General features: G+C 38.1%; 18 protein-coding genes across 37 annotated transcripts in view; 9 read left to right on the plus strand and 9 right to left on the minus strand.

Annotated features, from left to right (window-relative positions):
• Nucleotides 1-556: 556 nt before the first annotated feature.
• Nucleotides 557-1,041, plus strand: LOC17876761 (cysteine proteinase inhibitor 5). Its single transcript, XM_006281233.2, has one exon. It carries the CDS (start codon nt 626-628, stop codon nt 974-976), a length of 351 nt encoding a protein of 116 aa, XP_006281295.2. The 5' UTR covers nt 557-625; the 3' UTR covers nt 977-1,041.
• Nucleotides 1,042-1,745: 704 nt separating this feature from the next.
• On the plus strand, nt 1,746-4,446 carry LOC17875505 (putative MO25-like protein At5g47540). The gene is made up of 11 exons (XM_006280687.2): nt 1,746-2,257; nt 2,471-2,632; nt 2,722-2,840; nt 2,957-3,031; nt 3,119-3,212; nt 3,303-3,362; nt 3,489-3,557; nt 3,637-3,735; nt 3,829-3,873; nt 3,950-4,052; nt 4,146-4,446. The coding sequence occupies exons 1-11, from the start codon at nt 2,129-2,131 to the stop codon at nt 4,220-4,222; spliced, it is 1,032 nt and encodes a 343-aa protein (XP_006280749.1). The 5' UTR covers nt 1,746-2,128; the 3' UTR covers nt 4,223-4,446.
• A 1,239-nt stretch (nt 4,447-5,685) lies between these two features.
• Nucleotides 5,686-8,103, plus strand: LOC17874942 (ras-related protein RABA5a). 4 transcript variants are annotated; one of them, XM_023779233.1, is made up of 5 exons: nt 5,686-5,957; nt 6,665-6,734; nt 6,797-6,886; nt 7,033-7,439; nt 7,535-8,103. In XM_023779233.1, exons 4-5 carry the CDS (start codon nt 7,100-7,102, stop codon nt 7,858-7,860), a joined length of 666 nt encoding a protein of 221 aa, XP_023635001.1. In that variant the 5' UTR covers nt 5,686-5,957; nt 6,665-6,734; nt 6,797-6,886; nt 7,033-7,099; the 3' UTR covers nt 7,861-8,103. The 4 variants fall into 4 exon arrangements, with proteins under 4 accessions (XP_023635001.1, XP_023635007.1, XP_023635010.1 ...); XM_023779239.1 differs by having other exon boundaries at nt 7,037-7,439; XM_023779242.1 differs by having other exon boundaries at nt 5,686-5,910.
• A 58-nt stretch (nt 8,104-8,161) lies between these two features.
• On the minus strand, nt 8,162-10,389 carry LOC17874829 (phosphatidylinositol/phosphatidylcholine transfer protein SFH11). Its single transcript, XM_006280558.2, has 11 exons — nt 10,287-10,389; nt 10,111-10,210; nt 9,749-10,015; nt 9,604-9,681; nt 9,422-9,523; nt 9,289-9,338; nt 9,079-9,187; nt 8,916-8,996; nt 8,761-8,835; nt 8,624-8,665; nt 8,162-8,531 (listed from the first exon to the last, which is right to left on the minus strand). Exons 1-11 carry the CDS (start codon nt 10,364-10,366, stop codon nt 8,475-8,477), a joined length of 1,041 nt encoding a protein of 346 aa, XP_006280620.2. The 5' UTR covers nt 10,367-10,389; the 3' UTR covers nt 8,162-8,474.
• A 2,968-nt stretch (nt 10,390-13,357) lies between these two features.
• Nucleotides 13,358-15,043, plus strand: LOC17875643 (probable pectinesterase 68). The gene is made up of 5 exons (XM_006280620.2): nt 13,358-13,703; nt 13,799-13,988; nt 14,111-14,317; nt 14,470-14,708; nt 14,813-15,043. Exons 1-5 carry the CDS (start codon nt 13,405-13,407, stop codon nt 14,967-14,969), a joined length of 1,092 nt encoding a protein of 363 aa, XP_006280682.1. The 5' UTR covers nt 13,358-13,404; the 3' UTR covers nt 14,970-15,043.
• An 84-nt stretch (nt 15,044-15,127) lies between these two features.
• On the minus strand, nt 15,128-22,229 carry LOC17875731 (protein transport protein SEC16B homolog). Of its 2 annotated transcripts, XM_023779210.1 has the most exons (14): nt 20,306-22,229; nt 19,920-20,224; nt 19,432-19,752; nt 19,218-19,343; nt 18,986-19,108; nt 18,731-18,901; nt 18,116-18,241; nt 17,905-18,039; nt 17,554-17,681; nt 17,355-17,463; nt 16,768-17,079; nt 16,538-16,690; nt 16,174-16,460; nt 15,128-15,872 (listed from the first exon to the last, which is right to left on the minus strand). In XM_023779210.1, the coding sequence occupies exons 1-14, from the start codon at nt 21,555-21,557 to the stop codon at nt 15,425-15,427; spliced, it is 3,996 nt and encodes a 1,331-aa protein (XP_023634978.1). In that variant the 5' UTR covers nt 21,558-22,229; the 3' UTR covers nt 15,128-15,424. The 2 variants fall into 2 exon arrangements, with proteins under 2 accessions (XP_023634978.1, XP_023634974.1); XM_023779206.1 differs by having other exon boundaries at nt 19,920-22,229.
• A 510-nt stretch (nt 22,230-22,739) lies between these two features.
• On the minus strand, nt 22,740-29,353 carry LOC17875013 (protein transport protein SEC16A homolog). 3 transcript variants are annotated; one of them, XM_023779539.1, is made up of 13 exons: nt 27,389-29,345; nt 26,890-27,210; nt 26,665-26,793; nt 26,459-26,581; nt 26,206-26,376; nt 25,865-25,999; nt 25,654-25,788; nt 25,352-25,479; nt 25,160-25,268; nt 24,558-24,878; nt 24,200-24,346; nt 23,822-24,120; nt 22,740-23,496 (listed from the first exon to the last, which is right to left on the minus strand). In XM_023779539.1, exons 1-13 carry the CDS (start codon nt 29,042-29,044, stop codon nt 23,007-23,009), a joined length of 4,164 nt encoding a protein of 1,387 aa, XP_023635307.1. In that variant the 5' UTR covers nt 29,045-29,345; the 3' UTR covers nt 22,740-23,006. The 3 variants fall into 3 exon arrangements, with proteins under 3 accessions (XP_023635307.1, XP_023635305.1, XP_023635312.1); XM_023779537.1 differs by having other exon boundaries at nt 24,200-24,352; nt 27,389-29,344; XM_023779544.1 differs by lacking the exons at nt 22,740-23,496; nt 23,822-24,120 and having other exon boundaries at nt 24,256-24,352; nt 24,575-24,878; nt 27,389-29,353.
• A 734-nt stretch (nt 29,354-30,087) lies between these two features.
• LOC17876850 (WAT1-related protein At5g47470) lies at nt 30,088-32,409 on the minus strand. Of its 2 annotated transcripts, XM_023777064.1 has the most exons (9): nt 32,329-32,409; nt 31,988-32,075; nt 31,648-31,886; nt 31,485-31,550; nt 31,264-31,380; nt 30,949-31,171; nt 30,713-30,877; nt 30,469-30,620; nt 30,088-30,390 (listed from the first exon to the last, which is right to left on the minus strand). In XM_023777064.1, exons 2-9 carry the CDS (start codon nt 31,991-31,993, stop codon nt 30,264-30,266), a joined length of 1,095 nt encoding a protein of 364 aa, XP_023632832.1. In that variant the 5' UTR covers nt 31,994-32,075; nt 32,329-32,409; the 3' UTR covers nt 30,088-30,263. The 2 variants fall into 2 exon arrangements, with proteins under 2 accessions (XP_023632832.1, XP_006282288.1); XM_006282226.2 differs by lacking the exons at nt 31,988-32,075; nt 32,329-32,409 and having other exon boundaries at nt 31,648-31,892.
• Nucleotides 32,176-34,155, plus strand: LOC17875091 (putative pentatricopeptide repeat-containing protein At5g47460). The gene has a single exon (XM_006282216.2). It carries the CDS (start codon nt 32,300-32,302, stop codon nt 34,037-34,039), a length of 1,740 nt encoding a protein of 579 aa, XP_006282278.1. The 5' UTR covers nt 32,176-32,299; the 3' UTR covers nt 34,040-34,155.
• On the minus strand, nt 34,133-35,975 carry LOC17874818. 11 transcript variants are annotated; one of them, XR_002832450.1, is made up of 5 exons: nt 35,710-35,975; nt 35,391-35,564; nt 34,771-34,817; nt 34,517-34,561; nt 34,287-34,299 (listed from the first exon to the last, which is right to left on the minus strand). XR_002832450.1 is itself a non-coding variant. In XM_023777080.1 (4 exons), the coding sequence occupies exons 1-3, from the start codon at nt 35,880-35,882 to the stop codon at nt 34,542-34,544; spliced, it is 312 nt and encodes a 103-aa protein (XP_023632848.1). In that variant the 5' UTR covers nt 35,883-35,974; the 3' UTR covers nt 34,133-34,299; nt 34,517-34,541. The 11 variants fall into 11 exon arrangements, 6 of the variants coding, with proteins under 6 accessions (XP_023632848.1, XP_023632852.1, XP_023632843.1 ...); XR_002832456.1 differs by having other exon boundaries at nt 35,446-35,564; nt 35,710-35,974; XR_002832449.1 differs by lacking the exon at nt 34,517-34,561 and having other exon boundaries at nt 34,133-34,299.
• A 1,314-nt stretch (nt 35,976-37,289) lies between these two features.
• On the plus strand, nt 37,290-38,464 carry LOC17875134 (aquaporin TIP2-3). The gene is made up of 2 exons (XM_006282020.2): nt 37,290-37,709; nt 37,921-38,464. The coding sequence occupies exons 1-2, from the start codon at nt 37,332-37,334 to the stop codon at nt 38,293-38,295; spliced, it is 753 nt and encodes a 250-aa protein (XP_006282082.1). The 5' UTR covers nt 37,290-37,331; the 3' UTR covers nt 38,296-38,464.
• Nucleotides 38,465-38,543: 79 nt separating this feature from the next.
• Nucleotides 38,544-40,830, plus strand: LOC17875792 (VAN3-binding protein). 2 transcript variants are annotated; one of them, XM_006282087.2, is made up of 6 exons: nt 38,544-39,427; nt 39,558-39,951; nt 40,040-40,216; nt 40,300-40,349; nt 40,438-40,495; nt 40,574-40,830. In XM_006282087.2, exons 1-6 carry the CDS (start codon nt 39,137-39,139, stop codon nt 40,813-40,815), a joined length of 1,212 nt encoding a protein of 403 aa, XP_006282149.1. In that variant the 5' UTR covers nt 38,544-39,136; the 3' UTR covers nt 40,816-40,830. The 2 variants fall into 2 exon arrangements, with proteins under 2 accessions (XP_006282149.1, XP_023637107.1); XM_023781339.1 differs by having other exon boundaries at nt 40,438-40,830.
• Nucleotides 40,831-40,864: 34 nt separating this feature from the next.
• Nucleotides 40,865-42,821, minus strand: LOC17877367 (formyltetrahydrofolate deformylase 1, mitochondrial). The gene is made up of 8 exons (XM_006282298.2): nt 42,567-42,821; nt 42,376-42,488; nt 42,064-42,214; nt 41,908-41,981; nt 41,637-41,796; nt 41,377-41,475; nt 41,206-41,292; nt 40,865-41,099 (listed from the first exon to the last, which is right to left on the minus strand). Exons 1-8 carry the CDS (start codon nt 42,807-42,809, stop codon nt 40,953-40,955), a joined length of 1,074 nt encoding a protein of 357 aa, XP_006282360.2. The 5' UTR covers nt 42,810-42,821; the 3' UTR covers nt 40,865-40,952.
• A 2,901-nt stretch (nt 42,822-45,722) lies between these two features.
• On the plus strand, nt 45,723-51,554 carry LOC17877024 (E3 ubiquitin ligase PQT3-like). Of its 2 annotated transcripts, none has more exons than XM_023781193.1 (16): nt 45,723-46,217; nt 46,428-46,610; nt 47,027-47,123; nt 47,322-47,403; nt 47,494-47,660; nt 47,749-47,825; nt 47,968-48,024; nt 48,121-48,277; nt 48,376-48,527; nt 48,634-48,798; nt 48,905-49,183; nt 49,373-49,411; nt 49,520-49,859; nt 49,948-50,067; nt 50,167-50,260; nt 50,708-51,554. In XM_023781193.1, exons 2-16 carry the CDS (start codon nt 46,445-46,447, stop codon nt 51,380-51,382), a joined length of 2,667 nt encoding a protein of 888 aa, XP_023636961.1. In that variant the 5' UTR covers nt 45,723-46,217; nt 46,428-46,444; the 3' UTR covers nt 51,383-51,554. The 2 variants fall into 2 exon arrangements, with proteins under 2 accessions (XP_023636961.1, XP_006279986.1); XM_006279924.2 differs by having other exon boundaries at nt 45,723-46,186.
• Nucleotides 51,555-51,705: 151 nt separating this feature from the next.
• LOC17876007 lies at nt 51,706-53,970 on the minus strand. The gene is made up of 10 exons (XM_006281483.2): nt 53,683-53,970; nt 53,439-53,498; nt 53,316-53,355; nt 53,059-53,237; nt 52,911-52,949; nt 52,719-52,808; nt 52,574-52,634; nt 52,359-52,483; nt 52,166-52,257; nt 51,706-52,093 (listed from the first exon to the last, which is right to left on the minus strand). Exons 1-10 carry the CDS (start codon nt 53,728-53,730, stop codon nt 51,979-51,981), a joined length of 849 nt encoding a protein of 282 aa, XP_006281545.1. The 5' UTR covers nt 53,731-53,970; the 3' UTR covers nt 51,706-51,978.
• Nucleotides 53,971-54,127: 157 nt separating this feature from the next.
• On the minus strand, nt 54,128-57,564 carry LOC17874851. Its single transcript, XM_006279973.2, has 4 exons — nt 55,776-57,564; nt 55,516-55,662; nt 55,216-55,332; nt 54,128-54,846 (listed from the first exon to the last, which is right to left on the minus strand). Exons 1-4 carry the CDS (start codon nt 57,270-57,272, stop codon nt 54,235-54,237), a joined length of 2,373 nt encoding a protein of 790 aa, XP_006280035.1. The 5' UTR covers nt 57,273-57,564; the 3' UTR covers nt 54,128-54,234.
• Nucleotides 57,565-57,818: 254 nt separating this feature from the next.
• Nucleotides 57,819-60,068, minus strand: LOC17876869 (transcription factor KUA1). Its single transcript, XM_006279431.2, has 3 exons — nt 59,552-60,068; nt 59,042-59,250; nt 57,819-58,742 (listed from the first exon to the last, which is right to left on the minus strand). Exons 1-3 carry the CDS (start codon nt 59,835-59,837, stop codon nt 58,137-58,139), a joined length of 1,101 nt encoding a protein of 366 aa, XP_006279493.1. The 5' UTR covers nt 59,838-60,068; the 3' UTR covers nt 57,819-58,136.
• A 2,365-nt stretch (nt 60,069-62,433) lies between these two features.
• Nucleotides 62,434-62,943, plus strand: part of LOC17875395 — a 5,666-nt gene continuing 5,156 nt past the window's right edge. Inside the window, exons 1-2 of the mRNA XM_006282349.2 lie at nt 62,434-62,688; nt 62,850-62,899. Of these exons, the coding sequence (XP_006282411.2) occupies nt 62,594-62,688; nt 62,850-62,899 (145 nt within the window). The 5' untranslated portion in view covers nt 62,434-62,593. The remainder of the gene's footprint in view (nt 62,689-62,849; nt 62,900-62,943) is intronic.

A 62,943-nucleotide genomic window follows, 5' to 3' on the forward strand; every position in this document is an offset into this window, starting at 1 on the left:
ATAAAAAACTATAAATAGTTAAAATCCTTTTGTGTATTTAGTTTTCGTAGGTAGATGTTGGCCAGTGCAAATTGCAAAATTCATAAATGAAATCCAATTCCTTATTAAGAGGATAGACCTCAATTAATTTGTCTATATTAGGCTTAAACTAAAATATATATATATATATGTTTTATACTATAATAGTACAGTTTCTTCAAAAAAAAATTAATGAGTTTTTGATTATTTTACCAATAAATTATAATATTTTAAGAGGATAGACCTCAATTAATTTGTCTATATTAGGCTTAAATTTAAAAAGAAAAAATATATATTTTATACTATAACAGTACAGTTTCTTCAAAAATAATAATGAGTTTTTGATTATTTTACCAATAAATCATAATATATTAAATACAAAAGTTTCATAAAATAATTTTGTTTGACTTCTTATATATAGCCATTTGTAATTAACATCATAAATAAACTATCTACCAAAAAAAGCTAGAAATCCAGGACACGTCATGGCACGTGGCGGACCTCTCAAGTATATATATTGAAGTGCCCTGCCAATACCATAGAATCAAGTTTAGAGGAAAACAAAATCAATAACAACGACACGGTTACAGAGCCCAAAGAAACAAAGATGATGAATAATAACTCTTCTAAGATCATCTTCCTTCTTCTCCTCTCTCTCGTCGTCGTCTACGCTTCTGCGGCAGCGCGTGTCGGTGGTTGGAGTCCCATCAGCGACGTCAAAGACCCCCACGTCGTAGAGATCGGCGAGTTCGCGGTCACAGAGTACGACAAACAGAGCAAGTCAGGGCTCAAGTTCGAGACGGTTGTTAGCGGCGAGAGTCAGGTGGTTTCTGGCACGAACTATCGCCTTATCGTTGCGGTTAATGAAGGTGGAGCGAGCAAGAACTACGAGGCCCTCGTTTGGGACAAGCCCTGGTTAAAATTCAGGATTCTCAATTCCTTCAAGCCTGCCAACTGAGTTTTCTTTTAAAACTTATGTAACCGCTCTCTCTTTCTTTCTATAAAACTTCAGAAAATGTGAAAGTTAAAAATAATCAAAAAAAAGGCAATGAAGTAATGTCATAATATTATTTTTAAATGTAATAATAAATAATCTTTTGGTGTGACATGTTGAGACAAAAATCTGAAGAATGGAACAAGTTTTGACAAATCCGCTAATCATGGCGGATAATATGGCTAACAGAGGAGATTATGGGATCAGTCACGAGACCGTTGAGAGATGTTTTGTATAATGCTAAATTACAAAGGGAAGGGGGAGGGGGGAACATGTGAAGGGAAGAGAAGTGAAGGTGTAAAGTGAACATGTCCTTTTGTCTTTTGGTCCAATCCATTACTACATAGCTCATTCATTTACATGTGACCCTTTTCTTTTGTTTATCCAACTACCCTTTTCCTTTTTTTGCTTCACAATTTTTTCATTCAAGGTGATTTCTTATGATATAATTGTACCAACTATCTCATTTACTAAAATATATATATTTTTTTCATTCATATTTGCTAACAAATTCCATTGGTAAATGAAATAATAAAAAATTATAAAAAAAACTAATCAAAAATCTATTTGTAATATTAGATATTGTATATATTACCAATAATTAGTCAAAGATTCGATTTGCTAATGACCGGTCTGAAGAACAGTTTGATTTAGCTTAAGAATTATTTATAATCAAAAAAAAAAATGACCCCAAAGAACAAAATATAAATTAGTTTTAAAATCCGAGGGAAGCAAGAGAGAGAGAGAGAGAGATTGGTGAAAATAGCTTAGCTTTCTCTCTCTCTGTTTCATGAGCTAAAAAAATGGTGAAAGGCGAGGAGATATAGGAGACAAATCCATATCCAGAGACAAGAAAAAGCTTCAATTTTTCGGAATAGTTCAGTTTTGTCTTTTTTTGTTTGTTTGTTTGTTTGAATTTGAGAAAAAAAAGGGAGAAGAAGAAGAAGAAGGAAAGGTGTAAGGATAGGGTCGTGCGTGTCAACGAGAGGTGCTGGACGTGAAGCCTCCTCCGCATCGGCGAGGAGGCTTCCGTCTCAGCACCACCTCAGCGGCAGCCTTAGCTCTTCTGGCTACGGCGGCGAACCGTCCGATCAGTCCGATATCGGCGGTGCTAAGATGAAAGGGCTTTTCAAGTCCAAGCCACGCACTCCGGCTGACCTTGTTCGACAAACTCGCGATCTCCTTCTCTACGCCGATCGATCTAACTCCTTGCCTGACCTCCGAGAATCCAAACGCGACGAAAAGGTTTCCTTTTTCATTTTTTTGGATATATTCTTTTCAAAAGTTTGATTCTTTCAATGTTAATTTTGTTGCATTTGTGCTCCAATTGATCTCAATCATCTGTCTTGGTTTTTGTGTCATTCATTTCAATAATGTCTCAATGGGGTGCGTTTGTGCTCCAATTTGACAATGAATTGTCTTGTTAAAGAGGTCTGGTTGATGTATGTATGGTTGCAGATGGCGGAATTAAGCCGGAATATCCGTGACATGAAATCGATTCTCTATGGAAACAGCGAAGCAGAGCCTGTTGCTGAAGCTTGTGCACAATTGACTCAAGAATTCTTTAAAGAGGATACTCTACGCCTCTTGATTACATGTCTCCCTAATCTCAACTTGGAGGTAACAATTCAGGCTCCCCAATCGGAGAGACTGCTTTTTTCGAGATATAGTTCGATGATTTGAATTGCGATCTTTTTTTCTCTTACCAGGCCAGGAAAGATGCTACACAAGTTGTTGCAAATCTACAGAGGCAACAAGTCAACTCACGGTTGATTGCATCTGATTATCTTGAAGCCAACATCGACCTCATGGATGTTCTCATTGAAGGGTGAGTGAGTGTTACTGTTAGTGGTCAATATCATATCATTTGAAGTAGTAATTAGTTGCTAGTTTTTCCAAATTAAGAGATTCCTTATTTTATTAGCTTCCCATGTTATATGTCAGCTTCGAGAACACAGACATGGCTTTACACTATGGTGCTATGTTTAGGGAATGCATCCGTCATCAGATTGTTGCCAAGTGAGCAGATCTTTCCTTTTACTTCAGTTAACAACCTGTCCTGTGAAGTAATTAGCGGTTCAGAGAATAACAATTTCCTTGATTCAGATATGTTTTGGAGTCTGACCATGTGAAGAAGTTCTTCGATTATATACAGCTTCCTAATTTCGACATTGCTGCGGATGCTGCTGCAACTTTTAAGGTTCCAAAACGCTGCAACAAACTTGCATCTTTTCCTGTCTAGAACTCTCAAAACGCAATGATAACTCCAACACTGTATTTGCTTTGACAGGAATTGCTGACAAGGCATAAATCTACTGTTGCCGAGTTTCTTACCAAGAATGAAGACTGGGTAAGTACTTTTAATAACATTACATACGGATTCATATATCTGTGCGTGAGGGAAGAACATTGTGATTTTACGCTCTCAAGATCCTATGCCAGACTCACATAATCTCAATTTGTTTTTGGTTTGCAGTTTTTCGCAGACTACAATTCAAAGCTTCTTGAATCAAGTAATTACATAACCAGACGGCAAGCCATTAAGGTAGGGTTACTACTTATACGAGATTCTTGAAAATGAAAATGATCAGTCTGATGTATTGTATTGTGTAAATGTTAAACAGTTATTGGGTGATATATTACTGGATCGATCAAATTCAGCTGTGATGACGAAATATGTTAGCTCAAGGGATAACTTGAGGATTCTCATGAATCTTCTGAGAGTATGATGCTTGAACACAAATACCCTCCTCGATATTTATTTTGTTGATCATACTATTATATGGGAAGTAAATTAAAATGTCTTTGGTTTACAGGAGTCAAGCAAGAGCATCCAAATAGAAGCATTCCATGTCTTTAAGGTATAGTTTTTTTTACTGATTGTCACTTGTCAGTCTCCAATGTGATTGTAATGAAAGCATCGTCACTTTTGTACAGCTGTTTGCGGCAAACCAAAACAAGCCTGCAGATATAGTCAACATTCTGGTGGCAAACAGGAGCAAGCTTCTGAGATTGTTGGCTGATTTGAAACCTGACAAAGGTTTGAAAGTCCTGTCAAGTGACGAGTTTGTATCTGTTCCTTCTCTTCCTTAACCTTAATAATGCTGCTTTGTTTGGTTCTTTTTGTTGGCAGAGGATGAGAGGTTTGAAGCAGATAAAAGTCAGGTTTTGAGAGAAATCGCAGCCCTTGAGCCGCAAGATCTTGCTTGAATCAACCAACGCAGATCATCACCTTCCTTCCCTTTAAAAACACTCGAAAAGACATTTTTGAAGCATCTTGTTGTTTTTGTTTATTAGGTAACCAATCTCTCTCTCTCTCACGCTCTCACACACACAAACACACACACACAGAGACAAAAAAGTTATTCGATTTATGTATGTACACTCCCTCACTGTTGATGAATAAAAGGCTTTGATTAACTCGGTTGAGTTCACATCGTGAATGTTGTAAAAAGGCACAACTGTCAAGACTTCAACAACTATTATACATCAAAATGTATTAATTTAATCTAGCCATACACTGGCACGTAGAAACCCAAAAGCAAACCAAATAAACAAGAATTTTTTTTTTCACTCGCTATTTCCTTTACACAAAAGCTACGATTATAGAGACCGACCATCGCTGTCTACTCGCTGACCCATTTTGGCAGATTCCTCTGTTTTTCCTCTCTTTATGACTAGATACCAAGTAAAAGCTTCCAGCACGGCCGCGGCTATGCCCAGTACTACAATTATAGCGGTGTAAGCGTTTCTCCACTGCTTCTCAGGGCTCAAGATGTCTAGTCCTTTGAAAACATTCACTACTACAAGTAAAATCACGGTATAGCCTATGGTGTGATGGTAAATGTTCCAGTAAACTCTGTACTTGTGCTCTGGTTTGGGTCTTACAAACATAGCAAACACCTAACGTGTGCCACAAAAAATAATGATTAAGAGATACAACAAGGTTACAACACTTAAAAAATAAATAGTTCAAAGATAGCTAAACACCTAACGAACCGCTCCAATAAATAACTTTAGAAATCCGGAGCGGGTCGCGTTACACAAAGACCCTTGAAAGAGCCTCAAAGATCTTCAATGAGAAAATATCAGTGGAGCCTGACAATAATCAAAGATAGATATTAAGGGAACTAGCCTCTGAGAGTAACGGGCAGAGGGAAGAGCCTTTGAGAGTCGCGAGGGAAGAGCGATGATATTAGGGAGCGAGCCTTTGGGAGTCGCGAGGGAATAGAGAAGTTTTGCGGATGTTATTGAGGGCACATAAGAGCATTACCACACGCTCCAGCCCCACTCCGAATCCACCGTACCTGTAAACATGCAGCCACTCGTCAACTCAACTCATAGTAGGAACCCAACTCGATTGATCAGTTTGTGGTTACCTGAATGCATCGATGTACGTGGATATTGTCTTGACATCAATGCCACATTCTCTTGCTCGCTTCTCCAAGAGTTCTGGATCATGGATACGTTGAGCTCCTGACATGATCTCCTCTCCTATAAGACATAAAGCTCAAAATAAAATATGGGCCGTGAATCCCACATCCAAGAGAGAAAGAAGTTGGGCCTAAAATAAAATAGGGAAAGGGGGTCCATAAGGGCCCAATATGAGCCCATTATTACCAATCCGAAACCAAAATGGAAATTTTCCGGTTCTCTTTCTTTCTTTCTCTCTTTCTCTCTGACTCTGTGCCAGAGGAGTTACTGCGTGTCTTTGATTTCCCAGAAGAAGCGTTGAATCTTTTTTTTCGTTTTTTCCGATTCCATTTTTGGGATCCTTTTTCGTCTTCTTCTCTTTTGGATCCATTCCTTCTCTCTACCCATTTTTTCTTTTACTCGTTGTTGTTCCTTCTTCAAGGTAACCTTTTTTTCTCAGCAAAATTCCCGAGAATAAAAACAAGGTTTTTTCCCCCTCATTTTCAACACCTTATGATTATCCCTGTAAAATGTGAGGTTTTTGCTCTATTTTTGCAATATGGGTCTGTGAGAATTGTGAATTTTGTTTTATCATCATCGTTTTGTGTTTGTGTTTGTGTTTTGTGTGTGATCTTACATTTGATGATGTGATCTCTCCATGTAACTTTGGAATTCTGTTTTTTTAGTTGGTTTCTATTACAATGCTCTGTTTGCTTTAAAGATATATCACAATCTCTCTTCTTTCTCTCTAGCGATATGGTGTGGGGGGGTTCTTCTTCACTTGGGTTTAGTTTTTGAGGTGAAATTTTGGTGTCTATGATTCTCTCTGTTACAAAGATGTTTAATTATCTCTTTAGAAAAATCCCTGTATGGCCTACCTTCATCTGAAAAGATTACATATTTCACGCAGATATTGTATTACCTGCAGAGGTCATTTACTCAATTCATCTTTTAATGTGAGCCCTAAGGACAAGACTGAGGATTTCTATCAGTGTTTTAAGTTTGCACTTTGTGTGATCAAAGTGATGAGTATTTTGTTGGTTGAATTGGGCCCGCCGCTTGTCTTTTCTGTCTCAATTCTGTTTCTCCTTATGATAAAACCACAATATTTCTCTGCTTTCTTATTGGAGGCTTTCCATGCCTTTGTGATTTCTCAATAGTTTGTATCTACCGACTTTAAAGTTAGATTCTCATGATGAGCTTGTATAAACTAAAGTCGCCTTTACTTGTTCTATATAGGCCTATGTGAGCTTGTGTAACCAGATTCTGTAGGAGGTGTCAAAAGGGCCAGATCCAGCTTTCACAAGAGGTAACTTGTCTTACTTTTGGATCCAGAATGCGTTTATGTGCTGATACCTTTGCTTGTGTTAGATTTTCTTACGGTGGTTGAGAGCTTAAAGTTTTGAAATTTAGTCAACTTTGCTGCACAGAACCTTCTAGGAAGCTACCTCAAGGACACAGGTGATCTTAAAGATTCTCTTATTTCACCTATTCTTAACTCTTAGATCTCAACCTTTCCTGTTTCTCAAGTGTCCTTTGCCAACTCTACTTATTCTTGTATTCCTTCTTCCTTGCTTTGACACTTTGTTTTGTTCTTAACCTTGTAGACAGGCTTACAAGCCAGTGGTAAAGACATGTTTCTGTAGAAGGGGTATTCTCGAGCATAAAAAGGAGATGGCTTTCTACTCTGAAGATGACAAGAGCGAAGACTACCTCTTTAAGATCGTTCTAATCGGTGATTCTGCAGTCGGGAAATCAAATTTGCTTGCCAGATTTGCGAGAGATGAGTTCTATCCCAATTCAAAGTCGACAATTGGAGTGGAGTTTCAGACACAGAAGATGGATATCAACGGAAAGGAGATCAAAGCACAGATATGGGACACAGCAGGTCAAGAACGTTTCAGAGCCGTCACTTCTGCATATTACCGAGGTGCAGTTGGAGCTCTTCTGGTCTACGACATCAGCAGACGGCAGACTTTCCACAGCATTGGTAGATGGCTCAACGAGCTACACAGTAAGAATCCACACCAAATAAAGCTCTTTCTTTCTTATCTCATGTCCTGCCAAACAATTCTCTCAATACGAAATGGTTATAATGAAATGTTTCAGCGCACTCTGATATGAACGTTGTGACGATCCTGGTGGGCAACAAGTCGGATCTGAAGGACTTGAGAGAGGTCTCCACAGCGGAAGGGAAGGCATTGGCTGAGGCACAAGGGCTTTTCTTCATGGAAACATCGGCTTTGGACTCATCAAACGTGGCAGCTGCATTTGAAACGGTTGTGAAGGAGATATACAACATACTGAGCAGGAAAGTGATGAGCTCACAGGAGCTAAACAAGCAAGATCCTGCTTCACTCAGCAATGGCAAGAAAGTTGTGATTCCGTCAGATGGGCAGGGGGAGTCCAAGAAAGGTGGATGCTGTTCTTCTTGATGGTAACTGAAAATGTAGAGAGCTTAAAAAGGAAGATTATTTATAATCTTGTTTGATTGTTTATTTTGTCCACGCTGCCATGAATGTTGAAATTTGAGATGGGCGGTGTCGTGGTTTGGTGTGGAAGTGTTTAGGTGTAGCAATCTGTAAATTTTCTATTGCAGAAGCTTTTATGAAACTCGCACACTACTTACTACTCTCTATAAAGTTTGCTCATGATAATGATGGTCAGTCTTCTGTTAACTTGTTATACATCACATCCAAATCTTGATACATACATAACACATCTTGCTATTAGAAATGATTTAATCTCTAAATAATAATGCTATTCCAGTGAAGCAATTGTCATCGGGAAGAGGATCAAATCTGTGGAATTAGATTTTAATAAAAGATAGAGAAATAAATGTGTGTGAGCAAATGAAGTTGAAGTGCAAAGATCCACACGTGCAGTGCAGTTGTTTGTGGAAGTAAAATTAGAGGGCATCCATGTGAGCAGATTGGCTCCACACATGATTGCATTTATCGCCGTAGTACGGATTCCACACACTCTCAAGCAGGACATTTTCTTAACTATTTTATTTTTGTCTTGTGCTCTAAACCAGTTTGTATTTTGGCTATAGGTTTGCTTCGGTTTCATCCGGTCTAATGATCTCGGCGAGTCCATTCAAGACCTGCAAATAGGAGAAAGGCCATTTTGACTCTTAAGCGTATATAAAACAAGTGATGTGTTGCCATTTAGCTTCTGTCGTTTGTCTCTCTTTACCTTTTTTGTCTTATTGAGGGATACCTCCAGCATTTCAATTTTCTGCAGGAACCAACCCACACAAATCAGACTACAGATACTTTTAGAGATTCTTGAAAGCAAATATTATAGTTCTTGTGAAATGCGCGCGATTTCACCTTCTGAGAATCCAGAATAGCGGTTATCAAGGCAGTATACTTCTCCATTGTCATCATGATCTTGCCTGAATTATCCTGCATTTCCATTTACATCTCAATTAGCTTCAAATATTAAATTCATAATATCGAGTTTCATTTACACAACTCTTTTGTACCATTTGAATAGCTGAAGCAGTTTCTGAGACGTTATCCATAGTTTGCCACTCTGAATCTGCATCTCCGGTTGTGGAAGGCTCCTACAGGTATAGAAGAAGTTATCCCAAGTTATACTGGAGAAAACTGTGTAATAGTACTTGATGGAAAGTTCTGGCACCAAACCTGGATCTTTTCTTTGATGTCTGGATCATTCCAAGGTCCTTCATCGCTAAAAAGACAGCCTCCATGATCTGAACAAGTGCAATTTCCTCCAAGAAATGTCGGCAAGTTGCTGTTTTGTTTTTGTCATCAGGCACAAACAATGCTGAGATTCCAAAGCAAACAAATACTTTTACCAGTTTACAGCAAATTGAATGTACAAAAGGTTTAGACCTTGGATCTATTGCTTCAAGTAGCTCTCCAAGGTAGTTAGGTCCTAGTACCTTAAAAACAAACATAAATCTTGTTAAAGAACTTGTGACTAAACCAAAAATAGAAAGAAAGCATTCAATTAGCATATTCTTACCTGAACTTTAGCCAATGTCCGAGCATCAAGAAAGGTCTTGAGTGCGAGCCACAACATCCGGAATCCGGAACTGGCATTGACAACAAACAGGCGATGCAAAGTCTAGAACCGAAACCAATCAGATTTGCAAGCATTGTTGATGAAGCTAGTAATGAATCTGGAAAAAAAAGAAATCCACCTACCTCAGGGTAGTAGTTGCTGTCTATCTTTTGAATTTCCATAAAGAGTGATCTCGCAGTTTTTGAGAAATTTGACATTCCCTTTATCAAAAACAATAGATTAGCCGACACAAACAATAAAAGTCATATAAAAAAGGCGACATCTTACCACTCCAGAGACATCCAAAATGGTAGTGGTAGACGAAACATGCTTCTCTGAAGCAATAGAACAAGCGGGATATCTCGAGGTCAGCGTTTTCTCTTGTTCTTGAATATGGTACTTAACATATCTCTCAAGTGTGGTTGCTTTAAGAAACGCATTAAGGTCAACCATACCGAGTCGCTCAATGTAGATTGGCCTACCACTTTTGTCTACCTTATGAAAGCCGTGAGGGTAATGTTTCTTCACTTCACTGTACTCCTCAAACTTAAACTTCTGTCCAACATTATTATAAGATATAAATCTAGTTAGTTAACAGACCGAACCAAAGAAAACCAAAAAAGAAGTGCTCTCCTTTTGTTGTTTTTTACCTTAGAGATCAAATCAACTTTAGAATCCACTCGCCACTTGATACAATTGAGAAACGCATCTTTGGATTTCTCCAGATCAAACTCCCTCATTTTCAGAAACCTGATTGATTGATGAAATAATATGAGCAAGATTTTGGGTTTTATAGGACGAAATGAAGAAATTTGAAAATAAAAACCTGAGAAGTGTGTAGTGATCTCCATGATTTGCAGGTAAGTGACCATGGAGGAGAAGCAAGTTACGAAACGCTTCAACCATATCGTCATTGGTTGGTAAGTGTTCATCTTTGTTCAAGGAATCGGATTGCATAGAGTCTTCAGAACCAACAGAGATGCGTATATCTCTGTAACCCTCCATCTCTGGTTCTTGCATCGTTCTTGGGGGGCTCTGTTTTCAAAAATTCAAAAGAAACTTATAAGGAAAGGAGAGAACTTTATGAATTGATGAAGTAATGAGCAAGTTAACAAGAAAAAAAGGAGAGAATCGAATAATTGATTTCTCTCCGCGCGGGAAAACCGAAAGAGAGAAGAATAACGGTATTTTTATCTCTTTGCCTTGTCTTTACGGCGTCGTTTCCGGAAACTAGGAAGGCCCACTAACAGATTTTGTAAGATTAAATGGGCCTACCGTAACTAACTTTATGATGATGCTTTTGGGGCGCATCTCTGAATTGCACAGGTTTGGTTTATACATTCTTCTATAAAGTCATTTAATTTTTTTTTCAAGTACAAAACATTTATGTATACATCTCCTTTATGAACGCCAGAATTTGTTGTTTTACTAAAGACAAAGAGGTCGATTGGTAACGACTGTTATTTGTGGCTGTAGAGACTTTAACTTTAAAATTTTGGCTACAGAGAATTTGGCTGTAGATGCTTTTGCTATAAAAACTTTTACTGTTAAAATCTAATTGGCAATGAACCGCTTTTAAAGTTATGTATGTTATTTTTATTATTATTATTTTATATTTCTAATAAATATACATTATATCGTAAATGAATTTATAAAATAAAAGTATTATTGAAATGGATCTTAAAAGAACAAGAAAAAAAAGAGAGTAATTAATTTATAAAAATAAAATATATAAAATATATTATAAACTTGTGAAAAGGTTTTAAATGTAATGGGGATATGAAAAATAAATCTTTTTAATTGATTAAATTTAAAGTCATGTTTTTGACGCTTTAAGAAAAATGAGAAAACAAAGAAGGAAAAAAAAAAGTGACTTTTAATGCTTTAAAAAAAAATAAAAGCAAAAAATGTTGATTGGCAAATTAATTACTGTTAAGGCTTTAAAACCATTTTAAAGCCTTAAAAGTCATCACCAATCGCCCTCAAAGTCATTGTTGTGATTTGTGAACATATAGGATAATGTGAAAACAAGGTTGGCTCCCCATGACCATGAGATGAGTGAGCCACCATCAAAAAGATTCCAAACCTTCCCTTTAGGCACTCAGGGTCAGGGGTAGTTTAGTTAGTAAGTGACATCCATTTCTTTTTTATTTATTCTTTTTGGTAATTTGGTTGTAATTTTTTTTCTTTCTAGATTAGTATTTTTGATTTTACATATTTTCAAAACACTTTTGATGAGTATCTGACTATATGTTACATGACAATTGGTATGTTTATCTTTTTGGGTTTAGTGATTGCATACAATAGTGAACACAAATAGTTTGTGATAAAAAAAGAAAAAAAATCTTACCAAAAAAGAAACAAACAAATTAAGAAAAAGCTCAACTCCTTGATGTAGTTTTTTTTTTTTTTTTTTTTTATAAACCCTATCGGCTGATCCGGTCAGCCCCGGTAGAAACGCAGTGAAGTGCTTCAGAGTGGACTTCTCCCCGAAGGGCCACCACACTGTCTATCCCGAGTTTGGAATGCTTTCCGACTAATGCCAGGGGGTAGTCAGGCCGCCTGCATTTCTGACTACCAGGTAAACCAACTGGGCCTTGGCCCAATTGACAGACTTCCCACACAACCATGATTTTTGTTTCCAGGGTGGATCGAACCTGGGTTAGTTCTTTCCAAGCTTTCCCCAATTCTCCCTTACCACTGGACCACGGCTGTGCGGGCTCCTTGATGTAGTTTTGCCAAATAGTTTTTTTCCCCATGTAAATATTCATCTTATTAGGAACTTTTAGTAGTATGTTTTTTTAGCATTTGAATTGCTTTGTGAAATGTAACGCAAGATCGGATATATCAAAAGAGTCTATATGGTTCCCCTTTGGATTTTACGTACAACAAAAAAAAGGTTACAACAATCTCTAACGTTCAAAATATAAATAGATAGGGTACTAGTAGTAGTAGTAGGATTGACGAATGATGAGTGAGTGAGTGAGTGAGTGCTACTTTTCAAAAGAGGAGGACGTAGGGACCAAACTGAGGTTCACGTGATGCTTATAAGCAGAAGAATTCGAAGCACTATCTCATAAATTACTTACCCACCTTTTGTGTTTCACCCATTTTGCTTTCTCTCTCGTTTCATTTTCGTTTTAATTTCCAATTCTCCTCAACACGACCGTTTTAACTGTCCACATTATAATCCCATTTAACTACATCTCCAAATTATATATATAATGTGTAATGCCAAGATATATAAAAATACGAACGAGACGCAGAGAAAGAGTGTGGGTTCCTCATGCTTGCTTAATTGAGCATGCTTCCAACAATCTTATCGTGATTATGGGCATCCCAATATACATTAATATTTTAGCTATATATATGTATAGACTACCAATAAAAAATAAATATAGATCAGTAGAATTATAAAATCATGGGCTCCTATTTATTATTAACATTAATGCTATATACTAATTTTGACACCAAATAAAAATAAAAATGCTATATTCTTATTGGCTCGAATCTGTAATAAAGACAAACCCTAATTTCAAGACCTGAAATAATTAATCCAAACACGTTACTCCAAACAGAAAAAAAATAACAGCGACCTAACACGATAATAGGCAGTGTGCTACTTTTCTATTAAAAATAAAATAAAAGCTAACTCATATGAAGAAAGTAAAAAACAATTAAGGACTCAATTTCTTGGTGTAAAACAGTAAAAGCTAAGACATATGAAGACAAAAAAACTTATATAGATTGTTGTTGTGTGCATGTGTCTTTGCCTTTTTGTTGCCTTCATCAAACTTCACCACAAAAATATGACCGTTACGACTGAAACGTACTACAAGCTTAATTAGGACCACTACAAGATAAACAAGTACACACATATATATAAAACCATCGATCTTCTCCTTATTTACAATTGCTCCGACCGTTTCCTTCCCCACTCTCCGATGGCGCAACTCACTAATAATTCCTTTAATTGTCTTTTTTCTATTTCTCTCAGCTTGTTATTGTTATTCCACTGCTTATGTTTTCGTTTTTCGTTGGTTGCAGCTTGTTCAAACTCCACCGAAGATCAGCAGATTCAACACCACCACCACCGGAAATGGGTTGGTCCTTCCGGTCACAAAGTCATCACCGTCTCCCTTAACGGCCACGCTCAGTTTCGCTCTGTCCAAGACGCCGTGGATTCCATTCCTAAGAACAATAACATGAGTATTGTTATCAAGATTGCTCCCGGACTGTACCGGTAATTAGTTAATTCTCTTTTTTTTTTTCCTCTCTAGCTAGTTTCATGCACACATGCAAATTAACTTAATACATTTTGTTTCATGTGGTGGTCAGAGAGAAAGTGGTGGTTCCAGCGACAAAACCGTACATAACGTTCAAAGGAGCCGGTCGGGACGTGACGGCTATAGAGTGGCACGACCGTGCGTCGGACCGTGGTCCTGATGGTCAACAGTTACGTACCTATCAAACTGCTTCAGTCACCGTCTACGCTAATTATTTCTCCGCTAGAAACATTAGCTTTACGGTACTCTATTTATTTCTAACGCGATTAATAGAAAAATTAACTTTCATTAAAAATGTGAGTCTTTTTTTATTGGTTGAAAATATCCGAGTCTTTAATTTTGTTTTTTTTTTTTAAATGTGAAGAATACTGCGCCGGCTCCATTGCCGGGGATGCAAGGGTGGCAAGCGGTAGCGTTTAGGATCTCCGGCGACAAAGCTTTCTTTTCCGGCTGTGGGTTTTACGGTGCACAAGACACTTTATGCGACGACGCTGGCCGTCATTATTTCAAGGAGTGTTACATTGAAGGCTCTATTGACTTTATCTTCGGTAACGGCCGCTCCATGTATAAAGTAAGGACTCCTAATAATTACCAAAAACAGACTAATCTTCTTGGGACTTGTAATATAAATATAATGCATGAATGAGAATGTCTTAAATAAAGCAACTAACTAACTAAGATGAGTACTATCAACTATGTCTAAATTAATCTTGTTGGTTGAAGGATTGTGAGTTGCATTCGATAGCGTCAAGATTCGGGTCGATAGCAGCGCACGGGAGGACATGCCCGGAGGAGAAGACGGGTTTTGCGTTCGTGGGTTGTCGGGTAACGGGTACGGGTCCGTTGTACGTGGGGCGTGCCATGGGACAATACTCACGTATCGTCTACGCATACACCTACTTCGATGCTCTCGTCGCTCATGGAGGCTGGGACGATTGGGACCACAAATCCAACAAAAGCAAGTACGTCATTATTATTATTATAGTCATACTCATTAAATAAATAAATGAGATATGATTTAGAGTTGTTAATCCGAAGAAATGAAATAAAAATGTTGGGAAATTAGGACGGCGTTTTTCGGAGTGTACAATTGCTACGGGCCAGGAGCAGCCGCGACGAGAGGCGTGTCGTGGGCGAGAGCGTTGGACTATGACTCCGCTCATCCGTTTATTGCTAAGAGCTTTGTTAATGGGAGACATTGGATCGCTCCTCGAGATGCCTAACCAAACACCAAAACTTCTTCAAAAGAAGTTGGTTTTCCTTCTTTAATTATTATTATTTATTTGATTGTTTTCTTCTTTTAGCGATTTGTTTATTCCTTGATATATATATATATATATATATAGTAGAATTGCATCTTCTTCAATAAATAAAAAAGCAATACGTGAAAAATTGGTCAAATTTCGACCTTATTATTATATATTGAGCAAAAAGTACAGTTTTGCAACGTAACTCTCCCGAAGACAACTTTTGGTTCCATTCTCAAAACCCAAATGAAGCAAAGAATCATCTATACAAACTACCATTATATATTGCCTCCCCCTGAAGAAGACGAAGGAGGCGTGAATTCCAAGCTCCATGTTTCCCTCGTGGCTTAGTTTCTGTGTGTGACAACTTTCCTACCTGTGACAGTAACCAAAAAATTTGGGAAATTTCCAGTTCCCCATGAGTCGGTGACTTAGAGTTCCACTTCCTGAAGCTCCTCTCCTAAGCTGCTGCTGCTACTGTTGAGTAGGATTGGCTTGAAGGTTGATGGACTAGTCGGAGGCGTAAACGAAGTGTTGAAGTTTCCACTCCATGAGGCTGTTCTTCTGGAAGCAGGAGCCGGATGATCCCCGTTGACACTTATTCCAAATCCATTTCTGTTGATGTTATCCATACTTGGATATCTCTGCATAATCATTGGTGGTGGAGCCCCTGAAGAGGCTACTACTTCATCTGCTGAGTTCTCCTCCTGTCTGGCGTCAGCAGCAGCTGCGTCCATTACCTGGTCGTTTGTACACGATGCAGGTGCTGGAACAAAGAATTTTGTTTTTGCTGGGATTGGTGGTTTTGCAGTTTGTAAGGAAGGTGACTGATACATGGTCTGAGAGTTTCCACGGCCTGGATTATAGGTGTCAACATATCTGCACAAAAAGAGAGTAAAGTGATTAGCTCTAAGCCTGCATGTTATCTTCTGTAAAACACTAACTAGACTGCAAACAATTATTCTCAAAACTTTACAACTCACAGCTATAAAACGGTAATCATGCTTATCTCATACTAAATGTTGTCATTTTTTATACCTTTCCTAGTAGTAAACCAAGTATGGCTTATATTTCCTCCTTAATGCAATTCTAATGTGACAGTACAGTTGCGTTCATGATTTAGAATCCAGGATAGTCTTCACAGATTATTATTCTATAGTGCCTCTAGTTATTTGTTTACCTTGATCGCACACCCGTACGCCCACGGGCTGAGAATTGATTCGAGCCGTGTGAGATTGGTGGGATTCCTGAAGAATTCTCTGACGGGGTTGGAGCGCCAGAACTCCAGTTCCCATTAGATGGATTCATGACAGATTTGTTTTCATAACCCAGTGAGTTGTTTTGGAATGTGCCTATTGTTGGAGGAGGAGGTAGTGCAGCTTCCTCAGCTGGGGGTTCAACACCCCTTTCCACCCATCTCTTTAGTTTATCGTCATAGTAGAATTGATTTTCTGCGCCCAATTTTGCCTTAACCCAAAGCATTAACCAAAACAATTAGAATAAGTTCAAGAGATATCATCACGACCAAAACATTTAGCAGTTACCTCTTTGGATGGCCGAGCTAGGACCCTCCCTACAGTGTTCAGCATCCGCATGCCAAAACCAAAGCGACTAAACCGCGAACCTGCCACAGTCCCAGATGATTTCAACTTTGTCACCCCGTCAACAGCCTTTTCTTTCGAGGAATCAGCCATATCCTAGAAAAAGGGCAAACTTTTCTAAATTCCGTATTTTAAAATATCCTTAGTTGTGATTATGGGTTTCTGGTATAGACCTGTATTGGCGTCCTACCAAAATCTGGCTCTGATACACTCCTAGTGTGTACTGCCATTCTCCTCCCATTCCCACCCGACTCATGTACGGGTTCCATTGAGGCAGGTGGCATCAATGATGACATTGTATTAACCGATTGACTATATGGTAACTTAGTGGCTTCCTGTTGTTGATAATACTCACTTCCCTGTACGTTTCCCTTGGTTGAATGTGGTGCAGGTGGTGGCACCCCAACAGCACGTTTCCCTTGGTCAAAAAAGTTCAGCAGTTTTCCAACAAGTTTTGCCGGGGCCAAATTCACTGGATACTCACCCTGAAATGGTGATGTACGGTTAAGTTACATCAATAAAGAAAAGAACACGCTTTCGATTATTCCAAGTCTTATGGATGTCCATTTGGCTGAGTTTCTTCTTTCTTTTTCTTTTTTTCTTTTTTTCACATTTTAAATCAATGGAAAGGAAAACTCACAGATGTAAGTCTTATTTTTACATTTCCATTTACAGGAATAGACAACTAACTGTAAACCAACCAGAAAGAATCAACAGTTCTATGAAGTTCTATTGGAACCAGAAGTTGAGTAGGTTGTACCTGTTGGTGGATTCGGATTCTCTCTTCAAGAGATGAAACAATCTGCTTCCACATTTCCACTTCAGGTGATCGGCCAGTCTTGAGGCATTTTATTACTGCTTGACAGTACCTGAATCAGCCACAGCACAAAGGACATCAGAAAGCCATTATACAGTACAGTCTAACAAAGGAGTAGATGATGGAAAGTGAATCTCCTAACTTCAGTGCAGTCGAGAGTTTTCCGACTTCAGCCAGCATATGGGCATAGATGACTTTATATGGTTGAAATGGTAACAGGGTATACTGAGAGTTTCCCAACGTCTTAGAGTATTCATATAACTCTGTTCTCTGCCCATCGAAAGATCAATCGACATGTCAATAAATATTTCAACAATTAACAAAAAATGGTGTTCTCCATTAAATTCGTTGGGATCCTCTTCAACACATTCGAGGAATATGGAAGGTATATAGGATATGCACATAATATTTATTGACACCACACTGGCTAGTATCAATACATAACATGACTAGTATGGTAATAACTACAAACCACACTGATCGAAACAAGCACCTGTATAGCCTCGGGACTTGCATATGTTCGAGGATATTTCCAGTGATCCGCTCCGACAAGGCAGAGTCTGGCGCTTTCTGAGTATGGATCAAAGTTCTTATCCGCAATTAAATAGCAAATATGCGCCGCAATTATCTGATTCATAAGAGTAGTTCAGATTTCATGATAAAGTTTCCCTGAAGTAAAACAACACAACAAGGGAGAGAACCACCTCGCCCCTTTCTTTCCACATGCAATCTCCAAGATGAGTAATCACAAGCTCATCATCTGTGGTTCTGTTAGCAGTTATTATACCCAAGTTCTCTTCCCAACTGTCAAGCATGCTACTACATCCAAACTGCAATACAAGGAAACAAAGAGACATTATTCATAAGCTTCCCCTGGCAGAGCTTCAAAAGCAAATAAGTAATTTGAAATGGAAGAGTGACCTAGTTCCCTATGGTAGAGAAATATTTCTTGTCTTACAGTGTCTTCTCACTGTCTATACAGTTCCCGACTTTATCATAATACTTATCTTTAGCAATGATTTGGTGGACATTGATTGATTAGCATCTTAATAGTGAGATGATTGTATTTATCTTATTTTGGATCTTGGGGTTGACCTATTAACTATTTAATAAGATCTTAAAAGCAGTAGGGGTATCAGGCATGTGTTTGTTGCATTCTTTGATGGAACAAGAGAGTTCACCTATTTGTACTCCTCAGTACAACTTTCATTGTAATCTCTACATCTTGTGTCAACACAATTCTATCTTTTTTCTTTAACTCTTTAACCTACTAACACTATCTTTAATCTACTATGCGAAATAGATAGTTTATGTATTACCTGAGGTTGCTGTGGAGACACATTTATGGAACCAGGAAATGAGAGATCGCTTGTACTTCCAGTGGAGAACACTTCAGCTGGTTGTCCTGCTACCAGCAGGCACAATGTCCGTAAGGGTGACCCGGGAACCAGCTGACGAAGGGCCATTTGTTTTACAGTTTCAACATAGAACTGCATTAATCAAGATTTGACCAAGTCAGTCAACCAAGCACTACAGTTGAATGTTTAGTTCTATAGCGATCAAAGGAAAAAAACCTGTTGCCCAATTTGTGCCGCAATAACAAGCGCTGGTCCCCATAAATGACCTTCTTGTGCACATTGGAGAGCCTCCATCTTCCTGCCAGAAGCCAGAAGAGTCTGCACCTCTGAAGCAGTTACCTGGGGAATTCTTCCAAATGAGTTAATAAGCAAAAACCCTAACCATGTTAATGTTTTAAAACCATTTTCCTCTAAAGATAAAATATCAGATATGATGTCCAATACTCACTTGCATTTGTGATTCAGGTGGTAAATGCTGTAAGCATTGGGTAATAGGAGCATAACCATTTTGTACGCCGTCTTTCTTGGCAAATGCAAAAAGTTTAGCGACTGCTGCTTCAGCAGAGTCCATTTCCTGTGTGCAGTGTATATACAAGGATGAGAAATTGTAATAGATATGGGAAGTTTTCTTGAACTTACAAGACATCTTATGAATTGTTCACCTTTTGTGATGTATCAGTACCAAAAGGAGACCGTAGTTTCCCATAATACTGACAAGATATTCTGAGCAAAGAAAGAAGCATCTTTAAAAGTTTTCCTCTTGAAAAGTCCATACAGGAAGATTCACAATTCAAAATTCTCTCATCAAGCCACTTATGTAATTCTTTACTTCCAATATTTCCTCCAACCAAGGGACCTGGAAGAGATTGTTGATCCAGACAACTGAAGTAACTCAAAGAGTTTTCCTCGAGACTTGAATAAGAGGCACTCCCAGAAATAGTTTCGGCCAGGCTCAGGACAGAGATAGAGCTTCCTCCAGTTCCCTTATGAGTCAGATAGAAAAAGGTCAGCAGTGAAAACATGTTCACAATACATTTTATCTTTCATACATGTTCTATGATAAGTATATATATAAGGAAAAAAAGTGAATTTCCATAAACTTCCCAGAGTGTAAATATAGCCTAATGAAAAATAACACTTCGGTTCTAACCTGACTTCCAAATGATGAATTCTGGAGAGAACCATGGTCATCCTTCATAACAATGAGCTTTCCTCCAAATCCAAAATTAACAAGTGCATGTGGTGGACGCCCATCAGATGATCTTCCTGCACTTGGGGAGAAAAGCTGACTGTTCTGAAATGACTGTGGAGCGTCATCTACATACTTCTGGCTACTATAGAAATCATTCGAGAAACTCATAGGCCCATTCTGCGTGACACTAGCCGCATTCATATGCTGAGGGTTGAAGCTCTGAATACCAATCTCATTTGGCGTAAACTGTTCAGCCACAGGTCCTGTACTGTACAAATGATTTACTTGGTGGTTACTTTGAAAGTTTGATGATGAGGCAGAAGTAACAGCCGCTTCCGCATTACCTGCATTTTCTGATTGCCAAGTATTTGTAGCCTGCTGATTGTTGGCATAGTAAGATTGGTCCCAATTTCCATGTTGGCTCTGAATAGCAAAGTCTTGCGCTTGAAATGTCTGATTTTTATCGTTAACATCATACATACTACTCTTGCTATTACTGTGATACATAGCTGTAAGAGCATGACCATTCTGAACATGCTGATCATGAGCTTGACTAGTTACAGATGTTTGAGAAGCCTGGTTGTAGCTGTCCAGAGACCGCCATTCTTGAGCAATTGTGTCATAGTACCATCCCGGATATTGGGAGTCAAAGATCATGTGTTCTGGATACCCATTGTTCACTTGTGAAACCTGGTTCCAAGTAGACACATTTTCAACTGTGCCAGCCACTGCAGATGTTGTACTCTGTCTCTGATAAGCAACATCCGAGTTATTAGCAGCAATATTTTCCCAGTTACTCGTTGAGTTTTCATAGCCCTCCTGTGAATTCGTGCTTGCATCATGACCATCAACTTGATACCATTGGCCAGTACTTGCATCATATTTCCATCCAGGATAGAGATTTTCCCAAGATTGACTATTATCCACGTACTGCCCACTTGCAGAATCCTGATGCACCTGACCCTGATGTTGCTCTGAACCTAAACTATCTCTTGTGTTCTTTGTATCATTAGATTCTAAGTTTGCCGTGGTGGCTACAGCTACTTCTGGCTTTCCCAGTAAATTTCCTGCAGTCCCATCCAGCTCAGTGAAGAAATCAGAGTATGAACCAAACCCACGACCGTCATTTACAGATAAATCCGCATCAAACGAACCCCAATCGAGCTCCTTAACCCCAGGAATCCCGGGCTCATCAACTACCTTGCTTTCTTTAGCTGTTTCAGATAGTGGTATATCAGCTATCTCTGATCTCATTCCACAATCTCTCAGTTCAGTTGCATCATCACTGTTGACAAATTGAACAGCTTCTGTAGGAGCGTCTTTTCCCGGCGGACTACCTGCACCGTCATTTGCAACATTGTTTCCCGGGTCTGCTTCAATCAATGTGTCATCTCCATCACCCACAGGATCTTTAGCAATGGAGAGATTGGAAAAAGCTCTGGCGTCATCGGAGTCACTTCCGTAGTCGAATTTCTGATCTGTGGCAGAGGATGAAGAAGCCTGAGCTTCGCTGGGAGAATAGGCATCATCAACAAGCTTGTCGAAGAAATCCTCATCCGTTTGATCCTCCAGCAGCAATTGAGAAGCCGAAGCCATCAAGCAAGCAGAAAAGATATCAAAATCGGAATTAAAGAAATTGCCCTAGCCTCACCGATCAAATGCCAAAGGTAGTAGTAGTAGTGCTGTAGAACACAAGGATCAAGTGGAACATGATACCATAGACTCCGATCCAAAAAAACTAGAAGAAGAATTCGTCGACGAAATCTCCGATCCACCAAATAACAGTTAACGTCTAATGTAAGCCTTTTGTCACCTCACAGCCTTCAACATTATTCCCACACAACTGTTTCCCCAAAAATTGTCTCCCGATATGATTCGAATTATGACTTTCCTATTAACATTTCTATATATGCATCCAACATGGTGGACCGATCTGTCGGGAGGGATCATCAAATGCAAAGATCTGTGTCTAAGAAACTTACAGATTTTTCCGAAATCTCGTATCTAGGAAACAGACGACAATGGCAACGTTTCTTTGTGACGACAGGCAGCTTCATTGCTACGTCATAAAACACACACACACAGGTTTGTCTCAGCTACGCTTTAATTTCTAATTTCCTTCGTTTCGATTCGACGAAAGAATCGGCTAGTTGGAAGATGCTCACAACGTGTTTGTCGAAATTCCTGATCCAGATGTGATATCTCGTCGGAAGGAAGAAGACATATAATTTGATTTTGTTGTTTTTTTTGTTTTTTTTACGTTGGAGGAAGAAGAACGAGACTTCTCTCTCTGTGTCTGTCTCCACACAGATCTGATGAATCCAACGGTAGCCATTGGATCGCTCCTTAACCGACCGGTTCATCCGTTAATTTAACTATAGCTGAGATCGGACAATATGATTATACAGGATATAAAATTATCGGCCCAATAATTAAATACCACCAGCCAACATAAAACAAAGATCAAATGTGTATAATTAGCAGGCACGTGCGTGGCCAAGATGCTCGTGTCGACACCAGCGGTTTTTTCTTTCAAAGTCCGCGTTTCTGGTCCAAAGCTCGCGTTGAACCACTGTATTTCGGACACTGACGTTTTTTCTTTTTCTTTTTTTTTTTTAATAAATTTTGGGAATAGATCAAAATCAAATTTAACTGTATTTTTTATCGAAGTATAATTATTTAAAACCGAACTGTAACAGAAGGAAGAAATTATGCTGAATCCAAAACTTGGTTCAGCCGTTTCAAATAATATAATGTAAAGTATAAACCAAACCCATATTCATGAACGAATATTATTGTGCAACTCCTGAAGTCTGTTAACAAAGAAAAATTAATGAATTTTATATTTAGAAAAAAAAAAAAAATAATAATACAAACTGCATAATACATATTGCCTCCTATCATTGATTGACAGAAGCAGAGTAAGTGTTTCATATATTTTGGGTAACTCATGGATTAACATTTGATTGATTGATCGATCGATCATCTACCTGTGACAGTGTCAGTGAGCAAAACTTTTTTCTGTGATATTACATATTTTTCAACTTACAGTTCCACTTCCTGAAGCTCTTCTCCTAAGCTGCTACTGCTACTATTGAGTGGGCTTGGTTTGAATGTTGATGCACTCGTTGGAGACATAAACGAGCTGTTGACGCTTCCGCTCCATGAAGCTGTTCTTCTTGAACCTGCAGCAGGAAGATCGCCGTTGAGGCTTATTCCTGATCCACTTCTTTTTATGTTGTCTAGACTTGGAAATCTCTGCATTGTCATTGGAGATGGTGTCGGGGACTGGAATGACGACTGGCTTGTTGGGGGAGCGCCTTCAGAGCCTACTACTGCTTCATCTCCTGAGTTCTCCTGCCTGCTTTCAGCACTAACCGATTCCATTACCTGGTCGTTGTTTGCAAACGACGCAGGTGCTGCTGGGACAAAGAATTTTCCTTTTGCAGGAATTGGCGGTTTAGCAGATTGTACAGGAGGTGACTGATACATGCTCGACGAGTTTCCACGGCCCTGGTTGTAGGTGTCAACGTATCTGCTCCCCAAAAGAGTAAAATGATTAGTCCTAAGCATGCAGATTATCTTACGAGTAAACACTAACAAGGGAACATTTGATTTCAGCGGCTTTTCTTAATAATCTATCAGACAAATCATAACTAATTAATAGCTGCACAACTAGTAACTGCAATCAAGAAAAATATGCCTATCTCACACGCAGAGGTCTAATAAATCAATGGTCACTCTTATTATCTCCTTAATGCTATTCTAATGTGACACTACATTTACGCTCATGATTTAGGATGTAGGATTCAGGAGTCGTCACAGATTAATATCTGAAGAATCAAAAACGGTCTGCTTACCTTGCACGCACACCCATACGCCCACGAGCTGAAAATTGGTTTGAGCTCTGTGAGACTGGTGGGATTCCTGGAGAATTTTCTGACGGAGTTGGGCTGCCACTACTCCAGCTCCCACTAGACGGAGACATCTCGTTTTCCATGTCAGATTTGTTTTCATTACCCAATGAGTTGCTTCGGAATGCGCCTAACGTTGGAGGAGGAGGTAATGCAGCTTCCTCAGCTGGAGGTTCCACACCTCTTTCCACCCATCTCTTTAGATTATCATCATAGTAGAATTGATTCTCTTCACCCAGTTTGGCCTTCACCAAAGCATGATTCAAAACAATTAGAATAAGTTCAGGAAGACTCATCACGATCTTAATATTTAGCAAGGTGCACCTCATTAGATGACCGAGATGGTAAGACCCTCCCTACAGTGTTCTTCAGTATGCCAATACCAAAGCGGCTAAACCGAGAACTTGAGACACTTCGAGTTGATTTCACCTGTGTCACCCCATCAGCAGCTTTTTTTTTTGCGGAGTCAGCCTGATCCTATCAGAAAAAGGTAAATACTTAAGCTATAAGCAACGTTTTCTAAACCCATTTAGGTTGGTATAGTTGGAAAGCATCCTTAGAACTACTCGATCCAGAGAATCATCTGAGGGTGGGGAGGCGGGGATATGGGGTAATTGCATTATGAGGATATCTGTTGCCAATAAAAAAGAAGAAAAAGAAATGGTTTTCTAGTGATATAGACCTGTACTGGCGTCCTACCAAAATCTGGCTCTGATACACTTCTAGAATGTGCAGCCATTGTCCTCCCGTTCCCACCCCACTCATGTACGGGTTCAATTGAAGCAGGTGGTATCAATGATGACATTGTATTAGCCGATTGACTATATGGTAACTTAGCCGCTTCCTGCGGTTGATGTTGATACTCATTTATCTGTAGGTTTCCAGTTGTTGAATGTGGTGCAGGTGGTGGCATGCCCCCAACAACACGATGTGTCGCACTATCAATAAAGTTGAGAAATTTTCCAACAAGTTTTGCTGGGGCCAAATTCGCAGTAAACCCGCCCTGAAATAGAAATGTCCAATTAGGTCAGATCATCAGTTTTAAAAAAAAAGCTTTACATTGTTCCCAGTTTTATGGATATCCACAAGGTTTGAGTTTCTTTCTTTCATATATTTAATCAAAGTACACCTCACAGATGTAATCTTATTCTCAGTTGCAACTTTTTATCTGGCAACTTGCACATTTCCATTTAAAGGAAAACGCAGCTAACAGATGCAAAACACACCGGAATAATCAATTATTCCATGAAATTCTGTTGGATCCAGAAGTTGTGTATGTTCTACCTGTTGATGGATACGGATTCTCTCTTCAAGTGATGAAACAAACTGTTTCAACATTTCTACTTCAGATGATCGACCAGTCTTGAGGCATTTTAAAACAGCTTGACAGTACCTGATTCAGCCACAAAAGAACGACATCATGGAACCGTATACAGTCTAACCAAAGAGTAGATGATGGAAACTGAATCTTCTTACTTTTGTGCAGCTGTAAGTTTACCAACTTCAGCCAGCATATGGGCATATATGATTTTATATGGTTGAAACGGCAACAGGGTATACTGAGAGTTTCCCAGCGTCTTAGAGTATTCATATAACTCTGTTCTCTGCCCATGCACAAACCAACCAATGAATCAAGAGAATGTCAAACAAGAAAAAGAATAGTGCCCTCCAGGAATTTCGTCAGAGTTTCTATCCAACATGTAAGGAACATGGAGGGTATTCATGATATGCTCAAAATAGAATCTTCTGTTAACTAAAATCCAGTGATAAAAAATCACCTGTATAGCCTCGGGACTTGCATATGTTCGAGGACATTTCCAATGGTCCGCCCCAACAAGGCAGAGTCTGGCGCTTTCTGAGTAATAATCAAATCCCATATCCGCGATTAAATAGCAAATATGTGCCGCAATTATCTGATTCATAACAGTAATTCAAATGTCATGATAAAGTCTTCCATGAAGTAAACAATACAACAAGGCAGATAACCACCTCTCCCCGTTCTTTCCATATGTTATCTCCAAGGTTAGTAATCACAAGCTCATCATCTACGGTTCTGTTAGCAGTTATTATACCCAAATTCTCTTCCCAATTGTCAAGCATGCACTGCATGCTACTACTTCCAATCTGAATTTCAGGAAAACAAAGAGACATTATTAACAAGCTCCCTTTGGCAAAGCTGCAGAAGAAAATATGTACTTTAAAATCTAAGAGTGAACTAGATCCTTGTAGTAGGAATTGTCTCTAAGCTACATTTTCTGTCAACGCATTTCTAGTTTTTTTTTTCTCTGCACATTGTCCGGCAGAGAAGAAACAGAAGGTTCATGAATTACCTGTGGTTGTTGTTGAGGCACATTTACAGAGCCAGGAAAATGGACATCGCCTGTACTTCCAGTGGAAAACACTTCTTCTGGTCGTCCTGCAAGCAGCAAGCACAATGTTCGTAAAGGTGACCCTGGTATCAGATGGCGAAGAGCCATTTGTTTCACGGTGTCTACATAGAACTGCAATTTAAGACATCAACCATGTCAGTCAAACATCAACGAGAGCGAAATATCTTATCTATAGCAATCAAGGGAAAGGTACCTGATCCCCAAGTTGTGCTGCGATAACAAGTGCTGGTCCCCATAAATGGCCTTCTTGTGCACATTGTAGAGCCTCCATTTTTCTACCAGAAGCTAGAAGATTCTGAACTTCTGAAGCAGTTACCTGGGAAAATCTTCCACATGAGTTAATCAGGAAAAACAAAACTTCTTCGAAAGAGTATATGTGATTTTATGTCAAATACTCACTTGCATTTGTGATTCAGGTGGTAAATGCTGCAAGCATTGGCTATAAGGAGTATAACCACCATTTTGGATGCCATCTTTCTTGGCAAATGCAAAAATTTTGGCGACTGCTGCTTCTGCAGTATCTGTCTCCTGTTTCAGTGTAAATACCAAGATGAGGAAGTTGCAACCTATACAAATGTTTCCTTTTAAGAAAATAACTGACAAGACATCTCATGAATTGCTCACCTTTTGTGATGCATCAGTGCCAAAAGGAGATCGGAGTTTCCCATAATACTGACAAGATATTCTGAGCACAGAAAGAAGCATCTTTAAGAGTTTCCCTCTTGAAAAATTCATGTTGGAAGATTCACAATTTAATAGTCTCTCATCAATCCACTTATGCAACTCTTTACTTCCAACATGTCCTCCTACCAAAGGACCTGGAAGAGATTGTTGATGCAGACTACGGAAGTAGCTCAAAGAATCTTCCCCAGGACTTGAATAAGAGGCACTCCCAGAAATAACTTCTGCCAAGTTTAAGACAGATACGGCGCTTCCCCCAGTTCCCTTTGAATTCAAATAGAAAAAAGATCAGCAGGAAATTTCAATTGAGGTTACAATTGGACAATATATTTCATACATGTTTAATGATAAGCATCCAAAATTAGTGACAGTTCTACGTTAGTTTGCATAAAATTCCTAGGGTGTAAAATAAACTAAGGAAGATCCACACTTAAGGACTAACCTGACTCCCAAATGATGAATTCTGCAGAGGACCATTATTATCCTTCATTACAATGAGCTTCCCACCAAACCCAAAATTAACAATTGCATGTGGTGGACGCCCATCAGATGATCTTCCTGCACTTGGGGAGAAAAGCTGATTGGTCTGAAATGACTGTTGAGCAGCATCTACAGATTGCTGTCTACTATAGGAATGGTTTGAGAAACTCAACGGTCCATTCTGCGTGACACTAGCCACATTCATATGCTGAGGGATGAAGCTCTGAGCTCCAACCGCATTTTGCCTAAGTTCTGCCACAGGTTCTGAACTGTACAAATTATCTACATGCTGGTTTCCTCCTAAGCTTGATAATGAATCAGAAGTTCCAGCCGACTTAGGTTCACCTGCATTTACTGATTGCCAAGTGTTTGTTGCCTGCTGATTGTTGGCATAGTAAGATTGGTCCCAACTTCCGTGTTGGCTCTGAATAGCAAAATCTTGCACTTTGAAAGTCTGGTTTTTATCGTCAACATTATACATATTACTCTCGCTATTACTTTGATACATAGCTGTAAGAGCATGACCATTCTGAACATGCTGATCATGAGCTTGACCTGTTACAGATGTTTGAGAAGCCTGGTTGTAGCTGTCCAGAGACCGCCATTCTTGAGCAATTGTGTCATAGTACCATCCAGGATACTGCGCGTCAAATACCATGTGTTCTGGATATCCATTGTCCACTTGTGAAACCTGATTCCAAGTAGACACACTGTCAGTGGTGCCAGCCACTGTAGATGCTGTACTCTGTTTCAGATAGGCAACATCCGAGTTATCAGTAGCAACGTTTTCCCAGTTACTTGTTGAGTTTATATAACTCTCCTGTGAATTGGCGCTTGCATCATGACCATCAACTTGATACCATTGGCCAGTACTTGCATCATATTTCCATCCAGGATATAGATTTTCCCAAGATTGAGTGTTATCTACATACTGCCCGCTTGCAGAACCGAGGTGCACTTGACCCTGGTGTTGCTCAAACCCTGCCGAATGATCTAAACCAACACTTGTGTTCTTTGTATCATTAGATACTAAATTTCCCCCAGTGGGCACAGCTACCTCCTCCTTTCCCTGTACATTTCCTGCAGCTCCATCCAACTCAGTGAAGAAATCAGAGTATGAACCAAACCCACGACCATCATTGGCAGATGAATCCGCATAAAACGAGCCCCAATCAACCTCCTTAACCCCAGGACTCCCAGATCCATCGACTACCTTGCTTTCTTTTGCTGTATCAGGTAGTGGGAAATCATCAACCTCCGATCTCACCACATGATCCTCCTTTAACTTATTTGCATCACTGTTGACAAATGGAACAGCTTCCGCGGCAATAGATGAAGGCTCGTCTTCTGCCACGGAACCACTCGTACCCTCGTTTGCAACATGGTTCCCCACAACTGCTTCGTTCAATGCGACATCTCCACCAGCCAAAAAATCGTCAGCAACAGAGAGATTGGCAAAAGCTTTGGCATCATCAGAGTCACTAGCGTCGTCGAATTTCAGCTCCTTAGCAGAGGATGAAGCGTGAATGGCGGTGGGAGTATAGGAATCATCAACAAGTTTATCGAAGAAATCCTCGTCCGTTTGATCCTCCAACAAGAAATCAGGAGTCGAAGCCATCAACCAATTGAAAACCGGAACCGAAATTAAAACCCTAACCCTAAAACCCCACAAAAATCACAGAAAGAGATGGATGGATCTGCAAGCTTCTCTCGCGAGAGGATCAACTGCAAAATCCAAGTTAAGATTTAACAGAAGAGGAAGAGGATCAAATAGAGTAGAGTGGACACAGAACGATCCAAAATCTAGAAAGGATTCGTCGGTGATCTCCCGGATCTAATCTCCGATTGAAACTCCGATTAGTCGGTGAAATCTTCGAGATCGACTGAGAAAAGGGATAGAGAGAGAGACTCTTTGATTTTTTATTTTTTTGTTTGGAGATTCTCTTTTCCGAATTTACCCTTATATGTATAATTTGTAAACACAAAATTTAATTATGCCATAGGGACGATTATGATGAGCCCATAATGAATCATATAAAAATGGTATTTTTTATTTTGGTAAACGTAATGACTATTGACTTTTCGCGTAATACTATTGACCGCATCACTTATTCAAAATATTTCCTATGTCCAAAAACAGAAATTAAAAGTTACCTTTTCATAACGTTTTACCAATAATAAAATAAACAGAGAGTAAAAAAAACAATAATATTGATTAAAAAAATGTTACAAACAGACAAATTAATATTGAATAAATAGATCAGAGAAAATGATAGATTGTGTTCCATTAATGATGATGATGATATAACTATTAACTAGAGCATCTCGACTTTATATGTTTCTAACTGTTAAAAGGTTTTTTTGGTTTGAATTAATTTTACATTCGATTCATAAAAAAAAAAATATTCACAGCCAATTTAACTTATGTTGTTAAAATCTAAGTTCACTAACTTTTTACAAAAAAGAATAAAGTATAGGTTTAGTGTATTATACATGTTAATTAACTTTGTAATCTTTGGCGTTAAAAGATGATTAGCTCTAACTCGTGAAGAAAGAATAACATATATACTATGAATGAAACAACAAACTTGTAATTTCGATATGATTTGTGACTTCACCCATCATCTTCTATCAATGCTCTGCGAAAAAACAATATCAAAACGTACTGAACATAAATGTATGTTGTTTATATATATAGCTTTCTATTTTCTCCGTTTTAAAATGTTCACTAGCATTTATATATAAACTAAATCCAACTCTCTACCATTTCCCATAAACTGATAGAAGAGAAGAAGAAGAAGAAGAAGAAGAAGAAGATGAACAACAAACAAACACGATCAAGACAAAAGAGGCTTCTTAGAGTCGTACTCACTCTCAAAACTCTCAATTTCTGAAAACCCTTCTTTGCCTTTAGCCCATAGCACCAGGTATAGCCCTACGAACATCAACACCATCCCTCCCACACTGTAAGACAATCAAAATGTTACCGCTCACTCCGAACCTTTACAAGATATGTTTGAAGTGTTGTGTGAATGTTTTTACCTTCCAAGGCTTACAGACTCTCCTAATGTAAAAACGGAGAAAGCAACCGATATAACGGTAGCGAATGGACTAAACATTGAAACCAGAACCGGTCCACGTTTCTTCATAGCCCATCCATTAAAGCTAACACATGCTCCACTCACTGTCCCTCCCTGCCATTACATGCATGTAGAGAACAATCAACTTATAAACCACTTATGTTACGTGTGTGTATAACCCATGAATGATCCATCTGAAACTTTACCAGGACAGAATAACCAACGAGGTTACTGAAACTAACAAATGAAGTGGCAAGTACTTTTGCTTTCCGGTTTTGCAATAGAAGTACCACCGTTGTTATCAACACTCCTAGTAATGCCGTTATTGCACTTAACGATATTGGTGCCGGAAACTCTGCTAATGTCGACGCCTGCAATAACAGCTTTTGAGAAACTATACCAAACTGGCTATGATGATTGGTGAACCCATGTGTATACTTACCTGAAGGACGACGTTGGTTGATAAAACAAAGACGGCTCCAAGAAGGTATATACATCCGACGACTCTGTCTCGATCAAACACAAATTCTGAAGCATTCTCTTCTTCGTTAAGTCTTATCGAAGTGCTGTGCATTAGGCTCATTGTTAAAGCGCCAAACACGCACAACAATGTCCCTAAGATCTTCAATTTGCTGTACACGCATTTCAGGTTCATCTTCTCTAACCTATCCATAATATTAGAAGACACACTTAATGTTGGAAACAAAACGACGAAAGGTTGCATGTTAAACGCACAAGGGTTTCTTTAGTTATTCACCCAACCATCCAAGCTATGAAAAAAATGAGACCAGGAGCCAGATTAGGCATCGCTGTTGCCATTGCTGGTGATGTCAACCTGATTCCTTCTAGAAACAGAGATTGAAACAGGGTAACCCTGTTTTTGCATATTCACAACAAAGACATTGCGCCAAATTCAAACCCACGTTTCATACTTTTCAAACAAAACAAAAGAGAGTAAATGGGAGGGATGATACTTACCCAGCAAAGGCGATCAAAACTAGCTTACCAAACAGCCTCAAACTAAGCTCATTTGGCCATTGCTTCCTTTAGAACAACAAAAAAAACAAAACAAACCATTGACTATGGTGAAAACACAAGTTTTTGTTTGCCTAGGTTATGTGAAAAGGTCTATAAGGCAAACCTTTCGAAGAGAATGGCGAAAGGCGAGAGTATTACGAAAGTGGCAAATGTAGAGAAGATGACAATGGTGAAAGGGCCGAGACCGAGTGACATCAAATAACTCATGAGCAAAGAATTGCCAGCGTATACGAATTGAACCATAACTAAACCTCCTACTATCACCATCTCTTCTAGCATCTCCTTCTTCATCCTCTCCTCTAGGAGATTGAGCACCGGTCGATACAAATTTAAACACAGAAACTGCATGGCAGGAAATACATCATATGCATAACGAGTTTGGATAAGATTGCAATACATAAAAGATTAGAACAAATGAACTATTCTCTCTATCTCTCCTTTACCTTCATCCAGACAATATCTTTGGAATCACAATCATCTTCCTTTCTCTCTCCCTTTTACTTTCTCATTATATTCCTCAAGTTTTTGCTTCTGTAAGAAAACAAACCCTCCATTGTTATTACACCTATATTTGTTACTTTCCAAATAACTTTCATGTCTATTTTAAGCCATCTTTTATCCCAACCTTCAATCTCTTCTGCAGTCTTCCCCAAATTAAAGATTCATTTTTTTTGAAACAAAATTTACCAAAGATTTGGACTTTTTGATTATATGATACATTCATGGACCAATCTGTCTAAAAGGGTAAATATCAAATGCTAAGATCTGTGTCGAATAAACTTACAGCTTTTCCGACAAGAAGCCATGTTAGTTCCACTGCCTCTTCGAACTCATGGACAACCATAGTCCCTGCTCTGGCTCGGTTTGATTCCATCGGCGTATTACGCGCTGCCGTTGAATTGATCAATGACGGTGAAAAGCCAGATGCTTCTCCACTTGTTCACTTGCTCCGCGTCTCCGGAAACTATGGTTACGTTTCTTTGTGTCAGCAGCTTCATGGTTACGTCATCAAACATGGGTTTGTCTCAGATACGCGTGTTTCCAATTCCCTGATGAGGTCTTACAAGACAAGCGACTCGCTGGAAGATGCTCACAAACTGTTTGATGAAATGCCTGAACCAGATGTCATTTCTTGGAACTCTTTGGTTTCTGGTTATGTTCAATCGGGAAGGTTCCAGGAAGGACTCTGTTTGTTTCTCGAGCTCCACAGATCTGATGTCTTCCCTAACGAATTCTCTTTTACAGCCGCTTTAGCTGCTTGCTCACGGCTGCGTTTCATGAGACTTGGAGCATGCATCCACTCCAAGATTGTGAAGCTTGGCATAGAAAAAGGAAATGTCGTAGTGGGTAATTGTCTAATCGACATGTACGGTAAATGTGGTTGTATGGATGATGCAGTCTTGGTATTCCAACACATGGAAGAAAAGGACACAGTTTCTTGGAATGCCATTGTTGCTTCCTGCTCAAGGAACGATGAGCTCGAGCTGGGACTTTGGTTTTTCCACCAAATGCCAAATCCAGACACTGTAACGTACAACGAGATCATTGATGCTTTCGTCAAGTCCAGAGATTTCAATAATGCCTTTGAGGTTCTATTAGATATGCCAAACCCTAATTCATCGTCATGGAACACAATATTGACCGGTTATGTCAACAGTGAGCAATCAGGAGAAGCTACTGAGTTTTTCACAAAAATGCATTCGTCCGGAGTCAGATTGGATGAGTACAGCTTGTCAGTAGTTCTAGCTTCCATCGCTACTCTCGCTGTGGTTCCATGGGGAAGTCTTATCCATTCTTGTGCCCTCAAGCTTGGCCTAGACTCTCGAGTTGTTGTTGCAAGTGCTCTTGTAGACATGTATTCCAAATGCGGCATGTTGAAGGATGCTGAGGTGATTTTTTGGACTATGCCTAGAAAGAATCTAATTGCATGGAACGCAATGATCTCTGCATATGCTCGTAATGGTGATTCAACCGGGGCAATCAAGCTCTTTAACCGATTGAAACAAGAAAGATTCATGAAACCTGATCGGTTCACATTCTTGAATCTCTTAGCTGTTTGCTCTCATTGCGAAGTTCCAATGGAAGTCACGCTTGGCTACTTTGAGATGATGGTCAACGAGTATGGGATAAAACCAAGCGTAGAGCATTGCTGCTCTCTTATCAGAGCTATGGGGAAGAGAGGAGAGGTTTGGCAGGCAAAAATGGTAATTCAACAATTCGGTTTTGGGTATGATGGTGTGACTTGGAGGGCATTGCTTGGTGCCTGTGGTGTTCGAAAGGATCTGAAAGCTGCAAAAGTAGTCGCCGCAAAGATGATAGAGTTAGGGGATGCTGATGAAGACGAGTATGTATACATAGTGATGTCGAATCTTTATGCTTACCATGAGAGATGGAGAGAAGTTAGTCAAATTAGGAAGATAATGAGAGACAAGGGGATTAAGAAAGAAGTCGGCTCTAGTTGGATTCAAGGACAAAATGTAGCAATACAGCTTTAGAATCCTTTAAGTTTGAGATTTTGGTTATTTAAACATAATGTTAAACTAGCCTTGGAATCAAACATGAGGCCAGAATCTGGGAGATGAATCGAGTAAAAAGTTGAAATTGCATTACATTTTTTTCTTCATTAATCAAAGAACATAAGTTTGGAGTAACAAACAAAGAACTTGTCTTTAAGTTTACGAGAAGAACTTCCCTCCCTCAATAGTAATACTCTTCATGAATGTATCAGGTCACCTTGGGACTGAAAGGCCCATCTCTACAACAGTAAGCAGAAAGAGAAATAAAGATTAGGACAGAAACTGATATTTACAAAGAAGAGAGAAAGATAGATGCTTTTGGCTTATTGATTTGGTGGTAAGAATCTTGGAAAATGTTACAGCAGATCAGACCAACAGTAAACTAGTCAAGCCATATCATCTAGAATAGCTTCCTAAAATCTAAATTATCACCAAAGCATTGTTGACAGAGCCCACCTTTAAAAACAACTGCAAATACGTCTCACGTGCCATCGATTCCATCTGGGACAAAGAGCACTTTTACAAATTACTACAGAATCTTTGCCACTCTTACACACAGATCATGAACTAACTTCCCTAGACTGGCATCCATAGAAAAGAAAAGCAAGAAACAAAATGACAATCTTAAATTCCACGTATTCCAGGATTTATCCTACAGCTTGTATTCCAATATTTCATATGGATTACTAGAACTCAAAAAAGGTTCGTACTTGATAAAGATGCAAGGATCCCACATGGTAACGGTGAAATTATGTGCCTGCATGAATCAAGTACTCATAATTAGACGGACACAATGGCACTAAAGCTCAAAACTCTATCACAACTCTAGGCACTAATTAACTCAATTAATATAGTTTTACTAGGGTCAGTCCTGTTGTTATGAGTCAAACATTAATATCCACACTAAAATAATACAACTGTTTCCCAAAGCAAAAAAGTCATATAACATAAACAAGGAAGAAGCATGCAACAAAAATACACTCATAGAACTTGCAACATATCATGTAAGCAATCATAAAAAAATTACCATATATATATATATATATAATCCTTATTCTCACAGCAGTCTAACGTCCTCACATGTAAAGGACTTGTGAAGGTTTAAGCTTTCTAAGTCTAACCAACAACACTGACTGATAAGACCAAAGGGCCCTGTAATAACTATGGACGATGTGCAATACCATGAAAGGAATGAACTTTAATGTGAGCTCAGTCATTTAAGTAGAGAAATCAAGACTAGTGCAACATAGAATTACAAAATGTAAAGACACAAAGGAAGAATCATCAAATGTAGAGAAGAAAGCAAATAAATAAATAAAAAGCTACTCACAAGAAAGAAAGCAGAAAAGAGAATTAGAGGTCGGGAGAGGTGCAGCAGAGAGTACCCTGAGAGAGAGCTCGGCTGCTTCTGGAAGTTGTGCTAAGGCAAGACGTCAACCGAGCAGCCGCTACTGTGCTGTGAAGTGGTAACAAAGACTGAACACAACCAAGCTCAGATGGGCACCTACATCATCAAACATTAAATTCATCAAATGAAACCCTAAAGCGAAGAATTAGGAACATTACAGATCAATGAAATGACAAAATGGGAGTGACATTTTTGACCGAGTAAAAACGAAATTAGGCGATAGAGTTCATAAAATAGAGACCTCGAGAAAGAGAAGCGTGGAAGAGGAGAAGCAGCGGGTTTAGACGGGATACGAAATCCGGCGGATGAAGCAGCCGGTGAAGATCCTGTGCCAACAGGGGAATTACGAAGCGAAGATCTGATGGCCGATCTGAGAGACGAGACGGAGGATCTGCTCATGATTCTAGAAGCCATTGCACGAAGTATAAGATAGAAGCCGGGAAAAAAAAAAAAACGAAGGGAGATCGAACTTCCTCCACAGAGGTTTTATAGGGTTTTAAGGAAGGACGGAGTAACGAAGAAGACGCCGGAGGATAATAAATAAATATCGCTGTGTTTTTTGTTGGGTTTGGAAAATCTTTCAAAAATTTTATGGGCTTAGGCCCATATATTGATAAACAGGTCCACATAATCTAAATCTTTGAGACTAGTGAGAGAATACTACGTCTACGTACGTGCCAGCCAAACTTCTACATATCTCATTCTCCTAAATACAGAATATGATAAAGAAGTAATATATATATGTGTCATCCGTGCCTAAACCTTTTCACTAAATTAACTATTGATTAATCACTCTTTTGATGACCAATCCAAAATAATAACATATAAGGTGTGGGATAGGAATTGGGACGGCTAAAAACAAATGAAAAAGGCAATAAATCACTTAAGAAAGATAATTTAAATTGCCATCATATCATATTATCATGGTGGAGCTGGAATTAACACCTCCTCCTATCAATATTGTATTCAGAATCATACACTTTTCGGCTAAATGAAACAATTTCTATACTTCTATTATCACTAAGTTTTTATAAATCACCTTTTCTCAATGTGTAGTGTATTATGGGCAAATCACATAATACCACGTTTTAATTCTCTCTTCTTCTTCTTTTTTTTTTCTTTAAATAAAAAAGGATTAACGTATATGATGAATTCGTGAAGCCCTTCTAACAAAAGAAAGTTTAAACAAAGTTAATCAACGCAAGATTGTAGTTTTTATCTTCTTCACTTAAAAATATCTCATAATTTAACTAAAGGAAGAAGATAACCTCGAGATAGTATAATTCTATGAGTATATGTAACATTTCAATTCTAAAGTCATAATCGTAGGTAGCTAGTTAAAACTTGATTTTCCTTTTTTATTATCTTAGTGAAATAGTATTCTAAATCCACCAACTCTTAAGAAACAAAAAAAAAAACAAAAAACAAATTGGATTTAACAATATAGTATAACCCCTAATAATATTTTAACACTTTCCTACTTATCTAATCCAATACGAAAATTTTAAAAACAACAAAGACTAGTAAACACAATAAGACCATTATCATTATTGGTGTCACACAACATATTTAATTTAAATGCGGGAATATCAAAGTGCCAACAGAAGATTCTTATCCTTACATGTTTTTAAATCCCAACATTAGTTGTCACTAATCTTTAGCATGTTTTAAAAACATTTGCTAATCTTCGATTAATCAATTGAGAGGCGGTTTGGGCGGCACCCAATAATGATCTGCCACGTACTATGTGCCCCATCGTTGTCGTCTCCTCTTCGCTATATAAAACAAGAGCCCATACAAAGCCCAAAATAACAGAGAAAGAAGAAAGAGCTAAACCAGAACCAAAAGTTTTTTCAAAAAAAAATGGTGAAGATCGAAGTTGGAAGTGTGGGTGACTCATTCAGCGTGGCATCTCTAAAAGCTTACTTGTCTGAGTTTATAGCAACTCTTCTCTTCGTATTCGCTGGCGTTGGCTCTGCTATTGCCTTTGACAAGCTAACCTCTGATGGAGCCTTAGACCCAGCTGGTCTTGTAGCCATCGCTATTGCTCACGCTTTTGCTCTCTTTGTCGGAGTTTCCATTGCTGCTAACATCTCCGGTGGTCACCTTAACCCAGCTGTCACTCTTGGCCTTGCCATCGGCGGAAACATTACACTCATCACAGGTTTCTTCTACTGGATTGCTCAATGTCTTGGTTCCATCGTCGCTTGTCTTCTCCTCGTCTTCGTTACCAATGGCAAGGTACGTATACTAGTAGCTTACGAGCGGTTATTCTGGTTTGCTTCGGTTTGCATCATGAATATCAGTTTTTTAGGTTACAATATTTAGGTTTTTTTGTTGTTTGTTGCTTACGTTATCTAGCTCGATCGTAACATTTTCTTACCGAAACAGAACATGCTTCGGTTTGCATCATGAATATCAAATGATTTGTTTCCCGGTTTGATGCATGCAGAGCGTACCAACCCACGGAGTCGCAGCCGGTTTAGGAGCGGTGGAAGGTATCGTGATGGAGATCATTGTGACCTTTGCTTTGGTCTACACCGTTTACGCAACCGCAGCTGACCCAAAGAAAGGATCGCTTGGAACCATCGCACCGATCGCTATTGGTTTCATCGTTGGTGCCAACATCCTCGCTGCTGGTCCATTCAGTGGTGGCTCCATGAACCCAGCTAGGTCGTTCGGACCAGCTGTTGTCAGTGGAGACTTGTCACAGATTTGGATCTATTGGGTTGGACCACTCGTCGGTGGTGCACTTGCCGGACTCATCTATGGTGACGTCTTCATTGGTTCTTACGAAGCTGTAGAAACCCGTGAGATCCGAGTGTAATTATAAACGGGTTTTGTGATTGTTTGATGTTTGCTTTTGTTTGGTTGGTTTGATGTTTTGTTTGGTTCTTTTATGTTTGGTGTTCAGTTTCTTCCAAGATTGTATGTTAGAGAAACCAAAGAAAAACAAAGTCATGTCTTGTTAATAAGAAAATGTATATATTCCACCACTTGATGGGTTTTTTTCTTTTCTTTATAATATGGTTTTGTATAACGTGACAAGTAAAAACAATGATAGCAGTATAGAAGGTAAAAGAACAAACCAATAGCCGAAGGCCATTCGAATTTTTGAAAAATGAACTCGTGGGGAGTATCTTTATAGGAATACCAAAAGTGTTATGACTTTGTGTAAACTACAATTATAACAGAAACTGGTCGGGAGAGTCACGAACTCTGTTAAAGTTGTTCAGTCAAATCTTCTCAAACTCAAAAAGACAAGACAAAGGCACAGCTTCTGGCTCTTAAACCAATGAAAATGTCCCCACAATATCCTACCCCTTCTGTCTTATTATGCATATTAAAAGTTCCATGGTTTCTCTAATCTATATTTTGTGTCCATTTGATGAGACATTTCCTGAATACATGGACTCTGCACAAAGCACAATTGCATTGATTTGTGTTCTCTCCGTCTCTCCCAACCTTCTTGCCTTACTTATATCAGAACGTGGGGACTTCACTAGTGTGTTCGATAAGATTTGAACAATTCCAAGTTATTAAAGAAAAGAGTTAGTGTTTGCTTACTGCTGATCTTCTCTCTCTCACGAACTTGAGTCAACATTAACCTTCATAGTGTAAAGTTCTTTCTTTCGCCATCTTGGATTTTCTTTGACTCTGAGAAGGAAATGGAAGGTGCGTTTTATTCAGATTGGAATGATACATCTTCATCGTTATTCGGATCAGAGAATCTGGAGGAAGACTTGGAGGAGGGAATTGTGAGATCTGAAGATGTATTCTCTCAGATTCCTCAGCCTCAGACACCAAAGGAGCCAATGAAGTTCCTGTCCAGATCATGGAGTCTATCTGCTTCTGAAATCTCCAAAGCTTTGGCGCAGAAACAGAGACAACAGCGAGTTTCTGTGTCCCAGAACAGTCCTAGAGTCTTCTCCCAAGATGTTTCTGCAGATCCACTAATGGTATGATCCCTTCCAGCTGATGCTCATAATTTTGTAGTTTTCCTGAGTATTCTTGATACTGTTTCAGCCAGACACTTTCACTGGTTATTGAATTCTGATATTTTTTTTTATGATTCTCTGGTATTTGCAGGCAGAGAAGATCATGAAATCAGCTGGGGCACGCAGATCAGGAAGATTATCAAAGTGGTTTCACCACAAACAACACACCAACCAAAGCAACATGAGGATTCTAAAGAAAAAAGATAAAGCGCGGGTGGAGAATGCCCATGTTCAATCAGCTGTGTCCGTTGCTGCTCTGGCAGCTGGGTTAGCGGCTGTGACCTCTGATGAAAGCTGCAACAAAGAGTCAAGCTCCACGATGGCACTGGCTCTTGCCTCAGCAACAGAGCTACTGGCTTCGCACTGCATTGAAATGGCTGAACAAGCAGGTGCCGATCACAACTGTGTTGTTTCCAAGGTTAGGTCTTCTGTTGATATCCACAGCCCTGGAGATCTCATGACTCTCACAGCGGCGGCTGCAACTGGTAAGAGTATTGTTAAAAAATTGGTGTTGAGGCTATGGCTGGTTTAGTAAGATGGCTTTTAATCTGAGTTTGTGGAAAAATGAATCAGCATTGAGAGGAGAAGCGGCTTTGAAGGTGAGGCAGCCAAAGGAAGCAAGGAAAAATGCAACTATCACACCTTGTGAGAGGAGCTTCTCAGACTCTCACTCGCTTGTAAATTGTCAATTTAGAGTGAAAGAACCAAATTTTCCTCTAGAGGGCGAACTGGAGCAATGTGCACGAAATGGTAAACTATTCTTCTCAAATTCTGCCTGATTCAAGACTAGTTCCACTAGTTAAGATGCTTATAATACTGAACTTTATCAGCAGGAGTACAGCGAATAAAGCGAGCCTGTGTCTATATCAACAAGAAGTCTCAGGTACTTAAGCAGTCTGGATTTAATCTGTAAGAGGCGCAAATTTATTTGCTTATCTATACTAGTTACTTAACCTTTATGAATTCCTCAGGTCATGATCCAACTCAAAAGCAAACACGTTGGAGGGGCATTCTCCAAGAATATCAAATGTAAGCATTATCTATTCTTTCAAGAGTTAGGAAAATTACCTGTAACAGGAAGTCTGAAGCTTGTTATTGCTTTTGAAGGTGTTGTTTATGGAGTCTGCGACGAGATATCTGCATGGCCTTACAGGAAAGAGAGGGAAAATTCCGAAGAAGTCTATTTTGGTCTGAAAACAGGGCAGGGTCTTTTAGAGTTTAAGTGTAAGAGTAAGATTGAGAAGCAGAGGTGGGTTGCTGGGATTCAGTCTAGTCTCCGGAAAGCAACATGCCTCGAGGCTGCCAAATGCTCTCTGGAATCTCTGAGTCTCAGCGATCGCATGCGATAGGGAATCCTGTATATACTTACTATACCCAAAATTTTCTGCTGCATATGAGTCATCAATCTTACAGAGAATTGGTATAATACTCTCTTGAATCGTTCATAAAAAAAATCAGATGAGAATCATAGTCATTGCTTTTGTAACTAGAATACAACAGTCTTGTTTGTGCCATAAGGTAATACCCGTAGTTCGCAGTATGATTTTATAGCTTTCGTGAGGCATTTTTTCTCTAGGTCCTCGGACTTCTGGACAAAGCTCCTTAGGTTGTCTCGGTGGGAAACACTCTCAACCTGAAAAAGCCAAATTCAGACAGAGTAATTAAGAAAGCTGCTGAGTACATTGATAATAACAACCTTCTGAAAATACTACCAATTAACTATATGGCAAATGAGTTACCATTTGTTCAATGATAGGCCCTGAATCCAGTTCCTCGGTAACAAAGTGACTTGTTGCTCCAATTAATTTGACACCTGCATCAAATGCCTGCAAACAATCTAGAATATAAGTGGCAAAAAACAACAAAATAACCAATTACGGGAAGGTAGAGCCATGGCAAAGCTCAATGACCTGTTTTGCAGGATTTCCGCCTTTAAATGATGGTAAGAGACCATGATGGATGTTGATTACATCCTTTCCATAACCTTTCAGAAAGTTACCGGACAGAATCTGCCAAAAGGAATATGGTATGAATCCATTTTTTTGTAAGTGATTCAAGTCTTGGTTAAAAATAGACAAAGCAACTAAGCTGTATGCAATAATATTCATCTGAAGGCTGAACATAACTGTTACTAAACATTTGATCAAAGAAGGATACAAAAAATGTTAACCTGCATGTATCTTGCAAGAACTAGGAAATCAGTATCTCTAACCAATTCCAAAATCTCATCTTCTCTTTTATTCTCTTTTGTTGTAGCTACATAATGATATGGGATGCCATGCCTCTCAAGAAACCGCATAATGTGAGTGTTTGAAGCTCTTTCATGGTTGCTAATAACAAAAAAAAAAAAATTCCAGACCAGCAGCGTAAGTATTCGAGACACAAGACACTAGACATACATGCTGAGCTAGTCAGATGAAAATAGGAACTTATAAGCTCACCTTATGACACAGGTAATATCCACGGGCAGCTTCCCGTCCTGCCATTTGTGCAACATTTCGACAAGACAATGATCCTGTATATAGAATTACATACTATTATTAATCAGCAGTGAATACAAAGAGTAGAAAAAGAAGGAAGTTGCTAACATTCAATACCTGTTTAGAGAGTAGAAGAGCTATCTTATACTTGGGATCTATAGAAGGCACACGCACAACCGAGTTCAAGGCACCATATGCTTGCGCAATGGTTTGAAAATCTTCATCCACTTGGTTTCTCGGCCACTTAACCGGATCAAAGATAAACTCGCTGTCAAAGAAACCATTTTTTGTTTTTCAACACAAAACATAACCTTTCAGTCGATTCATCTTCAAAGCTTAGTACTTTAAGTCTATAGCTTTGAGAAAGTTACTTAAAAAGGAAAGACTTTGAGTAAAAAGGAGCAAAAGTGGTAATGAATAATACAATACCTGCGGGAGTAGAAGACATTTTTGTTTTCAGGAACAAAAACATCGTAGCCAAGTATGTTACCGCCTTTGGCTGCAATACAATCTGATAGCTTTGCTACAATCCCAACAGCATCCTATCATTCAACCCCCAAGTAAAAAAATTAGATTCAAGATTCTCCATCAACAGAACAAATCCAAAAGGAGTGAAGTACCTGACAATGGAAGACATGAACGCCAGGAATGAGAACAGGGGAGACAGAGGAATCGAGGGACTCGCCGTGGAATCGAGACGATTTGAGAAATTGATTTTTAGCGAATCCACAAGCTCTCTGGGAGATTCGTCGTATCATGATGGTCTCCCAAACCACTCTCACTCTCCGCTTCACCGCGACGAGAGAGAGAGAGACCAAACCACGGTTCCAATCCCGATTCCCCCAATGGATCGCCCCACTCATCCATTTTTTTTTGTCGTCCCGTATCTTTCTTTTCTTTTTTATTTTAATTTTTTTTAATTAATATAGTAATTGAGCAATTAAAGAAATCTTTTACTCTGGTGAAAAGAAAATCAGGCATTTAATATAGAAATCAAGGCCCAATAAGCACTGGAGGTTTGTTAAAAAAAATAGAATACCAAATTTACATATTTTCAAGAAAATTCAATTTTATTTTTTGAACAAATAAGATATTATTAATACACAAAATCAACATTTTATATTTTGATTATTCTGAAAACACTTTTATTAAACTTCCGGCTTAATTATATAAAATTTTAGGCATGAAATATATAAAAAAATATGTGAATTAGCTTTGAAATATGTCAATAATGGTAAATTAAATGTTTTTTTTAAGAAAGGAAAAAAAACAGTGGTTTGGTTTATACTAGGTAATGTCCCGCGCATATGCGCGGGTTGTTGTATATTTATTTAATTATTTTAATTTATTTATTATTTATAAAAAATAGATTAAATAAATTTTAATGCTTATAACATTTTTACATGTTATTTATTTAAATCATACAATAGAAGCATACATTCATATCTTTTGAATTTATTCGTTGATTAATTGTTGAATTAATCAATTTTGATAGTAATTTTCTTTAGTACTTTTAAGTATTTTTAATAAAACAATAATATTGTTAATGATAAAAATAGGAATGATATTGGGAGAATTTAAAAAAATACCCCTTTAAAAATATCACTTTTTAAATTTACTCCCTTTTCAAACTTTATCAAAACAACCACTAAAAATGTTGAAATTTATCCAAATATGTGTGTAAACTTATAAATATACACAAAAATTACCTTTATTTGTGTATAAAATTTTATTTATTTCAATGTCTTACAAATTGGTTTGAATATAACAAAAACAATATTTTGTTAAAATAATTACATACTTTGAAAATAAAATTAATATACATGAATATGTGAGAAAGAAAACATATAAAGTAAAACAATGAAAATGGTTTATTTAGCTTGATTTTCTTATGGTGCGATGATCAGAAATCAATATTTTTGAATCCTATCGATAAAGTAATTTCCTTATAGCCATAAAATATTATTATATATATGTATTATACATTTAATAGTATTAAAAACAATGAAAAAATGAAGAAGTACATAAAATAAAGAAGAAATATAATTGAAAACAAAAGTTTTAACCAAATATATAATCATGCTCTTACAATGATATATTAATTTAGCTGTCAACCCATGCAAGAGCATTAAAAATTAAACAAAGAAAATATTGAGAATATCAGATATGGTGGAGGATGATGTAAAAATGAGTATTTATAGGATAAAATATGATGTAAGTTACAATTCTAAAATAATTAAATCAGAGGAGTTATAATTATAATTTATAGTGTGTTAATTGAAGTTAAATGGAGGAAACAAATAGTCAATTGAAACGTTATATAATTTAAGTTACAATTTAATAGTAAAGTGTGGATTTCAAGTATGAATTAAAGTATATGACTAAATGTGTTAGATATTTGGTTTAATTAAAAATAAATATTATAATTAGAAAATAAATGCTAAATGGACCAATAAGGAGAGAGTGAAACCTTAAAAATTCCCAAGAAATAATTTTATTTTTAATCTCTTTTTATATTCCTCTTAATTTAAGTTATATTTCTAGGTTTAATTATATTTTTCATCCTTGTAGTATATATAATAGATAGGAAATTGAATATCAAAATTGTATTTTAGATAGGAAATCAAGTATAAAATTCAAAGTTAAAACAAATTATAATATTCTTTGTATTATTACATGTTGAATCACAAATTAAATATAAAGATCATTATTCTTAAAAGAATGTCTTACAAATTGGTTTGATAATTATATAACGATAAGTTTATTTTGTTAAAAAATTACATACTTTTGAAAATAAATTAAATATACATGAATATGTGAGAAAAAAACAAACATCTAAAGTAAAAGAATGAAGATGGTTTCTTTATCTTGATTTTCTTATAACCATAAAATATTATTATACATATGTATTACATTTAAAAATATAAAAAACAATGAAGACATAAAGAAATACATAAAAACAAAAAATAAATAAAATTGAAAACAAAAGTTTAAACTAAATAATTAATCAAACTCTTATAATGATATTTTAAATGAGTTTTCACCCCATGCAAGAACTTAAAAAAAAAACAAAGAGAATAATGAAGATATGAGATATGGTAGAGAAGGATGTGAGAATGACTATTTATATGATAAGAAGTGATGTAAGTTACATTTTTAAAATAATTAAATTAGAGGAGTTATAATTATAATTTATAGTGTGTTTAATTGGAATTCAATAAAGAAAACCAATAGTCTTTGGAAATTTATATTATTTTCAGTTTCATTTTAGTAGTAAAGTGTGAATTTAAAGTATGAATTAATGTATATGATTAAATGTGTTTTTTGGTTAAAAATAAATATTATAATTTAAAAATAAATACAAAATGAAACAATAAAGAGAGTGAAACATTACTTTTATATGTATGATCAATAAGGCTTATAAAATTTGTTGTATGATATATGATTAAGTCCTTTCATTTTCTTTGCCATTTGATTATAACTTATAGTGTAATTAAATTTTGTATTGAATGATTGTTATAAACATTTATTTATTTATTTATTTTGTTGAATTTTATATGATTAAGTCTTTTCATTTTCTTTGCCATTTGATTATAATTTATAGTGTAATTAAATTTTGTATTGAATGATTGTCATAAACAATTTTTTTTTTAAAAAAAAAAAAATTAAAACCTTAAATATTTTTCCACCAATAAGGAGAGAGTGGAAACTTACTTTTATATATATCATTCCCCACAATAAATGGGCCTCAAAAGATAAGATTGAATAAATTTTATTATTTAATGGAAATTTTGCTGTGGGATTACAAAAACACGATACGAAAGAGAGAGAGAGAGAGATAGCTCTGAGTTCAAACCCTAGATTTCGAGATCGATCTCTCTGCTTTTCTCGTGAAGACACAGCTTTCAGCTCCTCGATTTCTATGTTTATCTTCTAGATCCTCCTTTTCACTCTCACCCTAGATTCATCTCGGGTTTTTTCCGATCCTGTTCTACCGGAGCTTGGAGCTACCGGATCTCATGGAGTGAAACCTGGTTATTTCGCGACGTTTTTGTAGCTGTGAAGACCTTCGGAGAGGAGATTTGGAGACATCAACGGCGCCATCACAAGCGATCTACTCGATTTTTGATTCAATCACGAACGTTCTCTCGTGCTTGAATCTGTAAGAACTTGTCCAGGATTTGTAGATTTGGATTGGCACGCGTGGAGAGGTTTCTTCTGTGGAGTCGAATCAGGCGAAGTAAACATAATAAAAAAAATTGAATTTTTAGGTCTTTTTTTTTTTAATTCGTTTGTATTTACTTTTATGTTTTGGAAATCAAAATCTCTGGCCTCGTTTTATTTTTTTGACCAGAGGCCTTGATTAGGGTTTTCAAAATTTAAGTAGATTTGTGTTGTTGTGTTTGAGTTTGGTGTCAATTTCTTATAATGATCTTTACAAGTTAAGTAATACATATATATGTATTTTGCTTTTATATCAGATATACAAAATTTCTCAATGGCAATTTATTACAAGTTTAAGAGTGCAAGGGATTATGATACCGTTGCCATGGATGGTCCTTTTATATCAGTCGGTATTCTCAAAGACAAAATTTTCGAAACTAAGCATTTGGGCACTGGTAAAGACCTTGATATTGTCGTCTCCAATGCCCAAACTAACGAAGGTTTGTATTCTACGTCACATTTTTGTGTGTGTGTGTGTGTCTCTCTCTCTCTCTTTGATTGTTCTCTATATGTCCGATGTTAGTTTGCTACCTGAACTTGGAGTTGTTTATTGTCAGATTCTTTTATGGTCTGTTACCAAGTCAAGTGTTTTCGTTTAGTTGCTTTGGTAGTAATTGGCTATATGGTTGTAGCTATCACATACTCAACTTACTTACATTCTCTGTTCTAACTTTGAATTTACTAGTTATATATATATACTAGGGTAGATTTGTCTTGGTTGATACTTTTGTGAACTATTAGGAAACAGTTTGTTGGAATCTGATTCCATAGATTCTTAGGAAGCTTTAGTATAATGTGTCTCGCCAACATGTTTGCACTCTGTGGCCGTTATATGTTCTCTGTTTTGAATTTTCAGAGTATCTGGATGAAGCAATGTTAATCCCAAAGAATACATCTGTCCTCATTCGTCGGGTTCCTGGACGCCCTCGCATCACTGTTATTACTACCCAAGAGTACTTTCTCAGATCTTTAGTTTCTATATTCTTGGTCTAATTAATTAGCTATCTATCTTTAACTCGACAAAATACCAAAAAAACATTGCAAAATTACTGCTCCTACTTTAGCTAAACATAAGTCAATTGTCTGACTATTAGATTTTAAGAAACATTGGGATCCTCATGCGAAATGATGCAAATATCTTTACTTTGCAGGCCTAGAGTTGAGAATAAAGTGGAAAACGTTCAGGCTGAAACCACTAATATTCCTGTTGCCGATCCATCTGCAGCCAAATATGTAAGTTAATTATAGTGAATATTTCTTGGCATTTGTTGGAATGCCTGCAACCAGTTTTGATCCTAATTTTAATCCTGATTCACCCTTTAGCCTGAAGATGAATGGGACGAGTTTGGGACTGATTTATATTCGATTCCTGATGCCCAAGAGGCCCAGCATATTAAGCCAGGTCCTGATCTTGCACCAGCAGACGAAAAAGTAGATGAAGAAAGCAAAATTCAGGCGCTCATCGACACTCCAGCACTTGACTGGCAACGGTAAGCAATCTTCCAGAAATGGTGGAGGTAAAACTGTTGAGTTTGTGTGAAGGTTTAACAGCCTTCTTAATTTTATTCAATGTAACAGACAAGGTCCAGATACTTTTGGGGCTGGGAGAGGTTACGGAAGGGGTATGACTGGAAGAATGAATGGACGTGGTTTTGGTAATTTATACTTCCTTTTATTCTTTGATTTTCGTTGAATTCTGGAATGTCTGTATTAACTTCTGTCAAAAGGTCTTATAATTTTATTTTTTATTTGCATCAAGTTGCAAATTACTTAGTTTGGTTTTATTGGCTTCTATAGGAATGGAAAGGAAAACACCTCCTCCGGGATATGTCTGCCATCGTTGCAATGTCCCTGGTATGTCAGCTTTGAACATTATTAGTTTTCTCTCGCCTTTGTGTATTGATAAATCATAGATAAAAAGTGTTAAGAGCTTTCTATTTACTGTCTCAGGACATTTTATTCAGCATTGCCCCACTAATGGTGACCCTAACTATGATGTTAAGAGAGTTAAACCACCTACCGGTATCCCCAAGTCCATGTTGATGGCAACTCCAGATGGTTCTTATTCCTTGCCAAGTGGCGCAGTTGCAGTTCTGAAACCAAATGAGTACGTTGTGCTGAACTAGTGTGGGGATGTTGCTATTGGTACTTCTTCACATATATTAATTATAATTTTAATGTTTGTTGTGCCTTCATCAAATTCAGGGATGCTTTTGAGAAGGAAATGGAGGGATTACCATCAACAACACGCTCTGTAGGAGAACTTCCGCCTGAATTAAAATGCCCATTATGCAAAGAAGTAATGAGAGATGCTGCGCTTACAAGCAAATGTTGTTTCAAGAGCTTCTGTGACAAGTGTAAGTTCTTCTTATGCATTCTGCTGTTCCACAAAACCCTTTTGTTGATTGTTGCCAGTTCCAGATATACAGATGTATCGTTTTTCACTTTTTATATGCAATTCAGGTATCAGAGATCACATTATTTCAAAGTCAAGGTGTGTTTGTGGAGAAACTGATGTCCTTGCTGACGATCTTCTACCAAACAAGACCCTCAGGGATACGATAAACCGTATTTTGGAAGCTGGAAACGATAGCACTGAGAATGCTGGCAGCGTAGGCCATATCCCAGGTCTGTCATTATTTGAAATTCATGTGTTTTTGTACTTTGTTTGATTAGTCCTCACTGCTGAATTATGACGGACATAATATAGATTTGGAGTCTGCTTGCTGTCCAGGTCCGAAGGTTCTATCTCCTACTACATCTGTTGCATCTAAAGGGGAGAAGAAACCAGCACTTAGTAACAATAACGATGCTTCAACCATAAAGCCACCAATGGAAACTGCAGAGATCACAAGTGCCCCTCGGGCGTCTGCTGAAGTTAATGTGGAAAAGCCAGTTGATGCATGTGAAAGCACTCAAGGGTCCGTGATTGTGAAAGAAGCAACTGTTTCAAAGTTGAATACGCAAGCCCCCAAAGAAGAAGTGCAGCCGCAGGTTGCTGCTGGAGAGCCAGGTAAAAGAAAGATGTCTTAATATTAACTTTTCTGGACTTCGCGAATGATTTGGGACTAGTGCAGCTCAGATTTTCCGTTTCTAAGATTAATCAAGATGGACCACACATGCATGAACTTCTTTTTTTCAATGAGGAAACAAACTCTAGTTGCCATTCATCAATGTAATATGTTATTTTTGTTTTATACAGGAAAAAAGAAGAAAAAGAAACCTAGAGTGCCTGGGAATGGTAAAAGCTTTTTTGCTATGCTGAACGCCATTCATTCTCATTTTCAAAGTCTATGTGAATCAAAAGGGAGGTCTAAAAGATGGTTTATTTTTTTGTGAATTATTGCAGACATGCAATGGAATCCTGTGCCAGATCTAGCAGGCCCTGACTATATGATGCAAATGGGACCAGGGCCGCAGTACTTCAATGGCATGCAACCAGGCTTCAACGGCGTACAACCAGGCTTCAACGGCGTACAACCAGGCTTCAACGGTGTTCAACCAGGCTTCAATGGCTTTCACCCTGGCTTCAATGGGTTTGGAGGGCCTTTTCCAGGCGCAATGCCTCCATTTATGGGTTATGGATTAAACCCAATGGACATGGGATTTGGTGGGGGTATGAACATGATGCATCCAGATCCATTCATGGCACAAGGATTTGGTTTCCCTAATATACCACCACCTCATAGGTAAACCAACCAACACTCACTTAATGCTCTCTATCAGTAAAGCTTTCTCAATAATAGTCTCATGATTGAATTATGTGCGCATGCGCAGGGATCTAGCTGAAATGGGAAACCGCATGAATCTCCAACGCGCCATGATGGGCAGAGATGAAGCGGAAGCCCGAAAAGCTGAGATGTTAAGAAAACGCGAAAACGAGAGACGAACCGAAGGGTAAAAAGATACACAAACAAACTCTTATCTTTTACTAGACATATTAAGACTGAAGATAGTAATTCCAAAAGCTAAACGTGGGCTGTGTGTATGAAACAGTGGGAAGATGTTTAGGGATGGAGAAAATAGCAGAATGATGATGAACAACAATGGGACTTCAGCCTCTGCATCATCCGTCAACCCTAACAAATCTGTATGTCTCCTTTTGTTGTCTCATCTTCCTCTCTTCTTCTCTCTCTTTACTAGTGTAGCTTCGCCTTTTCATTTACTATTGGTTTTTATTTCTTACGATCAGAAAATGGCCTCTAAATTTCCCCCATTCATTTTGCTCATCAACAACAAAAACACTTTTAGGAAAAAGAAAAAAAAAAACTAGAATTATTATCAGGAAACAATGATTTTTTTTTAATTTCTTTTCAAAAATGTAATTTTCTGAATTATTTACAATCTGAACTATATAAAAAAAAAAGAAACAATTAAACAATAATGGAGAAAATATTAAAAGAAACTTTAAAGTAAAGCCTCGTATGATTCGCGAGAGTCATTGGGCTATAAAGCCCAATTAGGTATTATTTTGAGGCCCGAGTCCAGTTACATTTATATTATTGTTTTAATGTTGGGGTTAACATATGTTTTACAGAGACAAGCACCTCCGCCTCCGAATCACGACTACGACCGTCGGCGGAGACTATCCCCAGAGCATCCACCACCGCGTAAAATCATCTCCCCGTCGCGCGATTCCAAGAGAAAATCTGATCGTCATCCCGAAGAAAGAGATGGGCAACGCGACCGTGAAAGGTCTCGTCATCAAGACTTAGAACGTGAACACGACCGCACTCGCGACCGTCGCGATGAAGAAAGAAGCCGTCACCACCGTGGTGATTCGGAACGCAGCCAGCATCAGCACCGGAAGAGATCGGAACCTCGTTCATCGGAGCCACCAGCGACAAAAGCAGAGATGATGATTGATAACAATAGTCACAAGTCAAGCGTGTTCGCTCGTATAAGCTTTCCGGAGGAAGAAACGTCTTCCGGTAAACGAAGAAAAGTATCATCGTCTTCATCGGCGTCAGTGACGGATCCGCCAGCAGCCGTCGCGGTGGGAACATCGGTCCACCGACACAGCAGCCGGAAGGAAGTAGAAGTAGCGGACTATGAATCGAGCGACGAAGACAGGCATTTCAAGAGGAAGCCGTCAAGGTACGAGCGGTCACCACCGGTGGTGGTTGCAGATGTGAGTGAAGATAAACAACATCATCATCATCATCATCGATACTCCTCCAAACGTGGCAAGGGAGAGAGATCCCGACCTTAGTCTTTTTTTTACGTATAATCGGAAGAAATGAGAATCTTCTTTACTCTTTGCTGTATGAACAAATCATCAGAGAGTTCTTTTGTCTATCATAAAATGCTTTGTTAATCTATTTTTGTAATGATTCCATTGCTTTTATCTTTCAAATCTAATGATATGAGAAATTATGTCTTCATTTTCACGATTGTTTAATTGATTATTCAGCTTGCTTCTATTTTTGTTTAAGGGACAACATGAATTACAGATTCAATCGTTGAATTGTTCACAATAATAGGTTGACGAGTTTTTGGAAAATCAACCACTGCTTCAATCCATTTTCTTAGCTATGGAGTCAATCTAATAGCATAAACCATTAGAAAGAAACTCTACAATTTGTTCGAATTCCTATTTTCTTATTTACGTTTTCAGAGCAATATCAAAGCAACAACAACACATGTGTCTGACTGAACCGACTAGTAAAAAACGAAAATAAAATGGTTTGAGCTGTGTGAGTGTGTATCATTCCTCGTTTTCAAAGTCCCCAGAGCTAATTTCAACAATTACAACGTTACTATTTTTGCTTGACGAAAAAGCGTCTCGAATTCTTTCTATCTCTGCTTTCAAACTTCGGTTAAGATTAACGATGATAGAATCACAGCGCATGCCAGGAACGCGAATATCGCTATCTGTATCAACAATTTTGGATTTTCTCTCATGTTTGGCGACGTCACCGACCTGTCACAAAGCTTATATTTGTTGTTAATTGTTACACAAAATCAGATTTTGGATTGGTGGTTGGTTTTTTACCTTGCGATACGCTGCGAGAGCCGATGAAATGGTAAGCTTTGTATGAAGACAATGCCTGGCCCCGTTAGAGTCGCCATTACTACGTTATCACCCTTTTGTACGTTGAAAGATTGCAACATATTATTAAACATATCAGAAATCCTGAATGAATGACATACATTTAAATGTGAGGGAGTGTGTAAATTATATGTACCCCGAATACTGCTCGTCTCAAAGGAGCATTGTATTTGATTTGGACATCAATTGAGGGAGTGAGAGCAGCAATGCAAGACACGTCAATGGTTAGAACTTCTCCTACCTCCAAAACTTTTTGTACAACTAACATATGTTTTGGGATGGTAATATCAGTTTCTTTTGGAGGTAATGAGGCCTAAACAGTAACATCATCTCATTGGGATAAAACCTCACCTGAGCCACCTGCGAGGATGAAAGCAAGACCTTGTCCAGATAGGCGTTGTCTCAGAAAACCCTGCAACAACAATTTGTGAGTAGAAGCCAGGAAAGAATTTGTGGGATTGGTAAGTATACTAATGCAAATTACTGCCCGTCTTACCTCAGCACCAGTGGCAACAATGTTTCTTGCCCTCTGGTCAACGGAGTTGACAACCTTCACATCATGGACGGAACAAAGGAATGCATCTGGCTACACAGCAAGAAGACAAGGTTACACAACTCTGTAGGAGCTTGATCTGTACGAGTAAGAAACTGAGAGTTAAGCGTCCACATTTAGGAAGAAAGACTCTACCTGGCATAATATCTCACCTCCAAACATAGCCAAATCGATCTACAGGAGAAACAAAACAAACAAGAGATCACAAAAACAATCATGATTGAGATCAGAGTGATACAGAAGACAATTAATGTCAACATGGAAAAGCTAAAATCACACTAACCGGGAGAATCCTAGCCAAATAAGGTGCAGCAATACCAACAAATCCATCGTTTTGTCCAGTATTCTTAAGAAGTATGCTGCTTACACTCTTGCCCAAAATCCACTGCAGAACTCCAGCTTCTTGTTCAGGAGTGTATGTATTTTCCATCTCGATGGAACCAGACATGTAGCACATGGAAGCTACAAGCACCACCATAACAAATTAGTTGAAGCAGTCTTACAAATTTGAATAGAGAAGTGAATTATTAAGCGAAGTACCAGGCTTAGCAATGACTTTCTCCTCTGACTTTAACATAATCTGCCAGCAGAAGACCAATGGTAAGACAAGTTAAAAAGTATATGGCCTTATCTAATAGCCACCAAATGTGAAGATCAATCTACCTGAACAACTTGGGATTCTCCACCCAAAATCTGGAAAGGTGTAACTGTATCCTGTTGACTCTGCAATTAACATGATCAACAAAATTGATATCAATGTCATAATCACATCATCTCAGAACACATCTATACAAATCTCTGCAATCACAACAGATAAAATGGAATTCTCTAACTCCTACTTACTACAATGGACCTCAGATACTGAGTCAAAATCATAGTGACATGATTGAAGAGAGAAGTAGTGAACCTGGTAAACATAAGGCTGAAATGGAGTTGAGAAGAAAGGTGCGGCCATGGTGGTGAAGACCGCTGAAGATCTGCAAGCAAAACCTCTGAAAGTGGGGGAGCTTTTAACCAAATTCGCGACAGATCAGCCAAGACTGACGAATTCTCCGGCCAATTTCGAAGGTTCGCGTTATAGAGAAACGATCAGATCACGAAGCAAGCCATATAAAATTCGAAATTGTTGAAAGAGTGGAGAGAGGTGCTCGGAATTTCTCATACAGTCGGCGACTCCACGACCAACGACCGATGAAATTTTGTTGATGGCTGGGATATTATTATTAGATGACACGTGTAGATTGATACGTGGAGAATTCTTATTGGATGTTACAAGTAAAGACACGTCCCCGGCGAATCATAAAGACGATGATTGATTCATTTTGCTTTCATATGTAAATGGGACATACGTGTAAATACCCGAAAAACTTGTCCCTGTTTCGTAATAAGCTTTGCAATTCCTATCAAATCCTCTATGCAACTTAGAGGGTCTATTTCCTTATACTTTAGCATCCAGACACTACGAAATCATTCTAGTTACAATCCTTTTGAGACCAAGAAACAAGATATAGAGGAATAAAAGCATCAGACACTTTTTGGACGCCATGACCCGGAGGTTGACTCGAACCCCGAATCTTTTCATTAGCTGCAACACCATACCACATACCATCACCATCCCTCGCAACAGCATCTTCGCAGCATCTCCAGCTCCGCTAATGCTTCTCACATCTTCCCCTGATACGTCAACATATGACACCGACTCTGAATTCTCTTTCTTGTCTTTGTTGGTCTCCGATTGGTTTAGCCCAAGACGATCATTGAGCCGGATTGAGATGTTGATTAGAAGCTTAGCCATCCACGCAACCTCATCTTCTGATATGGGACGGGTCATCCAGTCCCCTTTGTACTTCACACTGCCTGCTATTTGATTGCCAGCACCACGCGGCTTGAAGAGCTCGTCACGGTTCCTCTGGGGATGGTCCGGCTCTAGGGAAAAAGCAATTGGTTTTACAACATGCCCGCCAAAGAAGTTTGAAACCGCTGATTTTAGTGAATCTACACACTTAAGGGCCTCTGTGTTATTTTTATCGGATACAGTTTGCAGTTCGGCTTCTGCCCGTAGTATGAATAACTGCAAATGCAAAGAACAAAACCCTTCAGCACAGTTAACAAGTTTTAAGCTCCACTTGCCCCTGTGAGCTTTAAGGGTTCTCGTGTCGTATAAAATAAAGTAGAGTATCTGATACAAGAAAAAATGTGTGTAGCAGTGTAGATGTGTGCTCAGAGTTTATAATGCTCATCGATACAACTAAGGCACTGGAAAAAAAATATATCAGATAACTAGTTCTGAAATTGTTTTTATGTGAACAATTCCTCAAAAATACATTCCCAAGTTAATAGATAGCTCACAATTTTTAGATATCATCCAGCAATATTTTTAATCTTCTACTTTCTTATCCGAATTTATCACTACAATAGATTATAGAAGAAAAATATTAACCTGAAGCAGTTGTTGTCCGCCATCTTCACCATCACTAAAGAGTTTCAAGTCTTTGTTCCAGTTTTCATGCAAGAATGAACCATCAGCGTTGCTCTCACACAACCCATCTTCCCAATCCTAAAGTTCCACAAGCAGTTAAACATGATTAATCAGTATAGAGTGTGCATATTTGTGTCGGACTTTACAGTATTTTGTTAAACTTTTCAAGGGTGTTATGATGAAAAAAGCTAAGTTCCCTTTTTCATTATGAGATCCCAGAGAAAAGATAACAAATTAAGTTGAGGAGAAATATAGGCATACCTTCAACTGCTCACGAATAGATGGAGCAAATCTCGAGAATTCGTTCACTTTTGAATTTCCTGGTCCAGTTTGTTTGGTGTGATAGGCTTTATCAATATTCTTCATCAGAAACAAAAGCTCTTTTGACGAAGTCAATGCACTCATTACCTAATTAGAGAGACACAACAGTCACATTAAGTTAGAAACAGAAGTCTTGCAATCCATACTCTAAGAGATAAACCCATTGATTTGAGAAAAATAGCTTAAACCAGGGATCTAACCTTCAGAACCATCTGAGTTATTATTTCTGGATCTGTATGAAGGAACTTGTGCGCAAAGCCAATAAAATGCATGACCAGAGAACTGTAGTAGAGATAATTAGATATCACATAGCTCTGCCACAAAGACGTGTATCCACAATCGCGTAATTCATATGACTCTTCCTTTTTCACATCTTTTAAAGATCCATTTAAAGAAGCTTCAAGATCTGAGAAATCGTCTAAACTGATAATCCATGGTTCCAGGTACATAACCCAAATGGAGAACACCTGAGACGCATTCTTAATTGAGCTTCCTATGGGACAGAACAAGAAACTCCTCAAAATATAACGATAGAGCGGCCTCTGTAAATGAGTATTCCAAGAAGTGAGCGGTCTGAGGCTCAAATTGGCAACATGGAATGATGATCCTGAAGTCGGAGTCTTCCACCGTGGACTCTCGCCAGACTCAACGTAGTTTTCACTCCCAACACCACTTGTAACCCAGCTCAAATTCAGATACTTGACAAGCAACTTCACTACTTCTTCCAACCCACAAGTAGGTGGAATCTCCTCCACAGCAGAACGGAAAGGAGGAGCCACACCAAAAGATTTAGCCGTAACAACAGGAAACGGTGAGAAGTCATTCTCAACCAGCCAATAATGCACGAACACATTTACCAAGAACTCAGCTCTCGTCATTACTGACCCATCATACCCATGTCCGTAATGCAAAAGAGAGCTACGATAAGGCTGGTGTGCATTTAAGTCGAAAACAGGAACAAAAGCTTTCAGATATGAGTAAAGAAGCCTTAAGTAGATATTACACTCCAATTTCTGATCTGGGTCACGCTTGTTACTCCCTGGAAAACCTTTCATATGTGTCCAATTCTGTAGCCTAAACATATTTTTCTTTTGGATAGGAATCACAGATGAAGTTTCATTGTTGCCTCTACAAACCGGATAATAAGAGAGCCAAAACATGTAATACTCGAAAACATTTAGCCTAACTTCATAAGATGAACCCCGAAGTGAATCCTCCTCAATTTTGTCTTTCAAAAAGGGGCACAGATTAGATAACGCACTTCGATCCTTCTCGCTGGAGAGCATGAATCGAGCATACTCCGGTAAACGTTCCGTCGGGAAAACGTACTTAACAAGAGACAATTTATCAACAGCAAAGATTGAGCTCATGAGTATACCACTAGGGGATAAGAGAGCGAACACTCTTTCCGCTAAATCCAAATCGTTAGCCGCCGAGACTACATCGATCCAACCGTTCGGCCGTAACGACGGAGACTGTGCCGCGGTTGGGTCGCCGAAGCCGAAGATCTTACAGATTAAACTCGGAAAAGTGATAGAGAAGAAATGGCGACACTGATCAGGCGTATGTGCGTGAAGAAACGATTCAACGGAAGAGCAAGCAGCGGAGATGTTCGGCGGCGTGGAAGCTGCGAGTATAGTCGACGCTAGGTCTTGGGATTGCGAAAGCGAATCGACGGTGTACGAGTGTGGAAGCATCGCTAATTACGGCGAAGTACACAAAGCTCTGAAGACGAAACTAGGGTTGTTAACGAGAGAGAGAGAGAGAGAGCAAAAGGTATGCGCCGGAGAAGAAGAAGGGTTTGAAATGCGAGGGCGACTCAAATCGCGCCTTGTGAAGGGGAAACACACCAAAAGGGGACAAAAATATCAACACGAGGAAGAAAAAGGAGAGCGTTCCGTGCCACGTGGCATCTCTGTAAATCGCCGTGGTTACTTTCCATAACTGTGGACTTTTATTTTAACCAGAGAGAGTCAATCGGTGAACGCGGGAACACTCTCGATACTCATCGCCCTAAATTTAACGCTCCTGATTTTGCCACGTCATTAAGTTCCTTGAGGCCCATTTTGTACAATTTAAGCCCATCTGGCTTTTGGGAACTTGTTAATCCTCTCTACACAACACTGATCTAGAGCATTGGGCCTCAGGCTTACTCAAAGCAGCGAGCACAATATAGAGTCCGGTTTTAATCGGTTCGGCTTACTTTAATTTGCAATCTCAATCCGGTTAGTTTGGTTAGAGGATAAACAAAGTAAAACTGTATTTTATTTATTCAAAACTAATAAATTCTAGTTTTTAGTACACATTAAACGAAAATTAACGCATCCTAGAGTCAAAAATAAAAGCATACAGCAAAAAAATAATAATTTGTTTTTTTTTTTTTTTTTTCTCCCTAATGATCAAAGCTGAACTAAAACATCCTAACCAAGTTAAACAACCTAACAAAGCAAATCTTATTTAAGTTACTGTTGTAAACCAAGAACTAACCTTAAACAACCCCAACCCAGAGACGAGATCTTCCTGCAATATTGTCATTTTTGACAGTCACTTCCAAAAGATCTTTACAAAGCGTGTATCACGCTTTTGATGTCTGAACTATCAGAGCTAGGGTTTGGGTGAAATGCTGATTGTCTTGACGATGATCCCCCACCTAGCTTCAGCGAAAGAGACTGATCGGTTTCTCCATTCTTGTTGGACTCTGCAAGGCTAAGCTTTGACATACCGAGAAGCTCATCAACATTGATAGGAGCTTTCGAGTGCACAGCAGTTGGTCTGAGAATCTCATGAGTTTCCTCTTTCTTGGGTGGTTCAGGAACGTAACCAGCAGGCCATATTGGGAATGGAAACGGGTAATATGGTGAGAAGTAGGTTGGATAGATTATGGGGAATGAGCCAGGTAGTTGTTGTTGCGGTTGTGGTTGCGGTTGTGTAGTTTCTTCTAGTCTGGAAGCAGAAGAAGAAGCAGCAGCAGCAGCAGTTGCGGCTGGTTCCCCGGTGGTAGAGTTTGTGGAGTCCATGGATTCACATTCTTCAATTTCCAAGATTGATGGAGCTTGATGGGAGCTAGGAGCAAGTGTCTGATGAACGGAGTCAGCGCTTTGCATTTCTGTTTCCACAGGAATGTTCTCTCCTTCCGGTTCTTGCAAGTCCATCGGAATATCTCCAGCCTACAAGGACAAATTAGATGCATAAGCAGAACAATCAAGATCAAATTTCCATGACAGCACCAAAATTTCAATGCTTAACCAAGGTTAGCTGCAAAATGGTACCCTAAAGCATATCCATTAGAGCCACAACACAAAATCCAACTTATTTGGTAATACTCTAGATTCCTATCGAAATGTAGAAGACAAGCCAAGTCCCCCCTACGGATCACTCAATATCTAACTACTCTGATATCAAAAAACAAAAGAAAATGTGCATAAGACGAATCAAATAAGTGTTTGTGAATGAAGAAGGAATATACCTCATCAGGAACCATATCAAAGAGACTAGAACGCCTTTTGCGACGAGACACATTGGATTGTCTGATAAAGTACTTCTGAGCATGGCTAGCAACTTGTGTTGGTGTCCTTGTAGTAACATAGTTCCTTGAGATACCTCGCCAATCACCTTTTCCCAGCTTCTGTAAACCTAATAAGAACATCCTGTGTTCCTCCTCTGTCCATGGAGTTCCTATATAAAAAAAAAACAAACCAAATCAAACACACAAATACATAAAACAATCAAACAATGCGTTCTAAACCAAATTGCATTGTTTAGCCTCACAAAACTTGATTGGCTAACAATAAATACTCTGATTACAATAACAAGATCAAGACTTGTAACATAATGCACAATCAGTGACTATGATGCAAAATAAACTCATTTCCCCCACGGATTGATTGTACGGATGATTGAAATGACTTTCAAAAATTGGAATTTGAAAAAGGAAATTAAAAAAAAAGAAAAAAGAAAAAGAGAAAAAAGGAGAAACCTTTCTTTCTCTCGCGGCTAGAGGAAGAGCCAGCAACGAAATCCTCGGAAGCATAACCATCACCAGGGACATGGTCAGGGACATCACCCGGAGAACCCGGAGTATTAGACCCGGTTCCACCATGACCAGCTGATCCGGAACCCGTGTAATGGCTAAGATTACCCATACTTGCACTTTTCCGGATCGAGCCTTCGGTGAGCCTGACACCAAAGAGCTTCACCCCGCGATTGGGACAAGTCCGAGAGTTGTGGCCATTGTGATTGCAGTGAGAGCAGCGACGAGTCATACCCGACCCGATTTAGGCTTTTCCTTCGAATCGGATCTGATCGGAGTCTGAAACGGTCGCGGATCGGATCTTAGCTGATCGCACAAGCACAGAATCTAATTGAGAGAGAGATAGAGAGACAAAGGAGCGGAAGAAAGAAAGACAATAATATCGGTTTATCTGGTGGTCGGATATATTACTTAATATTAATAATAAATTCTTTTCTTTTTTTTCTCTTCTTTGCTCTTCCTCTTCTTCTTCCTCTTCACTCTCTGTTTTATTTATTTATATATACAATCGGAAAATATTTTTGGTGAATCCTGTGTGGATTTTTTCCTTTTACATATTTCACATTGACTTATTAGTCAATGCAACGTGTCTACATTTGTTGGTTTATTTTTAGGAAAAATTATTGAATTACTTGAACTAAATAAGTCCAGTTATCTATTACTATTAATTACTATTAATTATTAATGGCTATTTTTGTATAAAATTTTTGAATGGTTGTATTTACAGGCTGCTATCTAAATTTTCAAAATTTTAATTTACTATATTAACAAAAAAAAAACAGCTTTTTTTTTTTTAACATGATTACAATTAATAGTATCTTAAATCAATTATATATTGATGGATACAACAAAATATAATAGCTGTAAGTATGTAACTGATGCATACTCTCTTTCTAAATAGACTAGTTAATTATGTTTAATGCATTTGTGATTATCCTAGTTGTCATATGCTGAATAAATTATAAATTCCCTTATATTTTCTGTTTACATAAGGATGGATATATATATTTTTTTAAACTGAAATAAGTATATATGTTATGTACAATTGCTAAGCACTCAACCAGAAAAAAAAAAGATTAATTAACAATTAGGGTGAATAATGTTAGCCACAAAATATTAATCACACTAAAAACATTTCAAGTGTCTTCACGCGTTCCATACATAAGAATTGACTAGATTTTTTAGAAGTTACAAACAAAATAAGTATGATGACATCTGTTGAATAAACATATCATTAAGTAGAAAAGGAAAGGGGGAAAAAAAGTAATTCAAATGTAAACATCCCCACACACATAAAGAAAAAAAAAATAGATATTTGTTTTTTTATAGATAGAGCCATAAAACTATTGGTTAGATTTTACTTAATAATCTTTGGAACTTTATTTAAAATATATAATTATTAGTAAAATAAGACCCATGAGTAGGTAAAATATGTTATCTTTAAGTAAGAGCTTTAGTTTCTTGCTAAAGATTATTACAAATGAAATATCATATACTAATAAGTGTTTTTTTTTTGGGTTAAATCGTCAAATACATATTAAAAAGGAAAGAATCTTATTCACCATTTTTATTACTTTTTTTTTGCAAACTAAGATTAGCTCAAATGAACCATTGTTATTACAAGAATCAGAATTTGTATTCACCAAAAAGAAAAAGAAATCAGAATTTGATGTTACTACAATAAGAAAATAAAAAAGGACGAAGGGTACAAGGAAGAAAGAAAAAACATTAATAACATATAGATGATGACGAAGATGATGATAGTAGTGTATAGTAGTAGTAGGAGAGGGAATAATAAAGTCGAGAGAAATGAGTGGATGGGTATAGTCATATAGATTAGTAGGTCCCACTTTCTCAAAAAAAGCCACGTGGACACGGCGAGAGAACGAACGGCTTATCCATAAAAGCATCAACTAGTTTTTAGTTTAGTTTGGTTTGGTTTGGTCTGGTCTCTCTCTCTCTCTCGGACTCGGGAGATCGATCGGTTCATATGTTTTAGGATTCTCTTCACAAAGCTTTTCTCAGCCGTACACGTGTCTTTCTCCCGTCGGTGGCATATTCGCATATTATTTCTTCTTCTTTGTCATCAACTCATCTTATAAAAAAAGGCTCAAATAAAAATGTTTTAGAACTATTATAATAGTTTGTTTCTTGCTATTTTTATCCACTTACTGTATATCTATATCTACCTTTCTCCAACTTTTATTTATATATATATTTTTTTTTTGCATGCCCGTGGACTTATTGTAAATATGTAATAACATTTTTGACAGAAAGCCAGGAAATCCTTATTTCCACTGAGGTCATAAACGTAGATCTTGGGCCAACCCAAATCTCAAGGCCCAAGTAATTCTGCTTCAAATCCAATAATCTTATGTATTGACCTTTCTCTATCACTCATGAAATGTTTTTTGTTTTCGGTGGAAACTGAAAATTCCCAAAAAAAAAAAAAAAAACAGAAGTGTCACGTTGTATACGAAATTTAACGGACTTTTCAAAATTTGGAAAACAAAGAAACAAAAACATTTAATGTAACATTCGTACAGACATGACAACATTAACTAGTCTGGAGAAAATAAACTATTTTTGGCCAGTTTTGTAGTAATTTCACGGAGAAAAACAAAAAAAGAGGAGGGAAATGGATATAGAAAATTATAAATTGTCACAAAGAAAAAAAGAAACAAGAAAAAATAAAAGATAACGGAAGTAGTAAATGCGATACAACAACCATAAAGTGAATGTAATTGAATATATATGTTTTGGCAGGCACCCCAATATACATATCTGATCAAACCTGGTCCTTTTCTTCTGGCTGGTCTATAATAAGCTACAGTGCTCTCAGTTCTCTGCATTTACTTCTTCATTCTTTCTTTCTTTCTTTCTCCTCTGCTGCTGCTTTTTGAATCCTTCTCTCCTTCTTTTTATCATTATTTCTCGCGTTCCATTTGAGAGCTTTCTTCATATTCTTGCTATAACGTTTTGGCTGAGATGGTTGGTTTGGATTTGAATAAAGCAGAGCAGAGAATACACACAGATTATTCTTGGCATTGCCTTGATTCTCATAATCATGGACGGTCTAAAAGGTACTCTCTCCTCTATCTCTCTTTTGTAGCTTAATCGTTTGATTCTCGTTTGTAGAACAGAACTGCTTTCTCAAACTTCTATACGATGTAAAACGACATAGAGACTACAGTGTTTTCATACTAACGCTTTACATTTAACTCTGGTTTTATGATATTCCCAGTGCGTCTTCAGAGCGAGATCTCCACGTTTCTAGTAATGAAGCCACACAATGTACTAATAACAACTTCCCTAGCTAGAATGCAAGTAAGTAAGAT

Source organism: Capsella rubella, unplaced genomic scaffold, assembly GCF_000375325.1.
Source record: "Capsella rubella cultivar Monte Gargano unplaced genomic scaffold, Caprub1_0 scaffold_8, whole genome shotgun sequence".
Lineage (NCBI taxonomy): Eukaryota > Viridiplantae > Streptophyta > Magnoliopsida > Brassicales > Brassicaceae > Capsella > Capsella rubella.

Coding starts and splice junctions, on each gene's coding strand:
- LOC17876761 (XM_006281233.2), top strand. CDS start 626: ATGATGAATAATAACTCTTCTAAGATCATCTTCCTTCTTCTCCTCTCT.
- LOC17875505 (XM_006280687.2), top strand. CDS start 2,129: ATGAAAGGGCTTTTCAAGTCCAAGCCACGCACTCCGGCTGACCTTGTT. Junction 3,363..3,488: donor TTACCAAGAATGAAGACTGG/GTAAGTACTTTT, acceptor TTTGGTTTGCAG/TTTTTCGCAGACTACAATTC. Junction 3,736..3,828: donor TTCTCATGAATCTTCTGAGA/GTATGATGCTTG, acceptor TTTGGTTTACAG/GAGTCAAGCAAGAGCATCCA.
- LOC17874942 (XM_023779233.1), top strand. CDS start 7,100: ATGGCTTTCTACTCTGAAGATGACAAGAGCGAAGACTACCTCTTTAAG. Junction 7,440..7,534: donor ATGGCTCAACGAGCTACACA/GTAAGAATCCAC, acceptor GAAATGTTTCAG/CGCACTCTGATATGAACGTT.
- LOC17874829 (XM_006280558.2), bottom strand. CDS start 10,366: ATGGTTGAAGCGTTTCGTAACTTGCTTCTCCTCCATGGTCACTTACCT. Junction 9,188..9,288: donor CTTGAAGCAATAGATCCAAG/GTCTAAACCTTT, acceptor AAAACAAAACAG/CAACTTGCCGACATTTCTTG. Junction 8,997..9,078: donor ACATCAAAGAAAAGATCCAG/GTTTGGTGCCAG, acceptor CTATACCTGTAG/GAGCCTTCCACAACCGGAGA.
- LOC17875643 (XM_006280620.2), top strand. CDS start 13,405: ATGGCGCAACTCACTAATAATTCCTTTAATTGTCTTTTTTCTATTTCT. Junction 13,989..14,110: donor CTAGAAACATTAGCTTTACG/GTACTCTATTTA, acceptor TTAAATGTGAAG/AATACTGCGCCGGCTCCATT. Junction 14,318..14,469: donor ACGGCCGCTCCATGTATAAA/GTAAGGACTCCT, acceptor TGTTGGTTGAAG/GATTGTGAGTTGCATTCGAT.
- LOC17875731 (XM_023779206.1), bottom strand. CDS start 21,557: ATGGCTTCGGCTTCTCAATTGCTGCTGGAGGATCAAACGGATGAGGAT. Junction 19,344..19,431: donor GTACTGATACATCACAAAAG/GTGAACAATTCA, acceptor CACTGCACACAG/GAAATGGACTCTGCTGAAGC. Junction 16,461..16,537: donor TAGCTCGGCCATCCAAAGAG/GTAACTGCTAAA, acceptor CTTTGGGTTAAG/GCAAAATTGGGCGCAGAAAA.
- LOC17875013 (XM_023779537.1), bottom strand. CDS start 29,044: ATGGCTTCGACTCCTGATTTCTTGTTGGAGGATCAAACGGACGAGGAT. Junction 26,582..26,664: donor CACCTGAATCACAAATGCAA/GTGAGTATTTGA, acceptor AGATTTTCCCAG/GTAACTGCTTCAGAAGTTCA. Junction 26,377..26,458: donor CAGCACAACTTGGGGATCAG/GTACCTTTCCCT, acceptor CTTAAATTGCAG/TTCTATGTAGACACCGTGAA.
- LOC17876850 (XM_023777064.1), bottom strand. Junction 31,381..31,484: donor GTTTTGATCGCCTTTGCTGG/GTAAGTATCATC, acceptor ATGCAAAAACAG/GGTTACCCTGTTTCAATCTC. Junction 30,621..30,712: donor TCGTTGGTTATTCTGTCCTG/GTAAAGTTTCAG, acceptor ATGTAATGGCAG/GGAGGGACAGTGAGTGGAGC.
- LOC17875091 (XM_006282216.2), top strand. CDS start 32,300: ATGCTAAGATCTGTGTCGAATAAACTTACAGCTTTTCCGACAAGAAGC.
- LOC17874818 (XM_023777075.1), bottom strand. CDS start 35,882: ATGGCTTCTAGAATCATGAGCAGATCCTCCGTCTCGTCTCTCAGATCG. Junction 35,565..35,709: donor CCACGCTTCTCTTTCTCGAG/GTCTCTATTTTA, acceptor TTGATGATGTAG/GTGCCCATCTGAGCTTGGTT.
- LOC17875134 (XM_006282020.2), top strand. CDS start 37,332: ATGGTGAAGATCGAAGTTGGAAGTGTGGGTGACTCATTCAGCGTGGCA. Junction 37,710..37,920: donor TCTTCGTTACCAATGGCAAG/GTACGTATACTA, acceptor TGATGCATGCAG/AGCGTACCAACCCACGGAGT.
- LOC17875792 (XM_023781339.1), top strand. CDS start 39,137: ATGGAAGGTGCGTTTTATTCAGATTGGAATGATACATCTTCATCGTTA. Junction 39,952..40,039: donor CACAGCGGCGGCTGCAACTG/GTAAGAGTATTG, acceptor AAAATGAATCAG/CATTGAGAGGAGAAGCGGCT. Junction 40,350..40,437: donor ATATCAACAAGAAGTCTCAG/GTACTTAAGCAG, acceptor TGAATTCCTCAG/GTCATGATCCAACTCAAAAG.
- LOC17877367 (XM_006282298.2), bottom strand. CDS start 42,809: ATGAGTGGGGCGATCCATTGGGGGAATCGGGATTGGAACCGTGGTTTG. Junction 42,489..42,566: donor TTCATGTCTTCCATTGTCAG/GTACTTCACTCC, acceptor GTTGAATGATAG/GATGCTGTTGGGATTGTAGC. Junction 41,982..42,063: donor CTCTTCTACTCTCTAAACAG/GTATTGAATGTT, acceptor TTCTATATACAG/GATCATTGTCTTGTCGAAAT.
- LOC17877024 (XM_023781193.1), top strand. CDS start 46,445: ATGGCAATTTATTACAAGTTTAAGAGTGCAAGGGATTATGATACCGTT. Junction 47,661..47,748: donor CCAGCACTTGACTGGCAACG/GTAAGCAATCTT, acceptor TCAATGTAACAG/ACAAGGTCCAGATACTTTTG. Junction 48,025..48,120: donor CCATCGTTGCAATGTCCCTG/GTATGTCAGCTT, acceptor TTACTGTCTCAG/GACATTTTATTCAGCATTGC.
- LOC17876007 (XM_006281483.2), bottom strand. CDS start 53,730: ATGGCCGCACCTTTCTTCTCAACTCCATTTCAGCCTTATGTTTACCAG. Junction 52,635..52,718: donor TTGTTGCCACTGGTGCTGAG/GTAAGACGGGCA, acceptor TTGTTGTTGCAG/GGTTTTCTGAGACAACGCCT. Junction 52,484..52,573: donor CATCCTCGCAGGTGGCTCAG/GTGAGGTTTTAT, acceptor AACATATGTTAG/TTGTACAAAAAGTTTTGGAG.
- LOC17874851 (XM_006279973.2), bottom strand. CDS start 57,272: ATGCTTCCACACTCGTACACCGTCGATTCGCTTTCGCAATCCCAAGAC. Junction 55,333..55,515: donor CTATTCGTGAGCAGTTGAAG/GTATGCCTATAT, acceptor GTGGAACTTTAG/GATTGGGAAGATGGGTTGTG. Junction 54,847..55,215: donor GCGGACAACAACTGCTTCAG/GTTAATATTTTT, acceptor TTGCATTTGCAG/TTATTCATACTACGGGCAGA.
- LOC17876869 (XM_006279431.2), bottom strand. CDS start 59,837: ATGACTCGTCGCTGCTCTCACTGCAATCACAATGGCCACAACTCTCGG. Junction 59,251..59,551: donor TAGCCGCGAGAGAAAGAAAG/GTTTCTCCTTTT, acceptor TTTTTTATATAG/GAACTCCATGGACAGAGGAG. Junction 58,743..59,041: donor TTGATATGGTTCCTGATGAG/GTATATTCCTTC, acceptor TTGTCCTTGTAG/GCTGGAGATATTCCGATGGA.